This window comes from Psittacula echo (assembly GCF_963264785.1).
Source record: "Psittacula echo genome assembly, chromosome: Z".
Classification (NCBI taxonomy): Eukaryota; Metazoa; Chordata; class Aves; order Psittaciformes; family Psittacidae; genus Psittacula; species Psittacula echo.
Window position 1 is genome coordinate 19789848 of NC_137742.1, and position 72089 is coordinate 19861936.

At 41.9% G+C, this 72089-nt stretch overlaps 2 protein-coding genes across 2 annotated transcripts; both read left to right on the top strand.

The window, feature by feature from the left end:
* Positions 1 to 3635: 3635 nt before the first annotated feature.
* HSPB3 (heat shock protein family B (small) member 3) lies at positions 3636 to 4233 on the top strand (the record flags this gene model as incomplete). The annotated part of the gene is given in 3 exon segments (XM_080638261.1): positions 3636 to 3686; positions 3690 to 3737; positions 3739 to 4233. Coding segments are annotated over 3 exon segments (594 nt in total).
* An 11777-nt stretch (positions 4234 to 16010) lies between these two features.
* SNX18 (sorting nexin 18) lies at positions 16011 to 39332 on the top strand (the record flags this gene model as incomplete). Its single annotated transcript, XM_080637135.1, has 2 exons — positions 16011 to 17580; positions 39079 to 39332. The coding sequence occupies 2 exons, from the start codon at positions 16011 to 16013 to the stop codon at positions 39330 to 39332; spliced, it is 1824 nt and encodes a 607-aa protein (XP_080493261.1).
* Positions 39333 to 72089: the final 32757 nt, after the last annotated feature.

A 72089-nucleotide genomic window follows, 5' to 3' on the forward strand; every position in this document is an offset into this window, starting at 1 on the left:
TGACACAAGTAGGAGACAATAATTTTCTCACTCTACAAAAATATATTAAATACCTTGTGGAAAATAGCTCTTTCTCATCCAGTTTCTGTAAGTGTCACCCTGGGTCCCATTCTTGCATACATTTTATTTTACTGTCCAGCTCTATGGTACCACCACAAAGCTTAAACTCCCTACTGGGTATAACAGAGCTAGCACTGGTAAAAGCCCTGAAGTCCTACTCTTCCTTCTCTTTCTTATGTATTGCCAGGTCTGAAATGACAGTATCTCTTTTGAATGACATGTGAAGTAGATCATGAGTGGCATCCTTGGGTGCTTTGATAAAAGCAGCTGAAGTGCTCTGCCTAAATTCATTTGGATAATTATATGGCTCTTGTTTGAAATTAGCCTGTTAGCTTTTGCTAGAAGGGTTCTTGTTCTCTTCATCCTGCCAGCCTCTTCACTTTTTTTCTCCCTTCAGCTGTTACTGAATTTTAATGGTAGCTGAAATACATACTTCACTTTGGGGAGTCCAACATGAAGAGAATTGCAACAAGGCAATCTCTTATTTTAAAGTTGTGGGCTTTTAACATGTATGCATATGCATGATAAAGTTAATCTCATGAGTGTGTGCGCCTTATATTCTTACAATTTACAATACAGCTTCACCGGGCTAACTGCTTTCTAGATATTCCATGAGTTCAACATGAATCAAATATTTATTCCCTCCCCCTCCAAAATACTGACACAAAACCTTGCATTATCTTGAAAATAACCTGTCGTAATTTAAAATCTTGCCTTTTTCTTCCTTTGATGTCTTTCCATGCAGGTATTTCACAGACCAGTAACAATGCCTGGTGTGAGCACGCAGCGAGTGGCTTGTGGTCTTCTTTTGCAGCTGTTTTCTGGTCTCACCACAAGATGGCGGTGTGACCCATTGATACTGCTCCGTGTCTCTCCCAGCCAACTGGTGCAAGTTGCCTGTGGATCCCATTCCTTTCCTTGAAAAATCCGCAGGAGGTACTGAGACCGTAAGTACTTGCGATCAGCCAAAGCGCGCACGGACTGGCAAGGCCATGGTAACTAACTGGCTCACTTTCACAAAGCCTTGCAAAGAATGGCTCGGTAGCGCCCCCCACGCCGCGAAGCAGCATGGAGCAAGGCCTTCAAGTGCGCAGGAGAGCTGGGAAAGAAAACCCGAGGCACTGAGCTGGTAATTAAGGACGTTGATCCTGCTCCTGCCAGATCTGCTGTGAAGGTTTAAAACTACCTCAATAATCAATAGTTATTGAAATGCATTGCTTGACTCTTACAGTTATGTGAAGCTGCATTAGGATCGGAAGTTCCTCAGTACTGCAGCGCCACGTCCATATTTAACCTGAAAGGCTGAAAAAATATTCTAGTTTGCTGGGATGTTTGCATTTCAAGGGTGTTTTCTTTTTTCAGTTTACAAATGCTCCATGTTAGCAACAAAGAGGGAAGAAAGATTATGGTAATTCCTGAGCCCATAGGTGGCAAAAAGAGAGAAAAGGGGCTGGGGCTGGGAGAGAGGGCAGGATGGAAAAGCAGAAAGAGGCTAAACAGCTTCATTACTAAAATCTTTCTAACTCCTTGTCCTACACAGTAGAAAAGGATCCTATAAAATTCTGTAGAGCTTTGCATCTGACATGAATTTAAAGGGCATTCAAAGCATCTTTTGTGCTAATTAGACCAGACAGTTCCAAGTATGCTTAACATAGACATTTGAAAGACTAACACAACTGTTTCTGGAAATAGACATAGCTGTCCCACAGTGACCTGCACCGAGGTGGTGATTTCTGTTTTCATTTAAAGTGCAAGTTTAGGCAAGTTCATCTTTTTCCAGAGAAGATGGGAATAATTAAAATTAAAAACCATTAAAAAAATGTGGTATCCCTGCACAGAACGTTTACTAATGAAGTGCAAAACTGAAGTAAAATAAGTCAGGCTATCATCACAGAATTCAATAGGGACAGCAATAACTTTCAGCTATCTCTAAAAGCATAATATCACAACCAACCTGGCATACTGCTTCACTTCAGGGTTAAAGTTTCCTCACCAAGTGAATCATTGACTAGCAAAACAGAAAACAGCTGCTGAACAGATAATGGGCGATGCTCCAGGTTATTTTTAGCACTATTTTAGCAAGCCATACATTCAGAATTGCATTTTTTAATGATTTCTGGAGGACAGTTTCACAGGAGAAGAGCCAATAGTTAAATAAAGTAGCATAGCTCTTCTTTCCCACAATATTCAGTTACATGATTGGCCACTAATGTAAGCCATGTTGAACCTTTGATCTACCTTTCAAAATTTCCTTACCTTGCGGTGCAGCTTTCATAAGTCTAAAATAAATTAGCAACCTTAGAGCTTTAATTATAAGTATGGCTGGTAATCATGCTCTGCTATTGACTTGATGCAGAAGTTCATTTCTCACAGCTATCGAAATTCAACTGCCTCTTCCTTTGTGAGTCCATTAGCAATCAAAGATGCCATATAAACTGATGTGCCCTTTTCATGGTAGTGGAAGATGTAAGGACAAGAGAGAGACAGAGCTCCGAACAACAATAGCCAAATAAGAAGGAATGAAAGTCTCTCATTTGATTGTTTCTAGCATTAGTGCAACTGAGGGAAATAAAGAGTTCTCACCATCAATTGCTATGAGGCAGTCTGCTTTACATTACCAAGTCCAGCTAGAGGGATTTTTTAGCAAACATACTAAAATATGGGAATGCTTTTCTCTTTTCATTGCACTTTCCTCTTAGGTCTCGTTTAATTAAACTATTAACACTTGCAGGCATTATTTCTCCTGTGCTCCCAAGCTAGCAAGAAGATTACAATACTGAGAGCCTTTTAGGTCACCAATCCTGCTCCCCAAACATATGCATAGGTAGGAACATCCATTCAAGCTGTTAAGCCTCAGAAGATGAAGGTTACTAAGACAAAGGGGTAGCAGTAAGGATTTGGAGTTATCTTTACTGTTGTGCTGGGGCAAATAGCTCTGCCCTCTCCCAGAAGCTGTGAAGCATGAGCTTTAGCTGCAATTCCCCTGCACTCTTGAGTGTGACTCCCTGCCACGCTGGAGAAGGCTCTGCTGTGTTTGTAGGTCACTAAGATTGCAGACTCAGGCTTTCAGACACCCCCAAATTGGGCAAGGATGGTTATGATTCCCTCCTATTGCCAATAATATGGTTAACCATGCTTGTATTTCACCTATGTACAACTTCTACAACAATGTCCAGTGCACTTGATAGATTTTGTAGTTTGCCTAATCTGAAATCTTCTCTGTTCCTACTGTCAAGCTAATTAAATCTCTTCCTGCAGTAACTTCCTATTTCGGTTAGAAGAAATACAGAGGTTGTATCTATTACTATGTATCCCTTGGAAAAGTAGAATCATTAAGCTTCCATTTAAATCAAAGAATCTTTCCCATTATTTTTCTGTTCATTATTCTTAACAACAAACAGCATAATATTGCAATAATCGGAGGTGCATTAAAATTTTGCTTTCACTACTTATGCATGACAGCTGTGCATGTGTTGAAGCCACTCAAGACCCCAGCACTATAAATAGTGCTCTATTGTTAGTGGATAAAAGATGAAACCAGTCTCCAGTCACTGGAGCACAGCACGCCCTATTAAATGTTAAGCTCTGCCTGTGCTAAAAGTGAAAGGCAACATGAACCGATAAATTAGTCTGCGGGTAAGGCATATGACTGGGAAGAGTTTGCTGTGACTTTGCAGCTTCCCCAAAGCGACAGAAGCAGCAACTTACCTTTCTGCCTCAGCAATGGCAGAAGCTGTGATAAGACACTGGGTGGAAACTCCTGTACGCTACCAAGAGCAGTTTGCTCTCCAAGAGCTGGAAGCACACAAACTGGACCACTCTTTATACGCTTTGCCAGGCCCTTCTACAGCTGCACGAAGCAACAGAAGGTGTACTGCAGAAAGTACAGCTGAGGCTGGGAAGAGTGGCCAGGAGGAGGAAAACACAGGCTTCCAGGTCTTGCTGGACGTTGTGCAGTTCCGCCCCGAAGATATCATTATTCAGACTTTCGAAGGCTGGCTCCTGATCAAGGCTCAGCATGGACCCAGGATGGATGAACACGGTTTCATATCCAGAAGCTTTACCAGGCAATACAAATTACCTGATGGAGTGGAGAACAAAGACTTGTCTGCACTATTCTGCCATGATGGCATTCTGGTTGTTGAAATGAAGAACTCTGTGGGAAAGAATTAGAACCTTGCCCATAGTTTATTGGTGAGATAAAACCATTCTTAATATAACAAAATAATATAATTCGAGCAATGCTGTAGAGTGTAGTAAGCATGTGGCTGTATTTACATTGCAGTAATGCAAGTAATGCAGAAAATCTTTGTATGTATTTTTCAGTATGCTGAGTTCATTGTTTGATGTGAAGTGTCAGACTGCTTGCCTCCAGCAACATATGTGTTGGAAAGCCAGATTTTTTGAATAGCAGAGAATTTAAGCTCATCACAGCAGGAGAAAAATAAATCTACTTGATAACATATTGAAAATAAAGCACATTTATGAGTTCAGTAGGAGGAGCTGTATTTCTAAGGAATAATCATTTGTCATACATAGTCGTAATCATTAAAGAAGAAATAGACAGGTTTTGAGTCTTATGGAAATTTAATCTATGTACCAAAAAATCTCTTTTCTAATTTTTGAGATGAAATTTTTCTTCCTTAGTGTCTGCAAAAGCAGACAAACTGAAGGATACTATCAGGAAAAAAACCCAACTATTTCCGCAGTTCAAGCTTGTATACAAAAAACCCTTGAGAGATTACTTTTTAGAAGCGTGTTGCATGTTTGAAATTAGAAGAAAAAAATTAATCACTGACTATATTTGTTTGAAAACACAGCAAGTAGAAAACATACTTTCTGTCAAAGACAAATAATTTGAAACAAAACATTCAAAGACATTTAGAAAATTGGCTTTATTTAACATACTCTGCTATCTATTAGCAACTGAGGAAAAATGCAGTGTTTACAAACACTCAAAAGGATCAAATTCTTCCTTGTGAAGCCCTGGTAATAAAAAGGCATTATTCTAGTACAGATGCCTTTATTCTTTTACATTTTAAGTAGTCATCTTGTTCAGATGAATATTTTATTCTTCCCGCTGCTTGACAGTTTAGACCAAAATCCCACACTTGGTCTTCAAAAGCAAATTTTTCTGGCTATGTCTCATCCCACTCTATCCATACGAACATGGGCTCTACATGACTTATTTTAAGTGCAGAGGTTCCTTAATACAGGAACAGGTTTAATTTCTGTCCCAGTGTCTCTTATTTCATGAGAGTGATAGATATGAAAAACAAAAAATCCACGCACTGTATCAGCCTCTGGTCTTCTCAGCAGTTAAAAAAATAATGCTGCAAGTAAGTTTGTAAATTCTCAAACATCTGAGGAGATCTGCAGCTGCAAGTTGAGCTGCCTCCTTTTATGTGTACTGCAGATGAGTATGACTGCTGTGCTATGAATAGTAAAGGAATGTGGAATGGAAAGTGCCAAGTTAAATACAGACTCTTTATCATAGCCATCTGCTCTTTGGACAAATCAAAAACATACTCAAATGAAACTGAATCCAAATACAATTTTAAGAATATGAGAAAAATCTGATGAAGAAAACCCGGGCTCTCATTAGCTGAAGCCACAAAGTTCCTTTAGTTTAAAATGAAAGCCCTATGCTTGCACTTCTGCACATGTCTATCCATTAGAAAGATTTATGTCTCAGTCATTTAGACATGATGATACTTGAAGCAATTGATTTCAGGAAAGTGGGTAGCCCAATCTTGCATTTTATTTGTAATTAGATCTAAAACTTACAAGAAATTTGTACAAGTAATGCAGAATAAGGTATGGATTGTAAATTTCCATCACATGCTATTACTTTATTTTTTGAATAGAGCAGAGATCAAGAACTTAATGTTTTCTAACAAACCAAACCAAATATACAACATGGGTCCATATATTCCCACTCAACCCAAATTTTTCCCTCATACTGCCTATGTTTAAGCTGTGTATTGGTTTAAGATCATAAATGGTCACACTTGAAAATCAGATCTGGATTTTCAACACATTTTGGTTAAGAAGCTTTGTCAGCCAGGAATGTGATAGAAGATGTAACATGGATTAAAAAAAATAAATTCTAGATGCAAGTCTGGATTTAAACTTTACACGCCAACTTTATAAAAGCTCACAAGCTTAGGCCCATGGTTGCCACATTACCTTATGGCACAACTGTTGGGACAGAGCTCAGGATCATGAGTTAGTAATCTGCTTTGGTGATTTTTGTTTATGGAGAATTTTGTAAACTTGATCACTTAAAATTATAGCTAATTATAAAAATAATTCTAGCCATGACTGCACTGATGGTATTCATAGCCAAAAGATGAAAAAGCAGTTCTAAAAAAAACCATAACTGATTTAATTATTTCAAATTAGATCATGATTAAGCTACTGGAAACTTGGCAAGGAATTAGGCCAGACAGCCAAAATCATATCATCTGTTCTATATATGTTAATACCATGGATACACACAACCCTGCTTATGTACACAAGCATGCCTCACAAAACAGGATTGAGAGTTTGCATTTGGCTGTTCTGTATGGTAGGTCTCTTCACTCACTGTACTTATTCATAGTCTTGCCAGTCAGAAACCACTGGAACACACTGACCCACCCATGGGATGTACCCAGGTGGATTTTCCCTTCTCCTTTACCCAAAGCTTTACCAATGCCTACGTCCATGCTCCTTGAGTGAATGAGAATTTTCCCTGGCCCAGGGACCACACTGGACTACAGACTTCCACTGGCTTCCTGTGTTTTAACACCAAGAACAATGCAGAGGAAAATGCTTCAAGTGCTTCTCTCCTCTGTTTAGTGGCAGTTTATTGAAAAGTTATCAAAGTACTTGGCAGAGTGTTTCCAAACTATCTGGAAAGAGCTATTTTCACATGTTGTATGTGGTGTTTTCCTTTTACAATCTGATTAGAACTGAATGTGAATGTCATGGAGAAAGATGCTAATATTGCTTATGGATAGCACAATGAGAAAGTTATCAAGAGCAAAGGATTTTGGAACATCTACAGCTTGAGACAAGTTTAAGTCATGTTGGTCTGGTTAAATTAAGACACCCACATTGGCTGCCTACAAAATCCTGGCCCAGAATAAGTGATAAATGCTGATGCAAGCCTTGCAGAGCAAGTGTTACGGGGCCTTCTCAGTTCCCATCAGTGAAGGATTACCATTGTAATTCATCATACTGCTCCTCCAAATGGATAAAGATGGTTTCATGCATGAACCTAAGCACTGTGAAAAATGCTTTCATAGAAGATGTCTCAATATCAGCACTAGTCTCCAAAAGCAAGGTAATGAGCATATATTTACATGTGATCCTTGTGGGGAGAAAGCCCACAAATGCCTTGGACTTACTGGCTTTTTATGGTTCCTGCTGCATCCAGGGCATTTGAGATCTCTCTAAACAACCTGATACTGGTGGTGCAGTGAACCAAGGCTTATCCCCATCAGTCACTAGGTAACCACTCAGCTGCAGCCCTAAAGAAAAGAGGAAAGGAAACCCCTGCAGTATCATGATGGCAACATTCCATCTAAGAGGGGTAGCTCTTGTGTTCCTTACTTGATTCATAGCCAGGAATCAAAATGTACTTTTTATCTGAGTAACATTACAAAATTTGGCTTTCAGTGGGAGTATGGATATTTCTGAAAATATTGGTTGCATCTCCTCTCATCTGAAAGAGACACTGACCTCCGTCTTTTTGACTATCAGAGACAATGGCTGGCCCTTGTCCTCCAGCAGACAGCATCTCAGTGGCACTATACTGTGAACACAAGGGGTAAGTCTAAGGACTTAGACCCATAGGCAACATTGGAGATACCTCAGCTGGCTCTACTCGTGCTAACTCTGGAGCCAGAAATACTGCTCCTGTGTGCTCGCTCATGTCCCCAAAACCTGGACTGTCCATTGCTGTGCTCAGGGTAAAAAATCATCCATTATTAAAAATACTGCTACAGACAGAGAGCCAGGAGAAACAGCTCAGGACTCCCTGTCCAGCTCAGTGCTAGCATGGGGGTCTTGGGTCTCTGCACCATGGTGGGCTGTAGCCTCACCACAAATTGCATCAACTTCCTTTAAAAGTAATACTCTTTAGCCAAAAGCTAATAACCTTGATGCCAGCATTTTCAGGGGGAAGTATGTCTAGCAGTCACTCACACAAGTAGAACTGATGCAAGCAGAGAATCATTTACAGTTCCTCTCATGCTCCTCAATGTGTTTACTCTGCTTCAGGCGACTGTCGACCCCACTGGGTCTGACAAAGCTGACAAAGCTGTTCTGCTGACAAAGCATGTTGCTCCCAAGCCCTGCAAGCTAACATAAAAGCAGCAGCCAGCAGGTCTGTGCATGGAGAGGAGACAGAAAACTACAGAACCAAGGTGGGCCTCAGAGCATAGCCAGGGGTGTTTCAGGTGAGGATGACGAGCAGGAAAAACACTCCAACTGGTTCAGAATATATACACATATATACATTGTTGTGGTTTAGCCCCAGATAGCAACCAGGCACCACTCAGCTGCTCACCCTATACCCCCTTGGTGGGATGGGGGAGATGATAGGATGAGTAAAAGTGAGAAAATTTGTGGGTTGAGATAAAGACAGTTTAATGGTAAAGCAAAAGCAGTTACTTGGGAAGACAGATGCTATAACTCCATATGTTCCCCCTTCCTTCTTCCCCAGAAGAGAATGACATCATATGGTGTGGGATACCCCTAGGGTCAGTGGGGGTCAGCTGTCCTGGCTGTGTCCCCTCCCAGCTCCTTGTGCACCCCCAGCCTGCTTGCTGGTGGGGTGGTGTGAGGCCTTGACTCTGTGCAAGCACTGCTCAGCAGTAATTAAAATGTCCTTGCATTATCAACAGTGCTTCCTGCACAAAGCCAAAACACAGCCCCACACCAGCTACTGGGATGAAAATTAGCTCTTACCCCAGCCAAAACCAGCACATGTCATGTATAAAGATTTTAAGGCATAGTATTTAAACCTCCTACAAGAAATACTAGACTTCTTAATCAGGCGAGCATTTTTAAGGGCTGAGAAAAATGTTTCAAAATAACTTTAAGAAATCTAGGCTGTTAATAGAAAAGGACATGGACAAAACCCTTGGTGTACTAGAATGACTGAATGTCACCTACAATGTCCAGCTGCATTTCTTTCAAACTGCACATCCCTTCAATTTTCCCATCCATTAATTGTACATTCTCACTGTGAAAGCAGAGGTACCATGCCAGAATCTCCAGAAGTTTCACTTCCCCTAGGCAGAGTTGATGATGTGGGGGTTAACATGCGAGCGCCCTATATTTGAACTAGCCACCCCAAAATTTCCATGGTCAAGTCCTCGTCAACTCAAGCTGGTTCACTGATTCACCATAAACTAGTCAACATGTGCAAGTATTCCTCTTGTTTGCTCTGCATGGAGCTAGTCTGGTCCCACAAGACTTCCTCACCCAGGAGCTGCCGTGCAGCTGGCTGGTACCTCACCCTCTCGCACCACGGTACTGAGATAGTGCAGAGCTCAGCTGGCTCCTTCTGCCACTGATTCAGATTTCGAAACGGGACCACACCAATGGCTCCCTCCACACATGCACACCAGAGGTAAGATGGGATCAGAAGACTTTTTGGGTTCCAGGGCCAATAATTCCTTTATCATAAGTATCACTCCTCAATTTCCAGGATATCCCACTCTCCTTTTAACGTGGAGAGTGGAGTCAGCTGTTCCCCAGACACCACAGGAGTACATTGGTGTAGATGCTAAGAGCAGGGATAGCTTTTGTCTGTGAATGAGCTGATTTGGAGTTTGGATGTTGGGTTCAAATAAGTCCAAATCTTAACTGGAAGTGGTAGCATTACATCACAGCGAGAATGAAAAATTGATGAAGCAAAATGATCTTCATGGCATTGGTGACAAATTGAAACATAATTCTTGTACTCTGTCTTACAAGGCAGAAAGAAACTTATGAGCTACCAGTAGTGAGCTACCTGCACCTTATATACAGCAGCATGCTTTGTCAGCAGAAGAGAGGTACTCTGTGGGGGGTCAGCAGTGGGCAGAAGCAGAGTAAACACATTGAGGAGCATGAGAAGAACTGTAAATGATTCTCTGCTTGCATCAGTTCTACTTGTGTGAGTGACTGCTAGACATACTTCCCCCTGAAAATGCTGGCATCAGTGTTATTAGCATGTGGCTAAAGAGTGTTACTTTTAAAGGAGGTTGATGCAATTTGTGGTGAGGCTACAGCCCACCATGGTGCAGATACCCAAGATCCCCATGCTAGCACTGAGCTGGACAGGGAGTCCTGAGCTGTTTCTCCTGGCTCTCTCTGTAACTCTGCCAGCCATCTCTCTGCACAGGGCTAGAGCAACTTCAGGGTTGACATTAACCTCTTCAGCCAAGAATCCAAAAATCCAAATTCCATGGATCCAAGACTCCAAGTCCCATGGATTTCTAGAACCCGGCAGCATTTATTTTCTCATTATAAACTCTAGGGTGAACAGAGGCACAGAGCCCACTAAGGAGGTCCTTTCTGCAATTTCTCTGTCCTTGGTAAGGATAAAGATACCTGCATGTGGGAAATGAATCCATGATCAATCCTTCATTTTTGCTATATCCTAATTTATTCATCCTATACAATGGGTTTATTTCTGAGATTATTTTTTAGCTGCATTTATATGGCACATGGACATAATGCTGGCCTCACTTGGATTTCCTTACCAGCTACCCACTTAGCTCACAGTCTTGCTTTTTATAAAGTATTTGTTATCATGAAAGGTATTGGACTGCAATATATATATGACTGAGATTACTCCTCAAGGACTTGTGCAGCTGGGGCTAAAGCACAGCAGGCTAATGCAGACCCCTTTGCTGTGCCTCAGTTTTGCATTTAGGAGGTAAATTTTGCCTGTACGCATGTCAAGGAACTGGCAGTCAACCCAGGCCCATTTGTCTGTAACCACAGAGGACTCCCAGCACCATCAGAATGTCTGTCTAGCGCATAGCCCCACTGCCAAAGCATGGAAGAACTGCATACATAATGGGCTTATCCTGACAGCATCCTTACATGGTTATGAAACATTATCTCTTCAGACAGGGAATGGAGACAGACATACATTCCAAGCAATATTAAATGGAAGGTTGAGAATTTCTAAGTAATAGCCATCTATTACACAGGCCGGCGCTGAGGTAGCCAATATGTATCACAAAGGTCAAACAAGAACCTCTGCATTTCTGCTCAATTTTCTCTAATTTTACACAATATAGTTTGGAAAAAAAGTCTAATTTATGTCTAATTTATGTTCCTGGCTTCAAAATACTTTGTTTCTCCTAAATCCCACTGCATCTCTTCCTAAATTTCATAGCACACTATAAAGTGCCTCTATTTCTGAAACCCGTTTTATGTTTTCAAGTGTGATTTTACAAAACGTTTAAAAGCTCACCATATTCAATTTTCTTTTTTCGAAACTGGGGATATCAAGTTTTTAGAATATCCCTAGAGTAACATATTTGTTGCATTTCTTGCATTTTCTTCACTGCTTTGGTAGTTCAGTATTTACTTCTTTTATTTTACTATTATATCTTATATAATAATATATAATATAATATATATTATATCTTTTTTATTTTACTAAAGTACGGTAACGTCAGTGTTTAAAATCATTTCGTGCCCTCTAGTGGCAGCCCTGCCAGGCACTCTCAGCTGCAACAGTCCAGTTACAAATGACGTAGAAACAGAGCAAAACCAATTTCTTTCCCTTTTAAGTGAAATTTACTATCCATCTCTAGAGCTTAAAAAAAAATTAAGTAATTTGTATTTATGGTAAGACGGTACCACCAACAAAAACCAAAACACCAAACATCTGGAGATGTAATACAAATATCAACAACAACAACAAAATCAATCACATCCTAAGTAAGCAGGTGATTGAGTTTGCTCTCAGAAATTGTATTGATGAAAATTGGCATATTTTTAACCATTTCCTTACACAAATCACTATTCAGTGTGTCTCCTACTAGAACATTGTTCAATAACCACACACATAGTTTTTCCAGGGTCCACAAAGGGGAATTGTCATAAAGAAAAGGCTAAGTTCCACCAGAGCTTCATCCTCTCTTGTGGAAAATCACTTTGCTTTTCTTACAAAAGCAGCAAAGTGATATCATAGAGGAAAATTTACACAATAAAGAAGGAAAGATTTAGGAGCTTCAAGAAAAAGTTACACAGGTTGATACACACTTCTGTTATTCTTGGTTCCAGAGCCTCTACAAATTCACTTTTTCCTAATTCAAGATAGCCTAATATCCTCACCTTTTCCCCAAAATGTTACCAATTTTTTTATTTTTAGCTTCTGTACCTGAACAGAAAAATAGATCATCCTGCTTTCAAACACCTCTTTTAGCATGTATTTTCAAGGGTCTTGAGATGCCGAACTTCAAATTAAAACAATGAGATACCCCATACACACATACTGGTAGCCATTTGGCTTTAGTTTGGCTTTAAGTTCCTACCCCCAAATTATAGATCTCTAGGAACACAATGAATAATAGACATTTTCACTGAGTTATAGGTTATCAGTCTCAATAGGATCACAATAACATTCACTTTGACTCTGAAAATCTGATTGCCAATGAAGATGGGAGAAATTCCAAGCCAAGCAAAGCATTCAGATATATGCTTTGTGCAGCTAAAATGCTGTAAGTCACTATGTGCCATTCCTATTCTGAAATCCTTGCTGCTGCTAGTCTGAACAAGAAACAAAGCTCAGTCATTCCAAAGCTTCTACTTGGCACTGTAGATGGTTACCAAGGGCCTGAGAAGCTGGCTTCTTCTAATCCTTTAACAATATTTTTTGGGATGGCCTCTAATTTTGGGGGTTATTTTTCTTGAAAATAATTGTTGAGTTTTTAAAAACGTTAATTTTAATATCCACAGCAGAGTGCCTGCACACAGTGGTATTCAGAGCTGGCACACCAGTGGAAGAAAGATGGAAAATGTCATTTACAACCTTGTTATTGTTCCAAATTCTCTTTGCAGTTTTGTCCACTAGGGAAATAATATAACACACTTTTTCCTTTCATAATTTTGACTTACTGATGGCATTAGTGCCTGAAAAACCATGACCCAATTTCATCTAACTTGATTTTTCTTAAAATCTCAAGATAAAACTGAAAGATTTTAGATAGTAACTACTTCACTGGTTTATACTTCCTTATCTAAAAAATATTATTCTCAATAGTTTTACAGTTCTTATGCCTTCAAATTCTCCTGGTAGTAGCAGGTTTTGCCCCTGTTGAATTTGATGCCTTTGCTTTTGCCCATTCAAATACCAAACAAGTACTTCCTAAGACAACATCAGATCCAGTGTGCTGAGGGAGCAGGAAAAGCAGGACAGCTGCCACCACCACCATGGGACCCAAGGAGGTAAGGCAGACACCCACCCACCTCAATATTGTCTCTTCATCCTGCTCTGGTCATGACAGCCACAGCCTGACATGACCACTTGCAGCAGCAAAAATCCCACCCCTGAACTGACTGTGCAGCTGTGCAAGGCATCTCTTTTGTCACTCCAGAATGTTCAATGGAAGCAAATCTTAAATGTGTTAATTTACACAAATCAAATAGGGCAGCATTATTTCCATTACTGGTCACCTCATGTGAAAAAACAATTTCAGAGAAAACAACATTAATGGCTAAGGGCATTGAAACTGAGACAAATAGGACAGAAAAGTTTGGGAAAGGAGTTGAACCGAGTGCAGTAAAATTTATATGAAACAGTAAGTGGTATAAGAAAGGCAGATTAGGAGCTAATTTTCTGTAGTTGAACCTGTGAGGAGCTATATGAATGCACAAGACTGCCAGATCAATGTTAGCAGTAACTTCAGAAGAAATGAAAAACCCCAATCACTTATCTTGATTGGCAGCTGTCAAACTGATCAACATCTACATCCTGTTGGGGTTTTAGTCCTTGCTCTAGGTTGGCCAGCTGGGTGGAGGGCAGTATGTGGACTGTGGATCAGGTGCCATGGCAATCTCAGCATTTGGTAGCAGAGGGCCCTGGCTGTGTTGAAGGCGGACACTGATGGTCATACCGGCTGCAGTAGCAGAACACTGGCAATCACTAGCTTTGGCAGTTCTAAGAGCACTGACATATGCTGACACAGGGCTTGAGGAGCTCATCAGAGCCTGCTGTGCAGGGTAACCATGGCCAGGCCAGGGTGCTCCCACAAGGGTGCTGGTGGGAAAGCCCAGGAGACTTCTCTGAAGTTGAGATTTTCAGGTGCACCATCCTGGGGGCCTGCCAGCCCTCTCTTGAGGGAAGATGGACCCTTCTCACTTCAGCACAGATGATGATACTCGGAATTACTCTCTGTAAACTTGCTGCTGCAAAGTTAGTGCTTGGGTTTGGAGATGGTGACACAGGTGGTGCAACATGAATGTATACCACTGAGCTGGCTGGTTGTGCAGAGAACTATGTGGTTCTTTCAGCACTATTGGTATTGGCTAATTAAAACAGACTTTTGTAGTTGAGCAATAAAACAACTTGGGGCCAAAATGCTAGGCTGGGGTGAGCTGATATATTAGAACTATGTGAAGTACACAAGACAATCAACAGTAACACCAAAGCACTGTGATAATATTTAACGTTGGAAAAATTAAGAAAAATGAATAAAAAAGTGAACAGAAGCAAACCACATGAATCAAGCACTAAAACCAAAAATGAAAGGAAGCAGTGGTCTTGTAGCACTCCAGTGAATTGCCCCCAGACAAATATGAGTTATTTGATACAAAGACCTCCAAGAACTTTGAACTACATCAAAGAAACAAGCAAGAGATGCATATCTGGCAGGATGCTGACGGGAAAGCACGAGGAACTGGGGTCCGAACAGGCACATTTCTTCCAGAGAACTAATTGATTGTGAACAGGTAGAAACCTTAAGAGAAACTTGTATCACAGGATCCAAGGAAAGTTCAAAGATGATGGAATGGGAACCATGTGATTAGATGACACGGGACCAGGTGTTACTGTCCTGGGTGAAGGAGTTATGACCAGAAATGACCAGGGCAGGGAAAAAAGCACCACAATGGGATTGAGACTGCTCCACACAAACCCCACATCCACAGGATGACCACCTTTTTAGAGAGGGCTGAAATACACATTCTCCACATGTAAAACACGCTTTCCTAACTTCAACCTTACTTTCTTTTGAAAGCACAATCAGCTGGAAGAGGACCTGCAGAAACAGCTCAACCCCCCACACCATCTAGGTGATGCACCTCTCATGGAGATGCTGAAGCTGCGTCCAGTTAACATCACGGGAGCCCTGGGAAGAGAACCAAGCGCCCGAGGAGGTGCACAAGCTTCTTAGCCAAAGCTGGAGAGGTGCTACGACACCTCCGTGGGGTCGGGAGGAACCGCGGAAATCTGCCAGGCGTCTGACAAACCACCCAGCGCATTTCAGGAACCGAGCGTGCGGTGCTACAACCTGCGAGGCCCGATAGGACGCGCTCGAACCGGGCCACCGAGAAGCGCTCCGGGCCCGGCCCGGGCGGACGCCAGGGGGCGGGCGGGGAGGGTAAGAGATGGGCCGGGCCCATCGATGGGGGCGGCCGCTCTGCGCTCGGCTCCTCCGTCCTGCCTCTCGGCTCTGGATTAGCGAAACTGGCGACGTGGGACGGCCGCCGGCCCGGCCCCGCGCCCTGCCTCGCCCGCTGGGGTGAAGCCGGGACTCGGAGCCGCCGCGGACCGGAGCGGAGCCCGGGCAGGCTAGCCGCCGGGGCGTCCCCGCCGGCGGGACGCGAAGGCAGAGGCCACCCCCGCGGTCTCGCTGCTGCAGCCCCGCCGGCGCCGCTCGGTGCGGTGAGGTGAGGGGTGGCGGTACCGCGGCAGCGGGCAGTCCCCCCTGCCTCTGGGGAGCGGCGGGGCCATGGCTCTGCGTGCCCGGGCGCTGTACGACTTCAGGTCGGAGAACCCGGGGGAGATCTCGCTGCGGGAGCACGAGGTGCTGAGCCTGTGCAGCGAGCAGGATATCGAGGGCTGGCTGGAGGGCGTCAACAGCCGCGGCGACCGCGGCCTCTTCCCGGCCTCCTACGTGCAGGTGATCCGCGCCCCCGCCGCCGAGCCGCCGCCGCCCGCCCGCTACGCCAACGTGCCCGTCGGCGGCTTCGAGCTGCTGCCTCCCCCCGCCGCCTTCAAGCCGGCGGCACAGCAGCCCCCGCCGGCGGCGGCGCCCGAGCCTTTCCCGCTGCCCCCCGCCGCCGCCGGGTACCCGTTCCCGCCGGCGCCCTACGGCGGCTCCTACCAGCCCAGCCAAGGCAGCGATGACGACTGGGACGACGACTGGGACGACAGCTCCACCGTGGCCGACGAGCCGGGAGCCCTGGGCAGCTCCTACCCCGACTACGAGACGGCGGGCGGCGGGGCCCCCGGCCGCTACCGCCTGTCCACCCGGTCCGACCTCTCCCTAGGCTCCCGCGGCGGCGGCGGTCACCCCGCGGGACACCCGCACCCGCCCGGCGGCGGCGGCGCCAAGAGCTCGGCCACAGTGAGCCGCAACCTCAACCGCTTCTCCACCTTCGTCAAGTCTGGTGGGGAGGCCTTCGTGCTGGGCGAGGCATCAGGCTTTGTGAAAGACGGGGACAAGCTGTGCGTGGTGCTGGGTCCCCGGGGCCCTGAGTGGCAGGAGAACCCCTACCCCTTCCAGTGCTCCATCGAGGACCCAACCAAGCAGACCAAGTTCAAGGGCATGAAGAGCTACATCGCCTACAAGCTGGTGCCCAGCCACACTGGGCAGCAGGTACACCGCCGCTACAAGCACTTTGACTGGCTCTACGGACGCTTGGCTGAGAAGTTCCCTGTCATCTCTGTGCCTCACTTGCCAGAAAAGCAGGCCACCGGCCGCTTCGAGGAGGACTTCATCTCCAAACGTCGCAAAGGCTTGGCTTGGTGGATGGACCACATGTGCAGCCACCCCGTGCTGGCTCAGTGTGATGCCTTCCAACACTTCCTTACCTGTCCCAGCACGGATGAGAAGGCCTGGAAACAAGGCAAGCGCAAGGCTGAGAAGGATGAGATGGTAGGTGCTAACTTTTTCCTGACCATCAGTGTCCCCACGGGCCCTGGGGCCAGCCTGGACTTGCAGGAGGTGGAAAGCCAGGTAGATGGCTTCAAAGCCTTCACGAAGAAGATGGATGAGAGTGCCCTGCAGCTTAATCACACAGCCAACGAGTTTGCCCGCAAACAAGTCACTGGTTTCAAGAAGGAATACCAGAAGGTGGGGCACTCCTTTAAGTGCCTCAGTCAGGCATTTGAGCTGGACCAGCAGGCCTTTTCGACTGGCCTCAACCAAGCCATAGCCTTCACTGCAGAAGCCTACGACGCCATCGGGGACCTCTTTGCAGATCAGCCCCGGCAGGACCTAGATCCTGTGATGGATTTGTTAGCGCTGTATCAGGGGCATCTGGCAAACTTTCCAGACATCATCCACGTCCAGAAAGGTAACATCCTTACATGTTTTCTGAAATTACGGAGTTTTATGTATCAGTAGTAGGCATGCAGATGTTGGGATGGGGGTCTAAATTTGCCCTGCATCTGGCTTGCTGGCCTTGGGTTATATCTTTCCACGTTTACTCAGGTAAATTTATTAAAAATACAAAAAACAAATGAGTGACAGTTTTTGTTCTGTACCAAAGGTCTAGACATGGTTGGGAATTTGACTGGTCAGAGGCCGCTGCATTTGGCTATGTATCTTTGAAAGAAACCACATCTGCCTGTGCTGCTGATACATTAAAGCTTAATGGTGTTGTTCACAAACCCTGGAAATCAAGTGGTATGAAAACACCTATTACTCTTTGATGCATGTTAGGTGTCTTAAATCTCTGATCTACCAGGTAATAAACATAAAGGAATCTGAAGATATAGGTTATCCTCCCATTAACCACCACCTTTGAGGTGTGCATGGTGGTACGTACATTTTGCAGAGTCAGTCAGATGAGATGTTTAAAGCTGCTGGGGTTTCTCATTTGGCCATGCATTAAACTTTCTTGGTGCCTTTGAAAGTGTAATGGTCTGCCACAGGTTCTTAGTTGGCGTTTTTCATCCTTTGCCCTTATTATCATAAAAAGATGCTGCTCACCTGTTATGTTTTCAGCATCTTTCTAGCTGAAACATGCTTCTGAGGTTCAGATTGCTGCTTGTATGGTGCTTTGTGATCTGTCAGAGAGAAAGAAACTTCAGAAAATAAGGAATATCTGCTCTATAACTAGTGGTGTTTGTTCAGCTAAACAGAGGCTTGTAGCGCTACGTAAGTGTAGACAATTTCCCTGCAGTGAAATTAATGATATTCATATATGCTGCATTGCGAGCAGACTAGCCCATCATTCATTGTTTTTGCTGTTACATACCTTACCCATAGTTTTAAACTCAAAGTCAGGGAGGTGTAGGGGTTGGAGCTGTGGAAGAGGTTGAGAAAATATCACATATGCTCTGTGGAAATGGGTGTGTGTAAGTTACCTGAGAAAATGCATGAGCTTTATTGAAAATTACTTGGAGATTAGTAAGTGATGTTCTGCATCCCAAGAGGCAGAGCTCGAATTGTCACCCATAGTGAATCATTCTTTTGTGTCCTTATGTGACATTTCCAGGGTTTTTGCATCTGAAACAGAACATTGGGTTTGATAAAAGAGTTAGGAGAGGTTTTTCCCACAGATCAAAAAGGCAGGCTCCCAGGAGATGTGCGTTATTGCTGGGAAGATCCGAGGAAACATTTTGTATAAGCATGCAATTTGATGTTATTTAATAAAGTAAGCTTTTATTAGAAGTTGCGTACATCAAATTCAGATCTCCATTCTGCTGTCAAATCTTGAAAATTGTGAGTGGAAACTTAAACAGTATTCATACAATTTTGAAGAGAAGAGGGAAGTGTGCAGTCTAACCTCTGAGCAGTTGTTCTGCTGGCTGCTGCAACATGTTCTGATAACAAGTAATGTAGATTTGGAGAGAAGGGCAGCCTTGGCAATGCCTTGTGTTTGGGAGTACAGCATTTTAAAGTGAGTTGTCAACAAATAATAGGATTATCTGTAAGCCTTTGGAAAAAAAAATAAAGGGAAGGATTTTGTATTGGGTGAAAAAAACCAGAAGATTATGTACACTATTTAAATAATAGATCCTCAAGCTGTAAGGCTACATGGAGTTCTTCACTGCATAATTTTTGGAGATGTGACCTTCAAGAGAGGGTTTGGAACAATAAGAGAGATGCTTAACTCAACCCTCTTTCTTTTATAGTTCTGTTTGAATTTGTGCTTACTGGTTAGGTTTACCTTCCTGAAGGAAAATTCATCTGAATGTGCTTCCACTAGTACAGTATATGAGCATGATGCAGGTAGAGTTGATTTTGTGTCAGAGCACTGACCTGGAGCTGGTTGGAGAAACATACAGCCAGCCTGCATGCAGCTCTTAATGCTCCAGCACCTCTAGGCTAACACAGCCTTCAACACAGTGTTATCCCTGGTGCATACTTGCCATCCAAAAATGGCAAGAGCTTGAATGGCGTTAGAACAGGGGTATGTGTTCATTGTTGTCATTCCTGTTACAAAACAGGCAAACAGGAGGAAAACTGAGAGGAAGATGTTTTTTACACCCAGTGTATTTGCTGTTTTATTACTCTTCAAAGTTACTTGTAACAAGGTATAACTTTTCAATTCCAAACTGTAAACCTCAGATGACAAAATGAACTGTTTGATATTATTACATCATAAGAGCTTTCTTTTAAATTTACTGACCATAATAGTAGCCAGTTTTGAGAATTATTATTGTCTGAACAGACTAAACAAATATCCAGTGATGGTCACAGGTCATCTGAAAAATAGTGTTGATGTGGTTTTCTTCAAGAGTTCTATTTTCTAGTGTACTACATGTTTGTGCAGTAAAATGACCCCAAAGTGACCTTGGAAGTGATAGAAACAGTAGCCAGATTGATGCGCTGCTTACTTGGCTGTGCTTTTAAGAAGACCAACTCTGAAGTTAGGGGTAGTTCTCCCTTGTTTTCTACTTAGTGTAAATATATAGTCCACTTGGGATAAAAAATTAGGTGTTTTCCAGACTCCATTTCTGTATTTCCCTAGACCTGACAAGGTCCAAAAAACAAAGGCAGCTGTGCCCAAACCATGCCCATGTCTGTGGGTAGAATATTCAACTGCATTGTCCTGTCATGGGTTTGCTGTTCTGCAGAGAGTTGAACAGCTGCTGAACGTGATTTGGAAGTGTGTTTTGTGGTATGGACTGAGAAGTCTGCATATCTGGGGGTGTTTAGTAATTTCTTCAACTTCTGCGAGAAGGACAGAGAATCTCTTATGTCAGAGACAAAATTTGCCCTCTGTTTAGGCTTTGTCTTTCTCTAGAATTAGGAACCAAAGCCATGCAAGCCCCACTGTTGCTTTGTCGGCAGATGAGCAGGAAAACCTGTTAACTATCATGCTTCTAATGGCTCTGGGGACCAGGTCTTTTCGCATCCTGTGCTGAGGACATCATACACGTTCTGAAGCGTGCAGAGAGAGATTGTCATTTTGGTCCTTTCTGTAAAACATGGGAACCAATGGACTGTGGGAATATTTTTTTAAGTGTTTATTATCTTACTAGTATTGTAAGTATTCTATGAGGTGGCGATAGCTCCAATGGGAGACTTTAAGTGATTCCTTCATCTCAAGTGCCTGGTGTTTAAGGAGTTTTCTGTGAGGGAAGGAAGAGTTGAATTTCCTGCTCCAGAAGAGACAGAGGAAAGATCTGAACTTTTCTGTCCCACTTGCAGGTTGAATATCAACTTGTCAGTCCTTTGTGAGAGATCTTACCTGGTTTCCTGTGTGTTCCACTCCAGGTCTAAAGATTAATTGGATGGAGCCCTACCACAAAGAACATACTGAGTTGGAAACCCTCTGGAAGTGCTTGGTTTGATGTCCCAGTGAGCCTGGCACTGAGCATATCAGCCCCAAGGCATACATCCCTTACAAATGAGTTGTTGTTTTGTAGCTTTTATTTGGAAAATCAGGCTACTAGGAGAAAACTGGCACCTGTAGGGGTAGGTGATGGCAAAGTGGTGTCTCGAGCATCTAAGCACCCAAATACTTGAATGTATCTAGCCGCCAACCTTCCATAGGTAAATGTTTCTAAAGTTCTTGCATGAAAGTAATCCTGTGCATACCTGTGTTTCTTGGAGTGGAAGATCCAAATATGTTAGATATACTTGTACTCAGTTTTCTTCAGCCTCTGGCAAAATATCTGTAGAAGAGGCATATTAAGTTCAGTTGGCTCAAAACCTAAGCTACACTTTTGTAATTTTCTTTTGTAGAACCCAAGTGTTTTTCAAGAAATAACTAGATTCAGTTGCTGTAATTGTGAGAAGAAAAGCAGCCTCCAAAAAAGCACCCTTTGTTTGTAATTACTTTTTGTGTGTGTGTGTGTGCACGCGCGCACGCGTGTGTGTGTTTTAAGGTCTACTTGTGGAAAATCCCTCAGCATTCTTGGGAAAATAATTCCGAAATGTTATTTGCTAGAGCTTCACTCAACTGATGAGATCTTGTAACTTCAATAATCTTCAACATAAATGCTCACTGCAGGCCCATGCAAGTTCAGATTCAGAACATTTATGCATATGTGAGAATTTGACATCATTTGTGATTGTACTGTAGCTCATGCTTGTCTGTCTCTCTTGTCTTCATATTTGCTTAGTGAGAGTAGGGAAGTTACAGATTTTGGGATTTCTTTTAACTTTTGTTTGAGGCATTACTACAATTAGCCTTTTGTGATTTCTGAAAGAGGAAGAAATACTAACTTGCCGTTTCATCTCTGCTTTCCAGACTTCTCCTTTTTCTTGACATTATGGTGCTAATGCTAGACAAACTTTTGGTTATGATTTTTGCAAAAAAGATTTGAAAAAGTGGTCTAAATGTTTTCTAAGATGTAGGCAGCAATTCTGTTTTCTGCATGCCAAAATTTAAGATAATTATTTTAAAAAAATAACCAAATTACCTTTTTGCTTCTTGATCACTGTTTGTGAAAAGTTAAAAAAGGCAAATAGTTGTATTTACCTGAAGCAAACGTAACTCTAGACATTGGCTTTAAAAAATATGTTGAGTGTGTTTTTAGAATGTCCTACAAAATTATAGGCGAAAAAACATTCCAGCTGGAAATGCATCAAATTTGCAGGCATCAAGAAAAACACAAGCAGCACTGAAACCTAGAACTCGCTGTAACATTTTCAGCAATGTTGTTTTTGCAGGGGAAAGGAGAGCAGTATGCATGTTCATAAATAAATAAGACTGGTCAAAATTCATACCTAAAATTTTATATCACTGTGTAAAAGCAACATTTTTCTCTCTTGCTTACTTTCTAACCTTTTAATTCGTTGTGCAGATGTGTTTTTTCCATCCCTGTTTTTCCTTTTATCCACCTTTTTTTTTAACTTCCACCTCTGTCTCTCCAATACGTATACTTTGCATGGGTTCAACTCAGGTAGCTACTGGCCAAGTGCTAGGCATGTAATTCTAGCCGGATGACCCTTAAGCAGTAAAAAGAGATGGGTACCTGCATTTCATCTGTTTAAGGACTTTGATGAGAATGGATGAAGATGGATTGCTCCATGGTGACTTGTATTTTTTGCCTCCCCATTGTTGTTACACTGATGATGCAGCATTGTCTGCTTGCTGCTGAATCACCCAGTATTTGAAGGTAGCCTGAAGGAAACTTGAGACTTTAAGATGACTAAAATGTGAAAAAAATCTTCACATTTAGAAACTGTATAAAATTATAGCTTCTTTACAGTGTGTGAAATCAGGATAACAATAAACAAGACTAAAATTGAGCAATAGCCTTGCTTGAAGATTAAGACAGAAAGAGGGGAAAAAAAGTACTCTGTCTAAAAAGATGCATGGGTCTTTTTGAAATATGAGGTTTGGGTTGGTTTTTTTTTTTTTTCTTTTATGCTCCCCCACAATCTCTTCTTACCTTAGCTTTCTAAGGGAGCAAAATTCATGCAGTCATGATGTCTTTCTGTTAGCTTTTTTAAAACCACAGATATCATACATGTTTGATGACAGAGAGACATATCATAGCTGATAAAACCCCTTTTTTTCAAAAGCAGGTGGTAGCAGAGGAAGGCTGTAACTGCTCCTCCCGCAGGAGAGACTGCACATGTTACTTTACTGCACACAGGAAAGTCTATCCAGACTGCACACTTAGTCCTAGCAGGCTGGAGAAGTTTTGGTCACACCTCTCAGTTTGACCACGGGAAATGCATTGTCACCTCTTTTGCTCTTACAGGTACTTGCTCACCATAGGAAGCAAAACCCTGTCTACTGGGAAAACCCTGTGGGCAGCTAGAGAGTAGCAGTGTAGACATTCAAGAATTGAGGAAGTAATTTTATTTCAAAGACTGTAGTGCCTTTTCGGCTTGAAGCTTATGAAGAATCTAGATAGTGAGATGGTTCTCTTGAAGCTGAGAGCTCTGGGTCTTGCCAAAAGGACTTCCATCCAAACAGGGAAGTCAAGAATTGGTAGACTGCAGACGGAAAGTATTTCCCAGAGCTCTTCCCAAGTCTTTGTAAGCATATTATCAAAATCAAACAAACTGGCTGATTTTTTTTATTTTGCAAGTCACCTTTGAAACAAGGACATGTTTCAGCCTTTCCAGCATCTTTCCATGACTTCATTGTTAGACTTTGTTTGAACAGTTAAAATGCCAAGTTAATGTGTACAGACTGTATAAACTCATCCAGCTTGTACCTTACTAATTTTAAATTGCCTGTTTCAAATAGCACAGAGTTTGAAAATCCTGATTAAAAAATTAGATCATATTTGGCTTAGCTTTCAAAACATCAGTCTTATTAGCACGTTACAGCAAACAAACGGCAAACACTTTCTACACATTCTTATCTATATCTTTCATGACAGACATGAGGATTAAAATTTAATAAAAATAAAGAAATTAAAAAACCTAGTAAAAATGTGTTTTAAATTTTGGAGTGGATTTTCATGAAATCAGTGACAGAATATGCACGTTTAAACAATTTGTTCAGTTCTTAGTGAGTTGGATTGTTATTATATCAGAGCTGGAAGATATGTGATAATTTCAGCCTTTCTTTTAGGTAGGTGCACATCATGGGTGGACAAATTCTGTAATAGTAGTGAACTAGAGTACCCTTTTTATGCCTCCATACAATTACTTCGTAACAATGGGAAAAGCAGATTCATGCTGTGATTGCAAGTTTACATTGCTCTTTTGTCCTATGGTAAAGAAGTAACTTGTTATTCTGTTTTTTGGGGTTTTTTCTTCAGATTTACAATTTTGAATCTTTATATGCATAAATAGTTATGCTGGCTAACTGGCAGTATACTGAAAGAAAAATTCATTTTACCAAATATCATGGTAATGACACTACATTTTGAATCTGCTTGCAGTTTTTATGTAAACCCAAACTCAAAACAGCAGAGCCCTTCCTCCTAAAAAGGCAGACAATTCTCTTCTAGCTTTATAAAACTACAGCGTTCTCTACATATTATAATAGGTACTATAGTAATATATTTAAATAAATATATTTACAGTTAAAAATTAATGTAATTAATGTATAGCATTTTTTTTACATAATATGAATATAGCATTATATTATTACAATGTTCAAATTCTCTGCTTTGTATTATATAATATATTTTAATTGGTGGCATTAATGATGGTTTACCTTCTGTATTCTTCTCTTTTTTTTTTCGTCCTCAGAGAGGTACTGTAACATTCAGATTGCTAAGAGAGAGCATTTAAAGGGTACTGGGGAAAAAGTGGAGCAGTATCTGAATTTCATATAAATCTGGGTTCTTTTCCTGTGAATTTGTCTTAAACTGTCTATACAGTATCTGAATTTCATATAAATCTGGGTTCTTTTCCTGTGAATTTGTCTTAAACTGTCTATACATGCTGTATTTGTTCATCTTAGGACAGTAGTGGAGCTAAGCAGATGATGGACAAGCAAACACCGTAAATAGCACTTGCTCTTTGCTTCCCTTCAGCCTTTGCAGAGAATGACAACCAAAAGCAGGTCTTTCCTAGCACCTCAATAAAGAAGGGATGAGGAACCTGCATTTTACTTGCTTCTCTCAAAAATGGTATATGGATATCAATATGCAGTGCTACCTGTCTTCTTCTGTCCACCCATATCCCATGAACCTTATGAAAATTTTGAAGAAGTTACCGTTTAATACAATAATGCTTACATCCATTTGTGCCATAGTTTCTATTCATCTTATATTCATCTTGTCTCTTCTGAAAGATGAATGAATATATTTCTGCTCATATGCTGTTAAACAGTTTTGCTGAAAATTAATTTATATCATGCATGCACAGCATCATCATTTCTGTTAAGGTTGTTGTCTTGAAGTCAGTATTATGAAGATGGTATTTACAAAACCTATTTAGAGGCTCTAGCATCATTCTAACAGAAAAAATGCCTATCCTTAGCATTAGAATTGGGAGAAACTAGTGCTCAGAACCTGTGATGACCAAAATGTCATAGACCAACTTAAATTATGGAAAAACAGAGATTTCCTTAAAAGCCTGTTTGATGCCCAGTTTAGGTGTAAGCTAGTAAGAAGTACTTGCAATCACTTTCAGCTTGGTACTTCTGCATATTGCAGTCACTTAAATTTTCAAGTGTGTCCACTCTAAAAGGCATGACTGGCTTTCTAACAGGCGAATGTACTGTGTTTCTGGTGACCAGCCTCATTTAAGTTTCATTCACTGCAGTCTGCAGTGTCAGCTGAAGCCATACTAAAAGAAAACTCTTTAAATGCTACCCATGACTGTCGAAAAGAACAAACTGCCTTAGGACTGGGCAAAACCACCATTACTTAGTGTTTGCTTCTCAGGCTGGGGTGCAAAATGTTCTGTTTGTGATGGAAAGCAATATGCACAATTTACCTGGATTTTAAGATCAAATTGTTCCTCAAAGGTCTCATTTCACTTATCACTGTAGGTATCTGTAAAGTCAGAACTACTCATGAACACAGTTCAAACATGCTTTAGTGGTGAAAGTAAGGTAATTTGTTTGCTTGAAACACTGTTTGTGTACAATACACATCGATATATTAGTTTTAAAGCTGCTGTGTTCAAGATTTGAATGGAAAAACTCCACTTTTGCACAGTTTTTACATCTGGGTACCTAGCACCATGGGCTTTTTTTGTTTCTTAATCAGGTTATGTGGGGCAGTAGGTGCAATAAACTGATAATTCTGTAATATTTCTTTCATTCATTTTGACATCTTGCTCTCACCTCCTATTATTAACTGTTTCAGGGGCAAGTTATGGTTTGTTAGTTGCATAGCAAGTGTGGTGTAGCATGGCCCAGCAAAACAGTTGTACTGAAGGTGCTGCACACCAGAGCTTGTAGGTTCCTCTGGGGGTCTCTGGAACTGAAATGCACATTGCTAGTGTGATAGTTTATTTTCAGTACCATGAGCATTTTGGAGCCTCTGAACATGCACAGGTGTGATTACAGTCCTTGTAGATTTGGCTAAATAAACTGGCCATGTATGCCCTTCCTATGTGTGTGACACCAGCTGGCAGATACATGCACAGATAGTCAAGTCTTAAGTATCACATTATTTAAAGTAAAATAAATAAATAAAAATCTTTATTAGACATATATAGTGTTCATTAACCCTGGTAGTTCTTTAAAATTGAGTGACTCTGCACTCTACACCATCGTTAATTGGTTATATATTAATTAATGTATATGTGAAAACCACCAGGTGAGCTTAAGGTTAAGTTTCTGCAATCTCTAGCAAAGACTGTTTTATTTGTATGTGATATCTGAATTGTACAGATTAGAAGGTGATTTCATTTTGAACTGAAGAATGCGACTAGGTGACAGCTTTGGATGAGCTTTGCAAGAGGGTAACTGGAAGAATGAATAATTCTGTCTGACATAAATTATCCTTCAGTCAGTCAGTGTTAACCTAGATGTTAGCACAGTACTGTAATTTATAAGCCTAGATTTAATAGGTAGTATTGTTTTATTCTGGGAGTTTTAAGAGCAATGGGCAACAAAACAATAAAAAATTAAGCTCACTTTTTTTAACTGTTGTTAGGTTGCCGATTCTAAAAGCATTATTGCTGTTTTCATGTATCTGTAGATAAAAGCCTGTAATACTAGAGTAATTGCAATTTGATATATTTTATTTTTATATTTCTAACTTTCACTATGGAAAAAAGAGAATATTGCTAAAGTAGTTTTGCACCCTTAAGGAGAAGAATATAATCTGTGAATTAGACTGGTTTTGAAACCTGCTGTGTTCGCACTTTCAGAAGGAAAAAGTGACTTCATCATTTTGCCTTTGATGTTGGAGATTGCTTACTTTTTTCTGTTTTAAACTGTAAAACCAGATTTTAAAGTAGCAAGTCGTTCCTACTTTAATTATTGTAATGGTACTTTGTGACTTTTTTTTATACAGCCTCTATTGGAGACCTCTTCTGGTTTCAATTTTAGGCAAATCCCATTATGCTGCTTTCCATTCCGAATCTTAGCCAGAAAATGTAAAGAATTTGCAGAATCTCAATGTCAGCATCTTTTGTTAATCTGTTCTCACAGCACTCTTAAGCAAATAGTCTGTCAATGTAGTAAAATCTCTATTCTGCTACACACAATTTCATTGTTTCACGTTAAATTGGGGGGGGGGTTGTTGGGGGCTGGTTTTTTGGGTAGGATGTAATGTTATGTGTAATCTCATACGGTGGTTCTGTAACTTCCCTTGTGTTGGAGTTAATGGTTGTGTAGCCCTGGGCTGAGCTGGGTCACATAACTAAGCCATCGATAAACCTAAGCCACTGTCTCCCTCCCCTCCAGGCCAAATGCAGTTTTTTATTGGATTAGTCGTTTGAGTCATCCCATAATAACATCTTCGCTAGATCTGGTGTAAGTGGGACAGCCATGTAGACAGACTTGTTCTGGCAGCAGTCTCTGGATTAGAGGTAATATTGTTTTCTCCAAAGTAGTTTCTTTGAGAAGAAGGGTACATCAAAACTGTGCTACACACACACGGGCTACCCAGCTTGTGCAGTTCCCAGTCTGCAAGCAGAGAGCTGTAGTTAAATAATCTCACTGTTAGGTAGGGAAAAAGAACACGTTTCTAGGTACATTTTCTGCTTTTGTACTCTTTGATGAAAGCAACATCATGAATATATTGTTTTTTCCCTTTTAGGATGCTGTCTCATATTAGGGACAGTGTTTTGTAATGGAAGTAAAGCAAAGAGAGTTGTTAGACTAGCTCAGAGCACTCCCTTCAGTAGTGAGTAGCTTGCTTTGAAGGACACATTTATGTCTACTGTTAGACCATTTAACCTGATGGGCATCTGAATGGTGTGGAAATGAAGGTTGTTTTACTTTTTAGCGAGTAAGGCACAAAACTTCATTTTGTACCTTGCTGTAAAAAATTGAAAAACTGTTTATTGCACAGGTTGTTTTATTTGCACAAGATTTCTGAAATACAACTGCTGAGAGATTTTATTTGTCAAACTTTGGTGTTTCTTTGAGGATCACAGTCTTTTCTGATCTAGCTGTACTTCCCTGTGAAAGAGCCATCTCTCAGAGGAGCCTTCAGACTTCGACACATGTTGCTGTTGCATCAAAGCCTGTTGGCTGGGTGATTTCTCAAAGGTGATAATCAAGAATATGGTGCTTTTTGGTTTTGCCAGTTACCACTGATGACAAAGCCAGAACAATCACTCTCCTTTGTTGGTGTGGGGTTTGTTTGTTTTTTTTTTTTTTCCCATTCTGACATTTTTATGGCTGTTGTCCTTTTATCATAGAATCATAGAATAGTTAGGGTTGGAAAGGACCTTAAGATCATCCAGTTCCAACCCCCCTGCCATGGGCAGGGACACCTCACACTAAACCATGCCACCCAAGGCCTCATCCAACCTGGCCTTGAACACCACCAAGGATGGAGCATTCACAACCTCCCTGGGCAACCCATTCCAGTGCCTCACCACCCTCTCAGTAAAGAATTTCTTCCTTATATCCAATCTAAACTTCCCCTGTTTAAGTTTGAACCCGTTACCCCTTGTCCTGTCACTACAGTCCCTGATGAATAGTCCACCCCCAGCATCCTTGTAGGCCCCCTTCAGATACTGGAAGGCTGCTATGAGGTCTCCAAGCAGCCTTCTCTTCTCCAGGCTGAACAGCCCCAACTTTCTCAGCCTGTCTTCATACGGGAGGTGCTCCAGTCCTCTGATCATCCTTGTGGCCCTCCTCTGGACTTGTTCCAACAGTTCCATGTCCTTTTTATGTTGAGGACACCAGAACTGCACACAATACTCCAAGTGGGGTCTCACGAGAGCAGAGTAGAGGGGCAGGATCACCTCCTTTGACCTGCTGGTCATGCTCCTCTCGATGCAGCCCAGGATACGGTTGGCTTTCTGGGCTGCGAGCGCACACTGAAGCTGGCTCATGTTCATTTTCTCATCGACCGAAACCCCCAGGTCCTTCTCTGCAGGGCTGCTCTGAATCTCTTCTCTGCCCAACCTGTAGCTGTGCCTGGGATTGCTCTGACCAGAGGGTAGGCCCTTGCACTTGGCATGGTTAAACTTCATCAGGTTGGCATCAGCCCACCTCACAAGCGTGTCGAGGTCCCTCTGGATGGCATCCCTTCCCTCCAGCGTATCAACCAAACCACACAGCTTGGTGTCATCGGCAAACTTGCTGAGGACGCACTCAATCCCACTGTCCATGTCACCGACAAAGATGTTGAACAAGACCGGTCCCAACACCGATCCCTGAGGGACACCACTCGTTACTGGTTTCCAGCCGGACATCGAGCCATTGACCACAACTCCTTGCATGCAGCCATCCAGCCAGTTCTTTATCCACTGAGTGGTCCATCAATCAAATTGATGTCTCTCCAATTTAGAGACAAGGATGTCATGTGGGACAGTGTCGAACGCTTTGCACAAGTCCAGGTAGATGATGTCAACTGCTCTGCCCCTGTCCATCCGTTTCTTAGCCCCATCATAGAAGGCCACCAAATTGGTCAGGCAGGATTTCCCCTTAGTGAAGCCATGCTGGCTGTCACCAAGCACCTCCTTGTTTTTCATGTGCCTTAGCATGCCTTCCAGGAGAATCTGCTCCAAGATTTTGCCAGGCACAGAGGTCAGACTGACTGGTCTGTAATTCCCCGGGTCATCCATTTTCCCCTTCCTGAAAATGGGGGTTATATTTCCCTTTTTCCAGTCGTCGGGAACTTCACCTGACTGCCATGATTTTTCAGATATGATGGCCAGTGGCTTAGCAACTTCATTTGCCAGCTCCTTCAGGACCCGCGGATGGATTTCTTCAGGTCCCATGGACTTGTGTACATTCATGTTCTTAAGATGGTCTCAAGCCAGATGCTCTCCTACAGTGGGCCTAGGGCCTTCATTCTTACAGTCCCTGCGTCCGCCTTCCAAGACTTGGGTGGTGCAGTCAGATCCTTTGCCAGTGAAGACCGAGGCAAAGAAGTCATTAAGAACCTCAGCCTTCTTCAAATCCCGGGTAGCCACTTCTCCAAATATCTTCCGAAGGAGGCCTACGTTGTCCCTAGTCTGTCTTTTACTCGCTACGTACCTATAGAATCCCTTCCTATTATCCTTAACATTCCTAGCCAAGTTCAATTCTAACTGGGCCCTTAGCCTTCCTCACCTGGTCCCTAGCTTCCCAAACAACATCCCTGTATTCTTCCCAGGCTGCCTGTCCCTGCTTCCACCTTCTATAAGCCTCTTTTTTCCTTTGAATCTTCCTCAGCAGCTCCTTATCCACCCAAGGAGGTCTCCTGGCCCTCCTGCTGCACTTCCTTCTACTTGGGATGCAACACTCCTGAGCTTGCAGTAGGTGATCCTTGAATATCAACCAACAGTCTTGGGTCCCCCTGCCCTCTAGGGCTGTATCCCATGGAACCTTACTAAGCAGGTTCCTGAAGAGGCCAAAGTCTGCTCTCTTGAAGTCCAGGGCAGTGAGCTTGCTGCACGCTCTTCTCACAGAATCACACAGAAGCACAGAATCCCAAGGGTTGGAAAGGACCTCAAAAGATCATCTAGTCCAACCCCCTGCAAGAGCAGGGTAACCTAGAGTACATCACACAGGAACTTGTCCAGCCAGGCCTTGAATATCTCCAACATAGGAGACTCCACAACCCCCCTGGGCAACCTGTTCCAGTGCTCTGTCACTCTCACAGTAAAGAAGTTTTTCCTGGTGTTCACATGGAACCTCGTATGCTCCAGTTTACACCCATTACCCCTTGTCCTGTCACTGGACATCACTGAGAAAATCCTAGCTCCATCATCCTGACACTCACCCTTTACATATTTGTAAACATTGATGAGGTCACCCCTCAGTCTCCTCTTCTCCAAGCTAAAGAGACCCAGCTCCCTCAGCCTCTCCTCATAAGGGAGATGTTCCTCTCCCTTAATCATCTTTGTGGCTGTGCGCTGGACTCTTTCAAGGAATTCCCTGTCCTTCTTGAACTGAGGGCCCCAGAACTGGACACAATATTCCAGATGCGGCCTCACCAAGGCAGAGTAGAGGGGGAGGAGAACCTCTCTTGACCTACTAACCACACCCTTTCTAATGCACCCTAGGATACCATTGGCCTTCTTGGCCACAAGGGCACATTGCTGGCTCATGGTCATCCTCCCATCCACCAGGATGCCCAGGTCCCTTTCCCCTTCACTACTTTCCAGCAGGTCAACCCGCAACCTGTACTTGTCCTGAGGATCTCGAATTTGACCATCTTATGATCGCTGCAACCAAGGCTGCCCGGGAGCATCACATTTCCAACCAGCCCTTCCCTGTTGCTGAGCACGAGGTCAAGCATGGCACCTCTCCTTGTCGGCTCCTCTATTACTTGCAGAAGGAAGTTGTCTTCCACACAATCGAGGAACCTCCTGGATTGCTTGTGCCAGGCCGTACCGTCACTCCAGCAGATGTCAGGGTGGTTGAAGTCTCCCATGAGAACAAGGGCCTCTGAGCGTGAGGCTGTTCCTATCTGCCTATAGAGCGCTTGATCCACAGAGTCCTCTTGATCAGGCGTCTGTAACAGATCCCCACAGTAATGTCCCCCATTGCTGCTCTCCCTTTAACCCTGACCCACAAACTCTCTGTCGACTGCTCACCCGTCCCCAGACACAGTTCCATACCCTCCAGCCGATCCCTAACACAAACAGCAACTCCTCCTCCCCGCCTGCCAGGCCTGTCTTTTCTAAAGAGCCTGTAACCTTCCATTCCAACACTCCAGTCATAGGAGCCATCCCACCATGTTTCTGTGATGCCTACTATATCATACTCCTGCAGGCGTGCACACATCTCTAATTCCTCGTTTGTTTCCCATGCTATGGGCGTTTGTATAGAGGCATCTGAGCCGAGCTCCAAATGAAGCCGGCTCATTGGGTGGAGCGGCTGGAATATCTCTGCATTGCTCCGAGCATTTATTATAGGTGGTGGTAACTGACTGGGTGTGTTGGGATGGAACAATGCCCCCCTCCCCCAACACATCTAGTTTAAAGAAACCTTGACCAGCCTGGCAAGCCTCCTACCAAAACCACTCTTCCCCTTTTTTATCAGAGCAGCTCCACCAGCCCCCAGTACTGGCCTACAAACTTGGGTCCTGTGTTCAAGGCACCCAAACCCCTGACTATGGCACCATCCTTTTAACCATTTATTAACATGATCAATCCTCCTAGCTTTTTTAAGGTCTTCCCTTGTATCCTGGAGAATTGATGAAAAGACAATCTGCTCTCCAGAGCCCCTAACCACCTCTCCTAGGGCTCTGTAGTCCTTCTTTATGCTCTCCAGGCTACTGCTATCTACATCACTAGCACCCACATAGATCACTAGAAGTGGGTAATAGTCCGTGGGGCTATTTTTGGTATCATTTGCTATTAGATTCTACAAACAGAGTGAGTACAAGTTCATGGTTGGAGGAGTTGGTGGCCACGTGTCCCATTTTTGTCCCTCTGAATGGTTACTGCTTCTCACCCGCAGCACAACCAGTATCCCCAGCAGTGTGCTGGCTCCTGCTCGCCTCCTTCCTGGCAGTGCCAGGGCCAGCTGAAGGAAAGGCAAAGAGCTGTCACATGAGGAGTCGTGCAATCTGTTGGGCTGGCACCCAGCTCACTGCTTCAGTCTCCCACCCTTCCACAGCTCCATTAAAAATGCGCTTCAGAAAGTAGCATTCTTTGTAAGAGATCATTGGGAACCGCTAGACTTTTTGTCCCCCGTGTCTTCTTTCATTGCCTTTGCAATTGTTTTGCAATAATTCTTTAAGTCAAACTATAGAGGAACACAAACATGGGTATTTGCTGAAAGAAAGATTGTTGTAGTCATAACTGATACACACATGAAGTGGTATCTCACTAGTAGTGAAAGAAATCTACTTTCTCTGTTTTAACAGAATTCATCCCTGAAATTAAAGAAATATTTTAATAATTGCAGTGATAAAGGCATTATAGTTATAGGATCTAAAAAATTAACTTGGTTACTACAAGCTGGGTGAGCTTTTAAGTTCAGTATTTCATGAATTGCTGTCTCCCTGACCTAAACAGATACTGCTGCTTCAAGTGCTGCATTCTAGAAGTGTTGAGCTGACACTTCTGTTTCATCCCATATGCACTATTACTGTATGCAGCTAGATGACTGCTGTAGCGGTCAATCAGAAATGGTGATATTGTTGTGAACAGTATCAGTATTACAATTGCTGCTTGTGGTTTTTTAAGAATCGAGCAGACCCAGGCATGAAACGGATGTCCACTGTAGTAAGCACTGTTGAAATACAGAGTAAAAAGGACTCCTGCCCCAAAGAGTTCCCTCTGAATTTATCTTTACTTGGATTAGAAGCTTCTGACACAGCTGACATTTCACTTCTGATGGCTGCATGCAACACTTGAAAGCTGACGTTCAGGTACTTAAAGAAGAGGTGGGAATGGGACAGTGGAATGATGGTACACCCTTAGCAGTTACTGCTCTTTGGTTTCTGATCACCTGTGCTGGCAGGCACAGTGCAGACATGACTTCATGTAAGACAAAGAAAATGAGTGAAGAGCAGTGTTGATTTCAGTGTTCATGAGCTGAGCCCCAGAACTTTTGCCTTCAAGTCACTTTGCAAGCTGCAACTTGGACGAGTGTCATGTACGTTAAGTGTGAAGAACCAGTGTGGGCCTGGCTGCTGGTAGACTGATCATGCCATGTAATTTGAGAGCTTTGAGAGACATATGCATCAGTGCAGGTTTACGTGTATATATGCATTGTTACAGTGTGGAGGGAAAGTGAATACAATTTGAGTATGAATTCAAACCCACCTTTAGTTGAATCTTCACACAATCTCAAAGCATTTATTGGTGTAATAGAACTGCAGGTGATATGAAAATCTTTTGTTCGACCCAAACCTATGTGCTGTCAGGATCATTCTTTTTTTCATTTAATTTTTCTGAATATGGATGACTCTTTGTGCCTCATTGCAACGTTGTGCTTTCATGGGCAGCTTACTGACTCAGTGCACTTTTTCCTGATACCTCCTCAGTACGCATTTAGGTTGCTGTTTGTACTGTGTGGTTACAGCTTGGAATTACTCATTTCTAGCAGCAATTTCATGTTGTCCGTCTTCTTGGCTGATAGCAGAATACCATAAATATTCCTTGTTAAGCGTGTTTATATCATCTTGTGTTTTCTAATCTCATACTTCAAGACAAGTACTTCAAAACAAATACTGAAACCTGCGAGTTTCTCTTAAGTCTTTAGCAGCATTCAGTGAGCACCACTGTCTGTTTAACATCAGGCTTTGGGCAATAAAAACCAGCACTCACATCTGCTTTCCCCACCTTTAAGAACAGAAATAGATGTAGCACAGCTTTTTGCAGCATCTTTGCTCCAGGCCCTCTTCACTGTTTGAAAACTAGTCCTGAGTACTAGAACGTGATCTCCTGACAGAAGATCTTTTCATTGGACCAGAAGCTTTAAATGAATGGACAAGACTTTACAGACTCTGTAAAGCTGGAGCTAAAAAAACCACAAGAATTTATTTTTATGTATTCCATTCCTCTGGGAACAGTGCATTGGTGGGTATTTATCCCAGACATGTGTTTAGCAGAAGATCTCCTTAAGCTAATATGCATTAGGAGGTGGCTCCTTCTGTTTCTTTTCTCTGAAATATGTATTAGCCTTTTCTAGAGCTGCCATAATTCTACTTTCTAAATACATCTTGCTATTTTGGGTTGCTCAAACCAGTGCTAGATGTTCGCATCACTAAATGCAGAACCCAGAGGATCTTTCTGCAGGTGTACTTAGACGGGAGGGGACTTGCTCAGCCTCAGCCCCCTGCGAGGGCAGCAGTGGGAACTGGGATGTGCGGTGTTAGGTGCTGAGGGTGATGGATAGGTTAGTGAGGATGGAGGTGGGGGAGTTCATGGTGTACAGCCTGGGGTGACAGTTACAGGCTGGAAGGCATTAGAGGTTACCATGGGACCCATCCGCTGCTGTAGCATCTCTAAGCAAGACCCTTGTTTTCAAGCAGGGATGCATGCAAGGGGCTGCTCTCTATTTCTTGATTCCCTCACCCTGTCCTACTGCTTAGAAACCTGCATGCATCATTGCATCTTCAACATCAATGAGTCTCTGGCTCAGAGTTTTTCTCATGTAGATTAAAATGCGAGAGCTGTAGGCTATGGAGAAACATTTAGAGAAAATTTGGGATTAAATGTGGTATGCTATTAGTAAAGCTGCTTGCAAAGCCATGCAAACTAACAACACTTTTTTCTAAGATTTAAATCTAAGATACAGGTCTACCAAGTCTTGCGAACTTCAGTAGATGCTGAACTAGTTAAAAATTACACTTTGGAAAAAATGATTATTTGCTTCTTAAAGTAAAGCACATGGGCTTTTTTTTCTGTGTCTTTGGGAAAGGTTCTTTCACTGCCCTAAAATAAGCTAAAATTTTCCCTCTGTTATTTTGTGATTGTTTTACTAATAATTCAACACTGTGTTTAAAGACACTTCAAATGAACAAGCAAGTTTGTACTTAAGTATACGTATAGGCTTTTGTCCTATATTGCTGATATCCAGTTGTAGTCTATCTATTTTTGAAAGGAAATTCTACTATAGGACTAGTATGAGTCCATATGCATTAAGAGAGCAGTGTTAATGGTTGCAGTTTTTCCCCTTGGATCCCTTTCCCTAATTATGAATCTTTCTCTTTTTTTGTTTTTTGTGGTTTTTTTTTGGTTTTTTTTTTTTTTTGTTTGTTTTTTTGTTTTTTTTTTTTTTTTTGTTTTTTTTTTTTTTTTCCCTTTTCTTTTTTATTTTAATGGCAAGAAATGCATAATGCATAATCCATGTAATCTGAAGGGCTCTAGTGTTTGGTAATGTATGTTTTAGATTGATGTAAAATAATTTGAAGATTATACATTCTCCAGAACTGAGTTATGCTTTCAGCTGCTGATGCTCTAAATTTCAGTATTTTTCTTCCAGTTTGTTCGTTCTGGAAATAACAGCTGAAGCTGTTTCCCACATCACAACTGAACAGTTGTCATATTTATTTAACTAGCTCCATCTGGCTTCCAGTAACTCCCAAATTTCAGTTTTTCACAGCCATGCATGGATTCCTGCCATGCCCACAGAATGCAGAGAAAAATTTTGGTCAGCCTGGTTTTGTTTGTTGAAAGAAGGGTCCTTTTTGCAGAAGAGGTGATTAAATATTTTTCAGATCATGCCCTCCCTTGGAGATTCCTCACTCCTTAGAGGAGAAAATACAGGTCTTCTGGCACTGTCCTACTGCTGGCACCTCTGCATGTGGAAAAGGTTTTTCAGTTGTGTTTTTTTGGGCTAGCGTGGAGATGATGAGGTCAATCTGCTGCAGCAGCCAGTGCTGAGGCTCTAGCTACCTGCCAGCATGCCATGGGGGCCAGGAAGGTTTGGAGCACAGCCGTCATCTCACAGTCCCCATGGAGAGCTGCTGCTCTCGGCCTTTGGGCAGCTCTTTGGCACACCAGGTTCAGAGAGTGGCCTCTGACAGTTGAATACCAGCTCTGTCGGCCATGCAGCCTGCCGTTTGTGCTTATCTTGTTAATAACCTCCCTGCCACAATTTAAAAAGGAAATTCTTTCATGTCGTTTCTGCAAGTACATCACACTGGACATGATATTCTTACGCTTGTGACTAAGGGCGCATACGAGGGCCGCAGGCAGGAGATGTCTTGTACAGCACAGCCTAAATGCAAATTAAGCACAAAAATACAAATTTAATAGTGGAAAAGTACTCATGACATAGGAAGTATTTTCAGAGTGTTTGCATTTACACTTCCCCCTGCTGAATGGAGAAAAGTTGCACAATACGTCTCTGATTTTAGGAATTCTAGATTTTATTTATCATGCAAGACACAACCCAGATTTCGTTTAACAAATGTAACAACCTTTTTTTCCCCCAAGTCTGCCAAATCACCTGATACTTTAACTTGCTTCTGGTAAGAATACACCTTGACCCTTCATTCTGCCTGGTGAGAGGCTGGAGATAGGCAGGGGATGAGGTGCAGTATGCTCACTGAAATGCAGCTAGCACAGCCTTGCTCCCCAGTTGCCTCTGAATCTGCTATGCATGCAGCGAGCCCAGAGGCATCCATGCACAAGGTCATATTCCAGATCTGAATTGCAGAGATGTGTTGGTGCAATGCGGGGAGGCACATCTGAAATGGCTTGTAAAACAGGCACAGGACAGAAAGGACAGAAGATAGTATTACTGCTGATGAGCAATATTTTTACTGTTTAATGGTGTTTACTATGTATGTGGATTCAGTCTGACAAGAAGACAAACCTGCTTCCGCAGCAGATGTTGTCTTGCTGGAATGTATAGAGAGGTTTCTCTGTTAGCCTGCTGGCTAGTGCCACTGTAGGGAGTACAGAAAAGCATTCCTTCGTGGCAATGTGAAGGGAGTAGTGTGTCAGTGAACTGTAGTCACATACATGGTAAGAAGTGTAGTCTGAAAGGAGAGAGAGTTGCAACATTAGAAATAGTTAAAGGGATATTTAACATAAATGTGATCATAAAGGATGTGAAAATGTCCTATCACTAACATCTTGTGAGAAGGTAAAAACTGTATTGGTCAGATTTGGTTTAGTTTTATGGATAAAATATGTATATAATATTTAAGGCAAAGACTCTGCTTTATGGAGAATTGAATCCAAGAAATTCAGTGTTTTAAGTCATATCTTGGTGCTCTGTCATTGTAAGTCTGCTTTGGGTAGGTCTGGTTTAGGTGATACTTCGTTTTTGTTGAATGCGTGTGCTTTAAGTAGGTACTTGGAGAACTGTTGACTCTTTTGTTCTGTTTTTATTTCTAGCTCTTACAAGACTCTGTTCAGTCTTGTATATCTGCGATATACAAGATACCTGCAACTGAAATAAACTTAGATTCTCTAGTTCCTCAGTAATTAATTTTGGATATCTGTAGTGTAAAAACAAGACGGTGTCTTGGCAAGATTTTGCATCTTCAGATCTCCTTTGAAGTTTCACAAAGATTGAGAAAAGTAATGTTTCACAAAGTCCAGTTTCTTAATGAGGTCACTTTTCTGGCATTTATGTAGGCTTAAATTAATCTGACCAATTTTCTTGTACTTTCATTTTTTTTCCCCAGTAGTGGTATACTTATCAGATAGTCTCTCAAGGATACCATCTGATTTTTAAGATTGTGAAATAGGCATGGTTTACTAACTTTTGCAAGATAGAGCCTTGAAGTATGGTGTTTTTTAAACAACATTCACTGTTCTGTGACTTTTATATGAAAAAGCTTTTATTTCTTTTCATATATATACATATATGCACACATATAAATACATTTAGAATGAGTCTTATACAAATCCTTCTTGTTATTAAATCACTTGTTAAAGTACAGTAGTTGAATCTACATTGTCCTCACAGTTCAACTATTTTGTTTTGTTCTTTACACAGGAGCCCTTACCAAAGTAAAGGAGAGTAAGCGGCATGTGGAAGAGGGGAAGATGGAGCTCCAAAAAGCTGAGGGCATTCAAGAACGCTGTAACATTATTTCTTTTGCAACCCTAGCAGAAATTAATCATTTCCACAAAATTCGTGTGAGGGACTTTAAATCACAGATGCAGCATTTCTTGCAACAGCAAATACTCTTTTTTCAAAAAGTGACACAAAAGCTAGAAGAAGCTCTTCACAAGTATGACAGTGTTTAATCTCTGAACTTTGATTTGTGAACTTCCCTCAGCATGAACGTGACCCAGGCAGCAGTGCAAATGCTGCTGCTGAAGAGCTGTTGCCAGCGGCATTCGGTGGTACAAGGATGGTTTTGTGCTCACCTGGAACCCTGGTTTAATCTCCGATTATATAGAAAGGAAACAGTTATAGGGCTATATAGTAGAAACAGTACCACGCATTGTAACTAAGTTATACTGTGTATGCCTACACTACCATTGTAACTTTTTTGAAATAATGAGTATACTATTTGCCTTATTGCTTTTTAAAATACGGTATTTTAGTGCATACTTTGTAGACCTCAGAACCCTTTGGGTCTTTAAGGAAGTTGGCTAGATAAAAGCCTGCTTCAGATGCCTTTTACTTTCCTAGATTTGGATTTCCTAAATTCAAATGATTCTCTGTTTACAGACTCCTACTAGAGCAGCTATGTGATTCTGTGCCTTTAGACTCTATTTTTCCTTTTCTAGTAAGTCACATTTTTACAATTGAATGAATGAAGGGTTGATGCCTATGACAAGAACTGATTATAAAACCTCACAGTGACTGGAAAAAAAATCAGCTGCCATCGAGTTTGCACAGCAAGTACTGTCTTACGACAAATGTTGGCTCAGAAAGGAGGACTTAAATCTATTCACACTTTCCCTGAAAATGAAGACTACTTGTTACATGTAGTAGAATGTTAAGCACATATACAAAAATACACCACTTAATTCCCTTTCTGAAATGAATAATACAGAGAGGGTTTTTTGCGGTTTTTTTAGTATACAGCATTACTGTGAGTGGGTATTTGAATAGCTAGCCTAATAAAAATTAGGTGTATTAAGGGGATATGAATGCAAGCAATGTTGCATGAACATTTTTTAAGTTTCAAATGATCTGCTCATTGTTCAGTTGCTGATTGAGTTTAACTCCAGACTTGCATCTACATTGCCAGTTGTCTGAGTTGAAACTCCACTGTGATTCATTAGTTTACTAAGTTACAAATTTTCAGGGATGTTCAGTAATATAAATGACCTGAAATAAGTCTTGGCTGAACTGCCTTGGAAAACAGGTGGCATTTTAATGTTTGTAACACTCAAGAATTAACAATTGTCTTAATTTTTGTATAACTGTTTTTGACAAGCAGGGTGCATTTATATATATGTAAACACTATCTTTTAAAGATTTTTCTGGCTTATTTCCCTTTAATTTTCTGTGTTCCCTACTTACTGGTTTCCTACTTACATGTCAGTGTGAAAGAGGGTTTTTATTTATCCTATCTTTTTTTCTCCTAAGCAAAAATAACGAAATCTTCAAGGAAGCAAAATGTTTAGTTTTTTGTTTGTAATTAAATTAGTCAAAGATAGCTTAAACAAATGAAAGCCTGGAAAAGGAAGTTAAGCAACACTTATATTTAAGTACAAATCATTCCTCACCTATGCAGCAGAAACATGCGGTTTTTTCACTGGATCGTGTGAGTTTCAGTAGCTTAACTCCACACCTCTGTTTTAAAGGAATAAATGTATGAGTGTAGTTTTGGTTTTAAGACTCATCCCCAAATGCTTGGATATTGCTATTTTACGCAGTTTGTGTTTGGCGGTGCTTCTAGTACACACCCAAAGAAGTAAAATCAGAGTATAATGAAGAGGAAAAAACCAGCATTTGTAAAAGAAAGGACAATCAGTGAGGAAAGACTCCATTTCTAGCTGGTAAATGAGTGCTGCAAACAGCAAGGCTGACCATAAAATAAGGACCATAGTCATAGGGCTTGATATGCTCTTTATCTTCCTTGTCTTCTTCTATTTTCAAAACTCATCACTTCCCTTAAAAGCTCTTTCCAGCAGTACTCAAGCTTCCCATATGGTCCCGTATGTCTTTTAATTACTTGAGATAGTGATGAGCTAGGTTTGAGCTGAGTTCCATGGCTTATGTTTGCTTAAGCCAGATATGGTTTTATTAAATGTCTTTGCAGTAATTACATCAAACTACAATCAAATTTATTTTATGTAGAGGTATTAAGACCTGTTCAAAAATTGATCTTTGTCCAGTTTACGTATTTTAGGAGGTTAGTATTAATGACATGTACATGTCCAGGAGGAAATAAAGCTGTGATATGTATACATACAACATTATCAGACAGGTACAGTTTTCCCAAATAAACTGTCATGGCCTTCACCTTACTTTCTGATTTGTGAATTTTTGGGGCAGGTGGTTAAGTTTTGGGGAAAATGGTTAAATTGGTTAAACTTGATGTACTAACAAAGCTTAACTGGAATCCTGGATCTGAATTGTTGCAGAGTACAGAAAGTTTCAAATCCCCATCCATATTATCATCTTCCTTTTTTCCTCACTCAGAGTTGGACTTAAACTAATGTAGGGAGCCCAAACTCCATTAATTCTTACTGCACATGGGAGAACTGCAGTTGTAATTTTATTTGGAACAAGTATGACACTGACCACTCATGATTGATGGTCTACTGTGGATGGTGCGATCTGAGATCCAAAGGTGCTCTGCACTAAAGTGAATGTATATTGTGCAGGACTATGAAAGCATCAAAGGAAATTTAACAGAACTCTTGAAGTAAATAAATGTTGAGGAAAGCAAATTAGCTGTATAGCACAATATTAAATGCCTTTGCTTTATTTCTATACTTTGGTTTTGATGCATCACAATTTCTGCATTGACAAGTAGTATCTGGTATATTTGTTAGGAGTTAGAGAGGTTGAATTGAAAGCTGAAGGAGATCCACAGAGGTACTGGTTGTTGTCTGAGACTTGCAGAGAAGACAGTTGCTTCTATTGCATCTTTTCTAAGTTCTGTCTACCAGATTCAGGGTCCAATGGCATGGTACACTTCTCTTAGAAGTGTTATAACACCCAGCTTAGAGACATCAGGAAAATTACGTGGTGATGAAACATTCAAGAAAAGCTGGAAAAAAAATTAAAATGAAATAATATGTTGGGTATAAAATTGAAATGTATTTAGAAAATGTTCATCAAGTGCCTCCACTGAAAATACCTACATTATTGGGTGAGGCACAGTTTCATTTTTGGTAAATTACAAGACCCTGTTTGGAGTACCTTCTTGCTTTGTCAGACTTTCACTATTCCAGCTAGCATCTTCCATGCTCATTGTCTGCTCCAGACTGAATTCTCCTGGGAAACTTCAATGAAAGTTGCACAGCTGTTTCTCAGAAGGAGATCATAAAAATACACCAGGTTTTTTTTCTCCTTAAATTCTCTAAACTATTTGGTGGGAAAGCTTTAGGTTTTTCGTATTTTGGAGCAAGGACTTGAAATTTGGCGGTCACATTACCTTTTGCATCCTCAGATAACGCCTGCTGCGCTGCCTGTGAAAATTTGTCAAATATTTCCAAGTAAAGCTAAGGTTTCTCCAAGCCCTACTGTGCTCAAGTTTGATGGATAAATTTTTCATAGCTCACCTTTGATCCAAGCAGTCTTGGTTCTAACCTGGGTCAGCAGTGGCGAAGTGAGACTTTCTCTGTAACTGTTTTTTCCTTCATCCAGAAGGCTGAGCCTCCCAGACCAGAAGCTGAGCAAAGAAGCAGTTGGTAGGTCCTAGTGTGGCTGCTATTTGAGCCTGACCACGAGAGGAGAGAAGCAGCAGCCTGAAACACCAGATTAAAGTTGGGCCTGGCAGCTACAGCAAGGTGGAGGTCAGAGATGGTCTGGGAGGAAAACATGGGGACAAAGATCAGAAAAGGGAGAGGACTGAAAGCCTTGTGACTACAAAAGCCTGTTCCTCCAGTCCCTGATTATACCTTGGGCTTCCAAAGCATCCATGGTCTTTTGCTATTAAAAAAACCATAGTAAGCAGGCACAAAATGGGTAACCTGAATACTGATGGTGAGGACAGCAACGTTTTGTTGCTCTCAATCAAAATTACTTCCTTTGCTCCATAGTCAAATGTCTGATACAGCAGTTTAAAAGCTTAACCCTGTTGATGAACCGTAGGCTTTGGGGCTGAAGGAAACAGTGTAATGCAGTCTCTGTCAGGCAGTACTGTGGAGGTTGGTACAGCTCCATATGTTCTGTTAATCTGGGTTTTTTCTTGGGAATAGAAGAGAGGTCAGTTTAGGAAACTATATTAAAGAAAGCTAAGATTGATCATTCGGTAAAAAAAGAGGAAATCTCAGAATTAAAGTTGCCTGCATAAGCACACAAAATAAATAATTTGCATGAAAAGTGTGCTCTTCATTTTGTGTAGGCTTGAGTTTAAACCCAGGACTGACTTTGCAAAAACCCTTGGCATTCCCAGTTTTCACTGAAGGTTATGGACATCATGCTTTCAGTAGAGAAAATGCTACAAAATGCAATGTTCTCTGGGAAAAAAATAATCATAGAATCATAGAATAGTTAGGGTTGGAAAGGACCTTAAGATCATCCAGTTCCAACCCCCCTGCCATGGGCAGGGACACCTCACACTAAACCATGTCACCCAAGGCCTCGTCCAACCTGACCCTGAACACTGCCAAGGATGGAGCATTCACAACCTCCCTGGGCAACCCATTCCAGTGCCTCACCACCCTCACAGTAAAGAATTTCTTCCTTATATCCAATCTAAACTTCCCCTGTTTAAGTTTTAACCCATTACCCCTTGTCCTGTCACTACAGTCCCTGATGAATAGTCCCTCCCCAGCATCCTTGTAGGCCCCCTTCAGATACTGGAAGGCTGCTATGAGGTCTTCAAGCAGCCTTCTCTTCTCCAGGCTGAACAGCCCCAACTTTCTCAGCCTATCTTCACACGGCAGGTGCTCCAGTCCCCTGATCATCCTCGTGCCCTCCTCTGCACTTGTTCCAGCAGTTCCATGTCCTTTTTATGTTGAGGACACCAGAACTGCACACAATACTCCAAGTGGGGTCTCACAAGAGCAGAGCAGAGGGGCAGGATCACCCCCTTTGACCTGCTGGTCACGCTCCTTTTGATGCAGCCCAGGATACGGTTGGCTTTCTGGGCTGCGAGCGCACACTGAAGCTGGCTCATGTTCATTTTCTCATCGACCGAAACCCCCAAGTCCTTCTCTGCAGGGCTGCTCTGAATCTCTTCTCTGCCCAACCTGTAGCTGTGCCTGGGATTGCTCTGACCAGGGGGTAGGCCCTTGCACTTGGCATGGTTAAACTTCATCAGGTTGGCATCAGCCCACCTCACAAGCGTGTCAAGGTCCCTCTGGATGGCATCCCTTCCCTCCGGCGTATCAACCGAACCACACAGCTTGGTGTCATCGGCAAACTTGCTGAGGGCGCACTCAATCCCACTGTCCATGTCACCGACAAAGATGTTGAACAAGACCGGTCCCAACACCGGGACACCACTCGTTACCCATCTCGAGCTGGACATTGAGCCATTGACCACAACTCTTTGCGTGCGGCCATCCAGCCAGTTCTTTATCCACCGAGTGGTCCATCAATCAAATTGACGTCTCTCCGATTTAGAGACAAGGATGTCATGTGGGACAGTGTCGAACGCTTTGCACAAGTCCAGGTAGATGATGTCAACTGCTCTGCCCCTGTCCATCAGTTTCTTAGCCCCATCATAGAAGGCCACCAAATTGGTCAGGCAGGATTTCCCCTTAGTGAAGCCATGCTGGCTGTCACCAACCACCTCCTTGTTTTTCATGTGCCTTAGCATGCCTTCCAAGAGAATCTGCTCCAAGATTTTGCCAGGCACAGAGGTCAGACTGACTGGTCTGTAATTCCCCGGGTCATCCATTTTCCCCTTCTTGAAAATGGGGGTTATATTTCCCTTTTTCCAGTCGTCGGGAACTTCACCTGACTGACATGATTTTTCAAATATGATGGCCAGTGGCTTAGCAACTTCATTTGCCAGCTCCCTCAGGACCCGCGGATGGATTTCTTCAGGTCCCATGGACTTGTGTACGTTCATGTTCTTAAGATGGTCTCAAGCCAGATGCTCTCCTACAGTGGGCCTAGGGCCTTCATTCTTACAGTCCCTGCATCCGCCTTCCAAGACTTGGGTGGTGCGGTCAAAGCCTTTGCCAGTGAAGACCGAGGCAAAGAAGTCATTAAGAACCTCAGTCTTCTTCAAATCCCGGGTAGCCACTTCTCCAGATATCTTCCGAAGGGGGCCTACGTTGTCCCTTGTCTGTCTTTTACTCGCTACGTACCTATAGAATCCCTTCCTGCTATCCTTAACATTCCTAGCCAAGTTCAATTCTAACTGGGCCTTAGCCTTCCTCACCTGGTCCCTAGTTTCCCAAACAACATCCCTGTATTCTTCCCAGGCTGCCTGTCCCTGCTTCCACCTTCTATAAGCCTCTTTTTTCCTTTGAATCTTCCTCAGTAGCTCCTTATCCACCCAAGGAGGTCTCCTGGCCCTCCTGCTGCACTTCCTTCTACTTGGGATGCAACACTCCTGAGCTTGCAGTAGGTGATCCTTGAATATCAACCAACAGTCTTGGGTCCCCCTGCCCTCTAGGGCTGTATCCCATGGAACCTTACTAAGCAGGTTCCTGAAGAGGCCAAAGTCTGCTCTCTTGAAGTCCAGGGCAGTGAGCTTGCTGCACGCTCTTCTCACTGTCCTGAGGATCTCGAATTTGACCATCTCATGGTCATTGCAACCAAGGCTGCCTTGGAGCACCACATTTCCAACGAGCCCTTCCCTTTTGCTGAGCACGAGGTCAATCATGGCACCTCTCCTTGTCGGCTCCTCTATTACTTGCAGAAGGAAGTTGTCTTCCACACAATCGAGGAACCTCCTGGATTGCTTGTGCCAGGCCGTACCGTCACTCCAGCAGATGTCAGGGTGGTTGAGGTTCCCCATGAGAACAAGGGCCTGCGAGCGTGACGCTGTTCCTATCTGTCTATAGAGTGCTTGATCCACAGAGTCCTCTTGATCAGGCGTCTGTAACAGATCCCCACAGTAATGTCTCCATCGCTGTTGTCCCTTTAACCCTGACCCACAAACTCTCTGTCGACTGCTCACCCGTCCCCAGACAGAGTTCCGTACTCTCCAGCCGATCCCTAACATAAATAACAACTCCTCCTCCCCGCCTGCCAGGCCTGTCTTTTCTAAAGAGCCTGTAACCTTCCATTCCAACACTCCAGTCATAGGAGCCATCCCACCATGTTTCTGTGATGCCTACTATATCATACTCAAGATATTAAAGATAATCAAGAATTCGTTTCTTTAGATAGACCACCACAAATTACAGGACATTTGCAATCTGTCAGTTGCAGATGGGGAACAATAAACCTATCTCTTTTTTTCTGCAATATTGCAAATATAAACTAGTTTTTGGACATTGCTTTACTAAGCTTAAAAAAAACATCAAACCCTTCTAAAGAAATTAATACTTAGTCTTCAGAATGAGGTCTGAATACTATTTGGCAAATAAGGATGGGGCCATGTGTACAAAAGTAGGTAAAATAAGTCTCTAGAGTAGTCTCAGTCAGGTACTGTTCATTTAGTGGATGGAAGGGGAAAGACCTTCCCAAAAAAATCATACACAGTTATGTCATTGGAGCCCATTTTTGATGCGTATTCAGAGAAGCTGAATTAGTCACATAGGTTACCTTACTTTCACATTTCTTAAGTTTGGAGATGCTGTTTTTTTATTTCAGTCATTTCTGAATGCAGCGAAGTGCAGTGTAATACGTGCTATACATAGGAACATAAATTGTGTAATATATACAAGTAATGTAGCTTCAGTATACTTCAGACTCATGCAGTTAGCAGCAGAGCTCAGGCACTGAGTTAATTTCCATGCTGATGACTTTTAGATACGGTAAAACTCTTTAATTTTCTAAAGTTAAATGATGTCTCCCATACCAACTGCCTGATAGATTTGCTACTTGGCAACTCCACTTAAAACTAAGCACTTAATTTGGTTCCAATTTGAAATCAAGGAGAAATTTTTTCCTTGGCTCCACTGGGAAGACTGTCAGGCTCTGAGTCAAAATTACATCTATCAACCCAGAGTATTCCCCTCCTTTGCTGATTACAATTGAATCTAACCTACAGAATTTGAAGTTGCCTGTCAAAAAGCTCTTTCCTGTAATTTCAATAAAAACACACTCCTGGTGGTTTAGGGAATGTGACATTATCATTTGAGACAAAAAAAATCGGAAGGAACATGTGGGAGTTTACTGGTTTTAATTTTAAAAGGCATTTCCAAGGAACATGAAAACGTTCTGTTAGAAGATAAAACCAGGGGGGTTTAATTCTATCTTTTTTCTCTCTTTTGATCCCTATAATTGACAGTAACAGCAAAGTTTTTATTGACAAAATAATGCTTCACATAAGGAGCATAACATAAATGCACAAAAAATTAAGGTAAGGCAGCACAAGGCTCTATTTGTAGTGAGTTAGAGTGGCTGTATGTCTCACAGTTGGTACTGATTCACCCCATGCTATTTAAGGTTTTACTTTTGGAAATAAAAGCAAGAGTCACATTTTTTCACTAAAAATAAAAGTAGGGAATTAACATTACACGAGTCCTCCCTCTTCCCTTCCTTTTTTATCTCTAGCTCTTGGGTAATAGCTGTAGGAGACATACAGTTCCTTCTCTGACCTTGAGAGGCACTCAGCTGGCTCCCACTCTTTCGGGAGGGTACTATACCCATCACCTCCATCCCAGTGCTTCTGAAGGTGACTAAGGGGAAGTGCTGCAAGCACCAGTTGTAGTTTTCCAGGCAGTTTCTGGTGTAGTCGCAAACACACAGGCAATGTTGAAAAATATCACTTGCAAAATAAGAAATGTCAAAGTGCTCCAGTGTCATCCTGGCATGGTTCTGCCACATCCAGTGGCTTTCGTTTTGCTTCACTCAGAGAAATGTTTCAGATGAGATGACTATCCTAATTGTTAAAGAAATTGAGGACCATGCTACTGATTCAATTGCCATGTGAAGTCTGTGACAGATTTTATCTATCGTGTAGATCTCACTTCATGCAACTGTGAGAAAAATAGGAAGGGTTTTTCAGAGCTTAATAAGGGTGGGGAATGCAAGCAAATATCCTATTTGCTTGCATCCTTGTTAAGGATCTGTGAAGCAAGCTGCATGAGAGGAAAAATCCCTGCTGTCACTGTTGTACCAGTTCCATGTTGTGTGCGCATGTAGCCATGGTGTAGAAACACAGTCTGTCCACTGGATTCATGCACACAAGACCGAACGTGCTAATGAAAGATTGCTAGACGGTAAGGGAAGTCCACCTGCTCCATTACCTTCTTCAGCAGAGTCTTTAATTTTATGTTTGGGGTTTTTTAATCTTTTCCCCTTCCCACTGTCTCCCTGGGACTCATTTGTGAGTAAGTACAGGCAGTTGCTCTCAGACAGTTTGGGCTGTTCCATAAGCAACATCCATTCACAAGCTGCATGCTGAAAGGCAGATGGATCTCTGCTTTAGGGTAAACAATGTGTCAGGTTGCCTTGAAACTGAATTTTGAGTGGCATGAAAGTCAGATGGAAAATTGAGATTGTGATGATACACGTTAAACCCTGAATAAAAACATGGCTGATGCATCACCTGCAGAGGTGAGCAGCTGGAGCTGTTGTCCCATTCTGCCTGTCTTTCCCTCCAGGTGGTTGTAAGCAAAGACACGTCAGCCTTGCAGTGCCTTGAATAGGTGATTTTCCAGGCTTAACTGTCCATACTCCCCCAGCACATGCAGCAATGAAGCAGCGTGCAGTAGTTCAAGAACTGATTGCTCACACTTTGAACCATATTTAAGGAATGGGTTTGGCCTAAAGAGTTAAGCAATATCCAGATTCCTGGGGGTTGGGAAGAAAGAAATCTATCTGCTCCCAGTAGCAACCAGCTAAAGGGCAGACTCTGCACCTTGGAGCATTGCTCAGTGCGCTAACGTGGGAGAAAAGCTTGTTTAGAACTCAGTAGGGCAGGAAGACGGGAAGGAAAGAGGAAGCAATTGTCTCTTTCTTCCTAGTTTGAGCGCAGACTGGGGAGCTGTGTGTTGACAGCCAGAGACAGAAGATGGAGAATGTTGCAAATTTCCCTCTGGACCACTCTGAGATCACAAGTGCCCATCCAAAGGATGAAGTATCCCAGAAAAGGCAGTTGTGGCCACTTTCTCTTTGAAATCCATTATTTCTTGGTGTAAAATACAGGAGCATCACTTAGAGGAGGAACCTCTGGCAGTAAATACTCAGAGCAATGGGCTTCAGGGTCATCTCACAACTTCCCTTGGCATTCTTGCACGCTCAGAGACAGCAAGGGTTGGAGGAGCCTTAGCTCACACTGTTTGTAGATGCTTGTGCCTTAATCTCTGAGGCTGAAGGAGCTGGGATTTGCCTCCATGTGGGTGAAGCTGCCAGCCAGAGCAGTGTACAGGAGATGCACTCCCAGCAGCATCTGACAGGGCTGAGCTCTTCCCTGCTATTCAAGATGGTACACTGAAGGTGCCCACCCACCAAAGAAGACTCTGGGCTGTAATTCCCCAGGTTATAGAATGTTCATCTGAAGCTGTGTAAGAAGGACACAGGCTCCCAAGGAGGCTGTACTGCCCATGATCCCAGCCCATTCCTTCACTGGCTGCTTCTAGATGTCCTTTTGTTTGTCCCTCTGGGAAGCCAAGTCATCCGATGCAAAGGTCCCTTAGTGAGCCAGGCACCTTAAGCTAAGCTTAAAGGATCTTCATTCCTTATAGGCTCTAGCTTTAAATAGTTATGCACTTGGACAGTCAGGAGAATTTGTCCAAATTAGATCTAAAGTAGATTAGCTAAACCGTCTTAAAGCCTTGTGTTCATGTACTCATTCATGATACATTTATTTCCGTTTAGCTTAATTTACCCAACTAATAAATTGAAGCAAATAAAATTAAGTTTACCTTAATTCTGGACAAGAATGCCCAGTGTTCGTATAGGGAGTTACGCAGCTCTAATAACCTAAATTCCCATACTTAGCTGAGGTGTGGGAATACCTGGGAATTGATGTGAATACAGTACCTCATGTGAGAGGCATGACATGCCTTCTGCCCTTCCCACCATACTTCTGCTAACAACACTCCACTGAGCCACATTCCCACACAGCAGTCACCACTCCCACTGCCTGGAGGAGGAACAAGCCTTACAAAGAAAAGCAGACAAAAATGGGCTGTTAGAATTAAACTGGTATGTGGGACATGTGGTCTGTAGCAACTGGAAAAGCTAGCTGTGTGTCTGTGGGTAGGGGTGATTCAACTTCTTCCTTATTATTGGTGCATCAGGCATGTTCTGTCTGAAGCAATTCTATCTTTTGTATAAATCTACCATACCTGTGTATTTTCTACATTTGGTTTAAACTCCAGTTTGGCAGGCTGCATTCTTAGAAGTTGCATTAAAAATTCATGAAACCTTTTTTTCAGGATTTTACACGTCGGATACTTTTTTGTCTCTTGTGAATTACTGTCACTGAGGTACCGTTTCAGTGGTGAATTTGAACTCTTTCTTGGCTCATTTTGAATTCCTGCTCAAAGGTTTGCAATTTGCAAGTAGTCTGGCAATGAGCAGATCGTAGTATCTATCAGTAAATAGGGAGATAACCTGACTGGTATTTTTTCTACTGATGAGCAGGACCACGAAGCAACCCAAAGCAGAGATGTGTCCCAGATTGCAGTGAAGCCAATACACGGACTGCTGCAGTGAGCTGCAGGACAAGAATGTTTGGGATTACATTCGAAGAGGCACTTAGCCACCTAATTATGTACTTAAAATACCTTCATCAGCCACCTCTCAATCCTGGAAGTGCCTAATTCCTTAACCACCTACCCTTTTGGGTTTGTGTTCTTGGGGCTGTTTCAGGTACGCTTTGAACCTCCCTCAGGGTTAGTCTTGTCTTTGTAGGTGCACTTTGAACCTCCTTCAGGATTGCTCATGTCTTTGTAGGATCAAGCAGCAAATTGCTTAACATGCATCTAAAACATACCAGCACAGATTGACCGGGCATTTCTCTGCCGGAGTTCATTATGAGTTGTGATGGTTATGCAAGAGCCCATCTAAAGGAAAACAAGATTAAAGAACACTTACATGCCTATGAACTCTGATACACCTTTTTTAAAGTACCTGGTCCCTGAGGGTTGTGCCCAGAAGCTGAAACCCTTTGCTGGCTTCAATATCCTGTGACTGACCCTGCAGGCTTTCATCTGGGAGGGGGGTTCATTGGCTCCAGGGGAATGAGTTCCAAGACTGACCTGCCAAGGGTGAGACTTGAGACCTACCATCTAAGCCTAGAGTCTTTTCTCTAGGAAGTTCAAAGTGCAAAGTACATTTGAGCTCATGCTCAGCTGGAAACACTGCTTTAAACTGTCTTTGAATTTAAAGTAGAAATAACCCAGAAAAAAAGTGGGTGATGGCAAGAACTCCTTCTTCTCAGGATGCAACCTGAGCAACAGAGAGAACATGAACCCTAACATGTTAGAGTTTGTGAGCTGTAGAGCTGTACAGACCTGGAGGAGCCCATCCTGCTTCATGGGTCTCACAGGTGGGTTTAAAGAGGGTCTGGGAAGTTACTGGCTGAAGGAAGGCTGGTTTTGCATGCTGTTGAAGTTAAGTAGCTACCAATCATAGAGGGATTTGAACCACATTTTCAGGCTGCCACCTCATCTTGCCCAAGTTGTGTTTTGTTTCTAACCACAGGCATCACAGGGAGTTGCTAAGGAAAAGTTGTTTTTCAGGTCCCTACTTTGAGCCACTTACTGGTCCTGAGTAATTCAGTGTGACGGATGAAATGAACCTCTTGCATCACCAGTGAGGACCCTGTGGCCACTGCAGAGCACCCACAGATGGGCAGGGTATGCCTGGCCCGCTGCCGCATGATATGGCCCTGTGCAGTGTCTGAAGCACTGCATTTCTTTGGAGGTTGGTTCTTCACAGGTGCTTTTATTCAGCAAATGCAAAAAAAAAACCCCCTTCTTTTCTGCATTTGGCATTTATGGTAAATAAAATCTCCTGTTGTGCAAACTTTAATACCCTCAGGTTAGCTCCCAGTGTCCTGAGAGAGCAAACACCCTTCCCAATTCACCTTCTTCAAATTAAGTTTTGGACTAAGACTTTTTTAAATCATCTCTTAGGCTCCAGAGAAAAGACCAATAAAATGGAGTCACTGGTATCAAACTTGGTATCAGGTAATTTCTAGAACTGCCAAGTACGGTATGATAGCAAAAGAACACCCAATATTTCACATGTGAAATGTGGTGATCTTGCATTGTGCTAACTTCAGTACTTCCGAAACCAGTGATCAAAGTTTCAAGTGTTAACAACAGAGAATTTTCTATAGAAAGTTTCCAGTCTGCCCAAGGGTTACTGTATATGTTTGTTTTTACTGAAGCAACTAGTGCAACAATTCAGATGCGCTCTTCTCTTGGTCACTGATGGTGAGGAAGAACAAGTGACAGGCATGTAGCAGAACATGAAGTGCTGTTCTCCAACGAGTTTTCCTCCTACTGCCAGCACTCTTTGGGGTGGAAATTAAATTCATGGACTGAACAAATCTGTAGGACATTAGAAGATTTATTGGCCAGCAAATCACAAACATTAGGAAATGAGGCTGGATTACGGTAAAACAGACTGCAACAACAGTCTGTCTCTCACTTTCATCCAGTTGTGTATTTTATAAGATAGCAAAGGGTTAATTATTAACGCATTTCGAATTGGACTCAGTGCCTGTGTCAGTGCTTGCTGGTGTGTCATTGAGCAAACTATTAGGCCTGCTTGGTGAGAAAAGGTTTGTTGTCCTCTCAGCAGCAGATAACATCCCTGCTTTAAATTGGAAGACAAAAGCAATAGGGACACACTTGCTCAGCTCTTGAGCACATTTATTCAGCAACATATGTTGGGAAAGTGGCATCCTTTGCTAAAATGAAAGCATTAAATTAATGTTGACAGCAGGATCTGCCAGCTTTGTTGAATATTTATTGCCCGCACTGCCAGTAGGCAGCAGATGCCTATGTTTCTATTACTGACTTAGTACTCCCTGAATAAAACAGACAAAAAGACATAAGTGAGATGATGATGTGCTGAAGTATCTCTTCAATCAGGTATAATGTCTTAACTAGAATTCTAAACATCGGGCAACATGTCAGTATACCTATACTCCCAGTTCACTCCTGAATTTTTAGGTCATTTTATTATTCTTTTCTGCTAATTGGTTTGTGACTGGCAGACTTTGAAGTAGTGTATTTTTCTTCTTATCATACAAGCTGGAAGAGTGCCCAGAGCACATTAGCTCATCAGCCAGCCATTTGTACCTGCTGTTCATTGTCTGCTGCTGCTAAATATATGATAATGGTGTTATCTGAATCTTGGGAGGACAGGGATGAATTTGTAAACTGTGCTCATGCCAGGAAAATGAGTGCTACTTACGAAGGTGACAAAGAAAGCAGCTGCTTTTAGATATGATGAATCACCACATTATATATTCCTCAAGGGTAATAAATATATTTTGTCTCTTGAATTCATTTTTTGGAAGCATGTGGTTATATGGTAATTATAGCATGTAAGAAAATTTCAAAGCTTTCTGAGATGGAATAAAGAAGCAGTATCAGATTTATTATTTTTTGATAGATTTATGTTTGAATACATACAATTCTATTACAATGTGGGGGGGTTAGAGGTCTTTTCACATATTCTGTCATAATTAGAAAACTGCAGCCCTTAAATATTTTATATGGTTTTTTTGTTTTCTTCAAGTTATTAATTACAAGAGTCTTTTCAGCAATAGTGGGCAATGTTCAGCATGTCTGAGATGCTTATGTATATATTCAAAACAATGGAATAATATGAGAGAAAATCAAGCCAATTTGAAATTCCAATATGGTATAAAATAATGCAGCCTGTGTTAAATATGTTTGGTATGAAAGAACAACTTGAACTAATTGCAAGTACAGCTGGAGTTTGAATTTGTTTTAACATTTCTGAAAGGTGATTAAAGACATAGAAACAACTGGCTGAAAACTTTAGGTAATGCATCTGACAAAGATGCAGATAGGAGTTGACTGGGGAGTAGAGGTGGGTATTACTTTAGCAAGCACTGTAGTCCCCCTTCTTTTGATATCTATGCAGTGGAAGGCAGGCAACACTCTTCCAAACTGCTTTTTCCAGCACTATCCTATCCCCCAAACTAGAACTGGAACAGCAGGAGGTGGAGAGAATTGGTCAGAGACACAGAGTGGGTATTTTGTCCATCCCCGTGTGAAGCTGGTGATGGGCAATCCAGGACATGGACACTGCTCTCTCCTTGCCACAGGCTGGGCTGGGAGGCAGAGTCCAGGCTGGGGGACACTACTGCAAATGAACAGTGCTGTTGTTCAGGCTCAGAGCTGGTGAATCACTGAGTGCTGGGCCGGCTCTGGGGACAGAGCTGCTGTCTCATGGGGAGGCCAGCAAACACAGCTCTAGCTCTCAATCCGTGTTCCCACAAAGTGTCCAAAACATGCTGAACCAGGCAAACTGATCAGACAATCTTGCAAAACCCTTTTCTGCAAAGTATTAATACTTTCTGCGGAAGTCATGGAATATTCTTGCATGTGAGAAACCACTGGAATTAGAAACTTGTTTATTTGTCCTTGATAAGGATGAAACAACACCCCAAAAAAACCCTAATCTAAAAGCAGTGGCCTAAAACATATGCAGGAGGTGTGGCTGAGAAATGCAAAGGACATCTAAAGGAGGAAACTTAGGACACCAGGTTCTGCAGGGTTATTGCAGCCCCCTGAACATCCGAGACCACGAGAGCACTACAATGGCTTGTGGTCATCTTAGCCCACAGTCATCATGGCCACAGAAGCTGTGGTTAACCTCTTAGACATAGCACTGACATTCACTGCAGGGATCTTAGTACAACCAAGCAGCTTAAAAAGAAGAACTGAGCTTTCCCAGACCCTGCACACATCATCACTGGAAGATAACACTGTGAAATATTCCAGGTGCTGAGTGAATGCATTGCTTTTAGACAGTAAGTACGAGAACACAAGTATGTCCAGAGACAACATTTTGAGGTGTAATCCTGCATCCCTGCAATCTAATATTGCATTCTAACAGGAGGCTATGAGCTCTGCAGTAAATTTGCAAGGACTCAGGACTGAGGCTTGTCAGGTGTGCTCTGTCTGAACCTCTCTTGACCTGTTCACAGCTCTGTTTTATATTGTTAAGCCATGACAGCGATTTCTCTAATTGTCTATCACTAATTTGTCCTACTTTTGTTTATCCCTGCATGGTACAATCATCATTTTATATAGCTGGCAGTAGCAAGCAATGATGCTATGTCAAATGAGGTGTTTAAGGCTCTGACACAATGACAGAGGGCAGAGAAACAGAGGTCTAGTACAACAGCAAAGGATTTGATGAGCTGAGAGACGGGGTGTGTTGCAAAGGCATGAAGGGATGGAGTGATAAGAACTGCAGCACCGTCTTGGCACTGGAAGCCATTCGTCAGAGGTCAGTTTTAGAAATAAGGACCTGGAGCTGGTCAACACTGATTTTAGGGACAAAAATAGGACACAGAAATTGTATCTAATATACATAAATGGTACCATGTGTAGTAAATACATTTGTAACACAGAGCTGTTTAGACCATTGAAGAAAAGGAAAGGTGTAAAACTGTGTTGGCAAGCATAAAAAAAATATACCAAGTGCATCTCAGGGGAGAAAGATGAATCCAGCACCACAAGCATCACATTCCTCACAGTGAGAGACTCCAACGGCTGGTGGTCAACATTGTTGTCCTCTTCAGCACTCCAAAGCTCCTGAAGGTTCCAAGGACCAGTGGAAGGGTGAACATAACTCCAAGGAAAGGGATAGAAACTAATAAATATATGCATTACAATCTTATTATAGCTATTATTGAGACTTTTTCTGTACAGAAGTGCTCTAACTGCATTATTAGTCTCCCTTTTCCTGCAATAATACATCTAGACTCATAATGATTCTTGAATTAGACTGTTAAGATTTACACTATAGTATTAATACATTCTTGGCTTTATTTGTACATATGACATGCTTCATCTTTGCCCACAATGAAGATTTTGATTGTAATGGTGTGTTATTTCCTGCACAGAAGGAAATAAAATGTTTATTAGCATCTTGGGAGTGCCTAAGATAAGTCAGACAAGCCCTCAAGCTCATTGCCCCAGTACTGACACTGACTGCATGGTTACACTAGAGCTAGCACCCTTTAAAAGCAATTTGGCAGGTCACACTTTTCTTTCATAAATTAATTTGCAGTTACTGTTTCCTGAAGAAACAAGATGCTTCCAGTCATGAGCCACACTGGAAAGCCAAGGTTATTGCTCATTTTGAGGGCTGTGGAGTGAGCCGCTGCCTCTTGGCAAGGCCTGCTTTCCCACCACTGGACCAGGTTTGTGTGTTCGATTTCTCGGGGTCTTCTTCACCACTGGCCATCAGTCCTGATCCATACCCAAATAAAAGTCATGGGGAAAAAAAGACATTTAACTTCAGTCATGTGGGCTGAGGAGTGGGAGGTAAGCAGGCATGATAATAACCACATCAATCCCTGTCTACAGGAGTGGAAGGACAGGGATTTAACAACCATGGAAGCCACCAGGCCTTGACCTCAGAAGGCAATGTGTTTTGTCTCTTCCTTGGTTCTGCCTTGGGAGCTGTTATCCACATCGCTATCTCAGGATAAAAATAAGACTTTCTTAACAGTAAAGAGATGATGCTGAGATTGTGTTGGGGTCACCAAAAAGAAATCTGGGCTGTGTCTGACAGATTTTTCCTTCCATTTGGGAAATGATGTGTTTGTATACTAAACTGGGTTCAACTGTGAAAAATACTAGTGCAGCTGTAAACATCAGAGGACCAGAGCACTGCTCAAAATATCAAGGAACAGTGGAAAAATCCTTAAAATTTTGGCAGAAAGAGATGGATGTGGGAAGAGAGGTTTTCATTACAGATACCATCTGATGGTAGTTCTACCGGGAAATAATTGTACATTTATGTTTTCGAAGGCAGGTTTCCAGTCTAATAATACTACTACTGCTGTCCGCTGAGAGTTGCTGTGCCTGTCAGAGTATCACATGCCCAGTTGCTTGTTATAAAGAACTGTGTTACCACGCAAAGTGAGGGCTTTGCTCAAAGGGATCAGATTAGCTTGCTGTATGTACGTGGATACGAGCATGCACACTTGCAGTCGGTGCAGAACAAGCTTGCAGTAAAATGAGTCCTTATTTTTTATTGCCTTTTCAGTTGTCTGAAATACTAGAATGATGATTGCAAGTTATGAATGCCTGTATAGTTGCATACATATCCCTACATTCATATCTGTTGTCTGTACTTTGAAAATAACTGCTTATGCAAATTAAACACTTCTTCTTAATAACTAATCATTAGTAATTTTATTATTAAACAAATAAATTAATAGTAACTGTCACCAGCAAATGTGCCCCATTCTGACTACTAACTGCTCCCAATGAATATGCTACTGCATACCATTGCACAAGTCAAGTTTTCTTTTTGTTGTCCTCCAGGTACGCACATAGTTTAAATTTTGCACTGATTTGCAGTTCCTATATTCAGATGTTTATTACCCCAACTTATATATTTGCTGTATGTTCTATACGCAGTGCTTCGAGAATGTACCAGGATTAACTGTAATGGTTTCAGAATCTGCATTGAGTATAGTGGGTTTTGATGTACTTCTCAAAAAAATCCACTTTCATTAGTATTTGATGCAAAGGACTAGCATACATGCTATCTAGCCTGAAATGTGTAATTTGCCTCTACATTAACTTTAGAATGCTTTACTCTCTGAATTGTTTTTCTCTGTGGCAAAGGACAATTCAATTTTATCCTGCTGAATAAACAGTACTTAGATTAAAAAATGCAATATTAAATGTAGTATTATCCTTGTTTGGGATTTACATGAGTATGTTAAGAACAGAATAGGAGATATTTCACAGCATTATTCCTAATATAACAAAAAATTACAGTTATGGCTGGTATGAATGTATTTTTTTATTCCTTACCTAAATGGCCCTCCAAATCTGCCTTTATTTAGGTCTTGTTAGTGATTTCCTAACCTAAATAGGTAAGTAAAATTATCACCAAGTTAAAATTTACATTTTAACTAAGAGATACATACCCAAGATAAAAACACTGTCCTCTGCCCTTCTTGCTAATCTAATTCAACGCAACTGGCAGGAATGGCTTCCTTATATTTCCATTGGATTTTAATAGAAATCCCACATCCCACACACTAAGTTTTAAAACCCTTGTGTGTTTATTTTCATGATGGTCTATGAATATAGTCTCAGAGAAGCAGTATTCATAAATGAAGGAAAGAAACCAAGCAACAATTCATAAGATTTGAGATATGCAGAATCTTCTCAGCTACCTCTTGAGGACATAATGGAGGAGTTGCATACCCAAAACCACACGTTTTTCTCCAGCTGCACTACTTACTCTGATAAAAGATTTTGCCTCTTCCTTCCTTGTATTTTGAAGGTGGTGCATACCTGGTAGATTTATCAAAGACAATTACTTAAAAGATATCCATCCTTAAGAACTCTGTGTTTGTATTAGGTGTAAAAATAAGTATTTGATTCTCAGCTAAAACAGAACAGAATTTGTTCTGAAGCAAAGATGGGCCAGGAAGTTAACACCACACAGTAACACCAAGTAAATCTTATGTGGAATAGGATGCTGGATTGAGATGTTGAACTGCCAATCTATAGACACAACTGAGATGTGCACGAGTATGAAGGATGGTGTGGTGAAAACAGATTAGACCTTGACATTCCACTTCGTTACACTGCTGCACTAGCCTGACTTTCGATTTCTAAAAGTCTGTCCTCGCCAGGTATCTAGGTGGATATTAAGGTGATGAGCCTTCAATAGTGACCTATTGCACATACGCATAAGCGAAGTTTCTTTTAAAGCAGCGCTTTCCAGGACCAAATATACAGCTGAAGTGTATTTTCTTGTGTTGAAGGCAGTCCAGAAAAATTGGGATACTCCCTCAACAATGCAGAGGCCTCATGCTCTGCTCAATGATCCTGATTTTTCTCTGCCTGTGAGTCACTGTAAGAAGGGTGCAAGTCCTGGTACAAGAATCAAGTTGGGGTCAGACTCATATGAGCCAACTCCAACTCCAGCTGTGGATGAAACACAGCATTGTAACTGATGGATAAATACAAATGGCAATTTTTAATTTGTAGAGAATTATTTCACCTGCTTCATGTTCCACAAACCCCATTCCTTACATCATTGCTAAAATCATTAATAGGTATCTTAATAGACAAAATGGAGGTTGGCGTTTGGAGCAAAAGAGGAAGGTCCTGTTGGAGGCTGAGCTGACCACACTGTCCTGCCTTGCTCTCTGCCTCTTTCCCAAAGCTAGTGTAAGAAAGCTGCCAGGTAGGTTTAATTGCTAATGTGGTAAGTGAAATGTTTTATTATCGATACTTTCATCAAGAATGTACACTTCCAATATTTGTTCCTCTCAACTGTTTCTTGGAAACATCTGTGGTTGCTATAAGTAGAACAAATGCACCAAGACAACCAGATATAGCAGACTAAGACAGAGCCTAAGGTATGTGATGCTTTTAGTGTAAACAGTGCTGACAACGAAGATGCATTCTTTTTCATGACTGAACAGAAAAGAAAAATGTGAGGTCTTCTCTAGTGTTGCAGTTAATGTACTGGGAACATTTTAGTGGAGCTTGAATCTTGCAGGGACTAGCAAATACTCTGTACAAGCTGAGCAGTTTCCTGCATTAATGGACTGGCTGCTGTCCAAACTGAGCCTCCTCTATGAAAATAGACATGGTTTTAAAGAGATTACTCAGCAAAATCATCATTTCAACAATGAAATAAAGTATAGTCAAGAAAAACCTTCCCAAATTCTTGCAGTGTTCTCATTACAATAGCAGACAAAAGCATATGAGGGACTGGTAATAACTAAGATGAATTCCTGAAAAAAACTGTACAGTTATTTCAGGGGACTTTATGTTTTGTTTGTTGAAAACTAAAATAGCTCTTACTTTTAGCCCCAAATAAAGTGAAAAGCCTGAAGATTTGTGTTGTTTATGTAACATGGATTTGACTTTGTATTATGCACTGAGAATCTATGCATGATTTGGAAACGGACTGCAGAGATGAAGGAGGGAAGTGAGAAAAGAAATAGGATAAAAAAAGATTCAGAGGCAGACATTATTCAAAACCACTTTCAAGGCCACAGCAGTAGAAGATGGCTAGATATGAACTGGCTCATGAATAAGTTCATTGTTCCATAGTGCCTGTTAAGAAATCACATTTTATTATGGCCAGAAGTTACTTAATTCTCACAAAGATATTTTCCTTTAAACTTCTCTTTACTTCATAATCACTGACATAAGAAGAGACAAAAATAAAGCAGTAGAAACCTTCCCTTGTTGATGTGGCTGGCACTATCTCTGAAGCAAAAAACATTAAATGCTGAGAAAACCTGGAGGAACTGAGATTCTGAACCCGAATTTTTCAGGTGGAAATTCTGTAACCAAACCCCAAATCTGAATGGTCCTTGAGTCTTGCACACTTGAAAACCTACTGTGAATCATTTATAATGTGTTAGAGGATCACTTGAAGCTAGACGTGCAGAAGTATCATAGTGCTCGCTGTGTTGCGCTTTAAACAAGGTGCTAGAGGGAATAATTTTCTACAAAAGCAGGTAAATATCTGTGCATCTTACATTAGACATATTTTTGTTTTCTCCCTCATTAGCAAAGCCCGGTTTCACTTTACAGAGCAAATCAATGCCTGTCCAAGACATAGTTGTATCAGTTTAGGTAACTTCTGCTCTTAAATTTCAAAGAGAATAATTACAAAAGTGACCTAATATTTACAACTAATTGAAAACACATTCACTATAGATTTTAAAACCTAATATTTGCTCTATAAAGTCATAGTGCCAGTGCTAAAGTTATTACTGGAAAACTAGGTACTTTGGCATATATTTGTAAGAGACATTACTAAATCAAAACAGCTCCAGCCAGACATGGACTCTGCATTAAATGGCATTTTGATGTGCTCAAGTTGGCATAACATGAAATTTTTTTGGCCACTCCTAGTGTTAGCTGGAGGAAAGAAAATTCTATGCTAAATGCAGAAATCTCTGCACTTGCAGGCAAAGATGCTCCCTTAGCTCTTCTTGCCCTGCTCCTTTCCCCGTGTGAAGCAGCCAGATGTCAGAGGGAGCACAAGATGTTCCTTCATTGTATGACAGTGACCTTTCAACAAAAAGAATGAGTTGGTAGCTTTATTATGAGCTGATATGTGTTGCATCACCAGTAAGGTCTGTTACTGTGCAGGTGGAAGGGCACTGGAGGTTGCCAAGAGGGGCTAGGACACACAACCAGGAAGGAGACCGGCCATTCCTCCAAGCTGGGACATGGGCAGAAAAGCAGTGGGTCAGTCTGGCACACCAACGGCAATCTGGTTTCAAATCAGGCAAGCTGGAGTCGAGCAGATTTGGAGGTCAGAATGGAGTTTGCCTTGCTCACAGGAACCACCAGTCAAAATGTTTTGCAGACAGGCAATTTTCCTCTGCTGACAGCAGCATTCGTCTCTCTGGAAAGTGGATGCTGGACAGGGCGGCCAAGGTTTGGAGGCAGCTCGGTCCTGCAGAGAGGGCTGGCAGGTGCCTTTGGCACACACACTTACACAACCCTGCTGCCAGGTATTGAAGTTTGAGCCTTTTGAATAGAAGCAGGGTGCACAAACAAGAGCTAGCACAGTTACCTGTTTCTTTAGCAGAGAACTAATAAATAAAAAGAATAAATAATTTATTTCCTTAGAACAGTTTCTTACTTCTAACAACTGATAGGCCTGTAGTATAAGATGGGCCACAATATTCTAGCTCCAAAACACTCACATTCCAGAAAGCCACAAAAACCTGATACACAGGATAGATTTGTATCACAGATTATGTCCCAGAGAAATAAAAGCTAAAAATGTTTTTTGAATTTTCCATGAAAAATAAAATATGCTTTTATTATCTCTAAATTCAACTGAACCTAAATAAATCAATACGCATTAGCTAAAGGTCCTTTGATTTGGACCCATGAGGGATGTAGTGCCATAAGGAAGAGTTAATACTTATACTCTATTACTTTGGTTATAAATTAATCATAGCTCCAAATAACAGGAATTTGAATACATTTTCATACATCTTATTTACATTTTGGAGCTTGAAGGGTGAAATTGAGTATCTGGAAAATTATACTGCTTATAACTTGAACAATAGGTACAGTTAGATTTCCAAGTGTAAACAAGAACAATTAGAAGCCTAAGGTTTTAGAAATGAACACAAAAGATCAAATGCCAAGCCAAGAAACTACATATTAAATTCAAATAGGGCCTTTTATGAGAGTACAAGAGGCAGAGGCCACCTCTACGGTGAACCTGGACAGGGACATAATTAGAAAGTCTTTAACATGCATAAAACAATTCAACTGACCTACGAGCCAGAGCAATCCTGCTCAGATTTGTACTACAGAGGCAATCATGTTGCCCCTTACATGTAAGTACTTGTTTCACGACAGTTAATAAATGCCTTAGAACTTGAACTGTGCCTGGTTAATATGTGTAGAGAATGCAGATTGATACAGTTAAGATGATGCAAAACAAGCACGTGCCAGACCTTAATATCTCCACTACTTACTGTGATTTCCTTTTAACCATGTACCTCCTGCAGTACTGACAAGAAATATTCTCTGATGGAAGCAGTGCTCCCCCAGCACCAGAGAAGGAACCAAACAACAGAATTTGACTTCTGTCTTTTCCTTGTTGCGTCCCCATGACAAACTCAGGCAACCTCAGCTTTAAAGATGCAGTTCCTTATCCTCTGTCCAGAACACCTCATTTGGCAGAAGCAAAGTGAATAGCTGCAAGCTGGGTTACTGAGCCGAGTCAGAGGAACCCCCTCCCTGGGCTGAGAGAGGTGGCACAAAGGTAGAAATGCCTCTTAGAAACACCTCTCCTTGGCAAACTACAGCTTCTTTACAACCCCAAGTAACCTGCAAGTGTTGGTTCTTCCTCTCTGAATTGCTTCGTCAATCATTGGCTTGCTGCTGTGTGACAACACCCTGCCAGCCACCTGAAATGTCTGCCATGGCCAGTTCTCTTGAAGCTTTCTATGTTTATATCTTATCCCCAGAGCCCTGCACGATACCTGTAGAAAACTATGTCATGTTAAGTGAGAAACTTGGCCAAGAGATAAGTTTACTCCAAGTGACATCAATATAGATCAGGCATAGCAAGGACTTACCTCAGTCCATCCAACCTGATGAGGAATATACAGAACTCCTGTAAAAGATTAGAAGATCCCAGCCATTCAGAAACACTTCATTGCTTGAAAGTATGAATGCAGAACAAAGAATGCACTAGAAATGAATACTCTAGGAAATGTACATTGCAAAGACTGAACTAAATACTTAAGAACATGGTTTAGTGGCAGACTTGGCAGCATTAGATTAATGATTGGACTCAATCCCCTTAGCGGTTCTTTAAGAACATATTCTGTTCTGTTGTGTTCTGTTCTATGCTATGCTATGTTATGCCATGCTGTGCCATGCCATGCCTTACTAAAGTTACTCACTACAACTATCTCAAAACAGCTTTAATGTGCTGAGGACATCTGTGGCCAGAGACAAGAAAAAATGTCACTAACCCTTCGGCCAGAGATGAGTGATGGAAGAAATGAGGAAGCCCAGTGTATTGGAAAGGGTTCATTTATTTCCAGGCTTGGAATAAATACCTTTATCAGTAGCTGACTTGGCAGCCAGTATAAAATTAATATATCAAGAATGCCACAGGATCAAACCTCGCAGTTGCTATCTCGTTAAAGCAGCTCAGCAGATCCAGTGCATGTTGGATTGTATCTATAGAGCATGAATGCAGGTAGTATTTCCTTGGCTCTTCTTCAGTGTCTTTGACACTAAATCCTGCCTATGGTAGGCAAACAGACCCAGCTGAGCAAAGAGCTAACACAGTCCTTCTGAAACCACTAAAATTTTTCTGGCTGGCCAGCCTAACTAACATAAAATCTGGCATAAGAAAGCATCCATATAAGCAAAGCTCAAGCATGTCAGTGCTCGAAGACAGATGGGATCCATCCCCCTGCAGACTGTGAAAGTCCTTTTTCAACAATAATTGGTCAAGATTAAGATCATTCAGCTGACAGTGCATCAGACCAGATGAACGGTGACCCAACAGCAGTCTCCTGTGCCACCCCTGCTGCCTTCTCAGCAGGTGCATATGCAGCACTCTGAGAAGTACCTCTCTGAGAAGGTGGGAGCACATGTGGAGCCCGGGGGTCCAGCTGCAGGGCTGTGGGGCCACACATCAGCAGGCTGTAGGGCTGCTCACTCTCCCTTCTCCAGGCAGGGAGCAGGATGCTGCTGACTCAGCGGTTCACAGACAGCTCTAGATGGCTTAGCTGGGGTTTGTAATCTAAATCTCACTGCATTTGTTTTGCCCATACAGCAAAGCAGCAGTAAATAACCATAGTAAAAATTATGATCCATGAATCCATCCTGTCTGACAAGGTGAGGCAGGAGACAGGATGTGGTGGGAGGGCATGGTCATAGCCATGCAACTGGCTTGACAAGGGCACAGGGAGCAAGCACACTCACCAGTGTGCACTGAAGCTGTCCCAGGGATGGAGGGGATTAGCTGGTAACAATACCACTCCAGTAAACTCAATTAGTCAAGGATCAAACAAAACCCCAATGCTCCTTCTAATTCATACTCATCTAAAGAATGTTTCAGTGTGGTTTTGGCAATGAATGCAATAAGCTGAATTTTGTGGAAGGACACTGTAAAATGACTCTTTTTAAAGGGCTTTATTGGTCAGCTTTTTATAATAGCACCCAGAAGAGATATTAAATACAGAATCATATAAAGATTATTCAGAAGAGGTTTGGCCAGTAATCAATAAAGACTATCAGTTAATATTAAACAAAGGCTGATTTATGTAATTGTTAGCACAGCTTGTGCAATGCTCCAAACAAATGAATAGAAGTCAGAATACAGCTGCCTTTTAAATTCATGCCCTAGTTAGAAGACAGACACAGGGGATTTTGTGATTTGATGATGCAGAAGAATAGTCAGCTTTTGGCAATTGGATGATATGTTGTTGATTATGTGCATGATTTGTTGAATGTTCGAGGTGTCTGAGGAAGGGAGAGTTTCCAAGTCATTTAGAATATATATTGAAAGAATATATTAGAGAAAATATACAGGAGAAGCAAGATGAGCAGAAAGACGACAAACAAGAAGATATCCTGATGAGGAATATGGATTTCCAGTTTCAGAGCAGATTAAAAGTGCTTGTGCCCTATCAAATAAGAGTCTCTAGAGAGAGATTTTAAAAGGTGTGGGACACAGATTCATTTCAGTGGAGCCAGTTCTAGCATCAAAAGGCCTGTGGGCATATTTGGAATGTAATTTCACTCTTACACAGGCACAATACCCCACTGCATAAACCCAGACATGCAGTGCAGTGGTACCCTTCCCAAGGCAGCACTGTTTATCTTAGATGATCCATCTCTACTCACTGGAGTATCTCTAAAGATTTAACTGTTCTTTGGCATTACTATAAGCTACAGCAGCTGCCAAAAGCAGTCAGCAAAGCTGCTGCAACAGGGGCCCCTACAGCATCTATACATCCAGCCATTCTCCCCTGTGTGAAGATACGGTGTTTGAGGATGGGGAGCAGGAAAGGGAAGGGTTCTTGTGTGAGTTAGACCACCACTGCAGCAGCTCTTGTAGCAGCAGTGAGGTCATGCGTGGCTGCCCAGAAATAAAGTTGGAAACCTGGGCAGAAAAAGATGAGAAAACTCGTGAGCACTAAATGAAATACACAAGGAGTTCAGGCCTCTCCAAGGAATTTGCCTTGATCAGTGTAAGGAATTAAGGCATTGCGTATCTTCACTTTGCATTTCATATTGATTGCAAGGGCCAATGTACACAGAAACAGGCAGATCAGTAAAACAGGTACAGAAATAGTGTGCTTTGAACAGTATCTTATCATGCAGTGCAATGTAAGAGACTCCGAGAAACTGTTGTTTCTGTTTATTTCAGTTACGAAGGATTTGAGCAGAGATTCTTCACAATGAATATTTCAGAAGGGGGAGAAAGTAGGGTGGAGCTCTAAGACATCTTTTTGCCTGTCAAAATGTAATTAAGATTTTATCACAAGGCTGTGACCATACAATAGACAAATCCAAAGGATTTCATGCAGAAGGAAGATAAGTTGAACTTGTGTTGTCCTTTGTAATCCCATGTGGAAGCTCTCATAATTTTGGAAGAATAGAGCCTGACACATTGTTTCTGCTACAGCTTAGAAAGAATTGCGCGTCTTCCCTGCCACATTTGTAATACTGACAAGACACCTTTTCTTTAATCTTGCATTGGCTTCCCATTCTGACTTTCCTCCTTTCCACATTTAAGTGGAATTTCCCTCTCAATAGGAAAGCGGTAGAAAATCTTTCAGCAGCTGGAAAATTAATAAAAGAAGAGGATTAGAAAATTTGAAGGTATGGAAGAATAAACTCTTCTTGAATCTGACAGCTAACAAAAAATTAGCTTGGAACTGCCTTCACATCCTGTTCCTCAGCGTAAGTAGGGCATGGACAATAGAATGATAGCCATATGAAGAACGGAAATTCTAGTTCAGAAAAGTGCTTCACATTTTGAAGTTTGACTTTATTTTAAGCTGGCTAAAACCCCAAAAATTAAGATTTATTCCTAGTAAAATTCCAAAGCATTTTCCAGGCTCTTTGGTTTCAATATAATATACTTTTTTAAAAGCTGTTCCAAAAGACAATGAAAACATTACATTTTTTCCATTTTTAAACAGTTCCTGTGTACTCTATTCCCTTTCTAAACCATTTTGTTGCAATCACACATGTCAGAGCAAAGTTTTTCCATGAAGTCCCTCCAGTGAGCTCTAAGCAGATCTTTTGTGTCCCTTGCCATTGCTCTGGATTATCCCAAGCTGTAGCTGTCTGCAATTAGGGAAAAGGAAATTAATTCTTACAATGATTTTAATATGCATTTAATAATGTCTTTTCTTAGTAAACCTCAGTACGACATTTTGAATATTCAGGATGGCTGCAACACAAACACATGGTTCTGTGTGTATGCCACACAAAGGCCTTGGCAAAAACGCTCTCAGTTGGGCTGCAGCACATCCATTTCCCAGCCAGAAACAAAGGACCAGATCTCCACCACTGCCATGAGAGCCCCACGGGTGCAGAAGCTTTCGGATCCTCTCCATGCCACAGAGACAGCAGCTCCATAGATACTGAGGTGTAGAACTGAGCAATGTGCAGCTGGTTGGAATTATTTATGGGCAATTTAGCAAATTAGGCTAACGATTCACATGAATTTGCTCACAGTGGTTGGTGCAGGAGGAGGGCCAGGATGGGGCTTCCCCACTGAGTGGGGAGCCCAGGCCAGCAGCCAGCTGAGTGGGATGGTGCCTTCCCAGGGGCTCCACTGACCTTGGAGGGATCAGAGGGGCAATAAGAGATGCCTGAACATGGAGGCTTGGCAAGACCATCACTCGTGATGGAAATACTCTGCTAAGACAGTGTTGAGAGCTTTCCACTTGCCAGTGCGGTTGGATTCTCAAGTACTTCATCACGCACACCTTTGGGATCTGGTTTGTGTTGATGGAAGAGTAGGAAATAGATTCATTCCTTAAAGTATTTAAAAATAATAAAGCATGTGCCCATCAAACCAAAATGGAAATATAATGTTTCTTTTTAAAATATGTCTTGCCTTTAGATGGGAAGTGCTCTAAATGACTAAAGGATGCAGGGTCCAGTGACACATCCCAACAACAGGGCAGAAACAGGGATACCAGCCCGCTCCTGTCGGCATGGCTGGCTGAGAACAAGGAGGCAGACTGCTGGATGCAAATCTTTTGTTCCTGACACATTTCCCCATGTTACAATGATAAGCATGTAATCTGCTTAGAGATTTCAGTGATCTCATACAGGATTTTAAATGGGCTGGGTTGTAGGAAGACTGTGACCCAGCAAAGTGTTTACTTTAACCCATCTGATGGACTGCACGCCCCTGTGAAGTAATCCAGTTTGGGTGAAATCCAGCTGGCTCAGATCTCTGCTCCATTAATGAATTCAGTTAATATGTAAAATGAGTAAGGTGAGATGGATCAATGCTAGGTGAAAAATAAAAAAAGCAAAAAAGAAGAGGTTCAACACTGTTGGTAATAGGATTATCTAAATAACAGTAGCCCAGTAACAGGTTTTATAATATTTGTAGAACTCATTATAGAAAACCTTTGTATCACTCACTCTTACAATAGTGCTTAAGTGGTTAATATATATTTTTCCCAAGGACTTGGTCTTTGGTAGAAAAGGACACCATCTTGTCACTGGTCACAGCCTTGTCCGCACAGCTTGGGAAATGGATTGAAATGAGGCAGGTTGCAGCATTCATTCCCTGGACAGCAGCCAGTGGAAGAAAGGAAGCCCAGGTGCTGGTCCTGGCTTTGCTCTGCATGGTTACATTTGCTCACCTATCCTGACAAGTTGCACAGGAGCATTACGCTGTATCCCATACCATCATGCTGCTGTTTGACCCTCATTGATTTGGTATTTCCCACATCAATCTCCAAATCAAACGTAAGAACTGTTTCATACCATTATTTGTCTTGAAGAAAGACCTATGCTGGGAATAAACTAATTTTCAAAAATATAAGGTCTGGAGCTTCTGTTTGCAAGACTACCCCTTTTCAAACTTGGGTTCACTGCCGCAGACAATTCCACAGTACAGCATGCTGAACTGGGAGCTGCCTGAAATTACTGCACTGAAATGCAGAGGAAAACAATATACCTGAGCTTCCACCAGGAGTTAGGTGTTTGCTCCAGGATTACTTTTTAATACAGCAATCCATAAAGAAACAAGAACTCTTCAGAGGTAAGGCATCTAACACAGAACTGATTTTTCAGGTGGGGCAATTTGCTCCTAAGCAGTGTCTGGGGTGAAAACCAGTCCTTGTCTAGGAAAGTTTGCCCTTTCAACAAGGAAGCCAGTAGGAGACAAGAAAAAGTGGTTTGGTATTCTTATTCTTAAGGTTATTGAATATTTTCCCCTTTCAAAAGAAGCAGTTTACATAAAGCAGACTAAATGTATATCAATATGTACACTGAATGAGAAACAACAACAGCAAGGTCACTTGGTTGACAACTGATACTTATTTACAACCAATTTGCCACAGTCCTTATTCAGTTGGTTCTCCTGACTTCCAAAAAGGAAATTCTACAGCTTCTCCTCTCCTGATGCTGCAAGCCCCATGGTCAGAAATAAAGGATAAGCATGTGAGTCAGGTGCTTGATGCCACTATACAGGCATCCAGCTGGACTCCCTGACAGTTAGTGGACCCTTGATCAGGAGACCTGACTGAATTGGGCTGGCCAGAAGCAGAGACAGGCAAACACTTGTGACTGGCACATCCTTACACACAGGTTATGGGATACATGGAAAAGGGGAGGCTTCCAGAAAAAAGGAGCTTTATCATCAAATAGAAAATGCAAGATCTGGCTAATGTGTGAGAAAGGGTATAGTCTGCTAGTAACTGGCTTTTGAAAGGTGTACTTTCAAAATTTCCATCTTAATTACACCAGTTAGTTGGCAGATCATGATTTTTCTTATTAGTTCATCCGGCAGAAATTATGGAAACATCTAAGACTAATATGAAAGCCAAGAAAGGTTGTCAGCTTGGTTTATGGATCACAAAATGATGCAGCAGAACATGATGAGGTGTTAACACATGATTTGGTTAGCATGAATTTGATACATGCTTTCAGGGTAATAATTGCCAAGACAGCATTTGCTGAAGGTAAAGTAACCCAAGCCACACGGTTTCTCTCTTACAGACTCCACGCTCATTGTCCTTTTCACAAAAATCCACAAAAAAAACAAAACCTCATTCTATTTCAGAAAAGTATTTGACTTGAAATAAGAAGAGCCAGGCCCATGATATGCCTTGCAAAGCAATTTTTCAACCCAAACAATCCCAAACCTTCTCAGATTTACAAAAGACAACATTAAAATACATATTCAGTAAAACATGAGGTATACAAAACAGAAAGAACATGTTAAAGAAAAAAGAATGCTTCTGTAGCCTGATTATTTTAATTAAGGAAGACTTTCTAACAGTTTTCTGTCTAGTAATGTCTGTACAATTGGTGTGGGGGTTTTTTTTAAGCAATTTTTAAGTTACTAGAAATTTTCTGTTCTGCTTTAAACGGTAGAAAGCACCATCCAACATCAAAGCGGTGCGTAAGTCAAACTCTCACCCTAAATCAACTAATTGCAAAAGGAGGGGACCCCTACGGAAGGCTGGGTGCACATCCCTTGCAGTAAAGCACTGATTTGTCCACAGGGTCTGGCAACACAGGTCAGAGGTGTGATCTAATGAATACCTGTAATAGTTCTTGAATAACTATTTTTTTTTCCCTTGTAAATGAAGCTCTGCTGCTTTCTGCAGTACAGATTCACTGGGGACTGAGATTACTGGATCTTGCTGGTTAAACTACCCACCCCTGCTGTTAATGGTCTGCATCCTCTCTAAATCCACCTCCGCTCCCTCACAGCTCCTGGCACAGTCCTGCTGCTCTGTGCAAAACAAACTGTACAGTTGCCACAGCACTGCCAGCTCACACCAAGTTTTAGCCTGCCAAACCCACCTGGCAGTGGAGGGGAAATAGCTGTGATTAAAATCAAATCATCACTCTCATCCTGCCTGATCTTCCTCTTTAAATTGTCTCTGCACCAGGTCAGGCAAAATACTGCCAGGCATCAGATATCTGGCATGCAAAGTCCTGACAGTTTATTGAGCAGTCTCATATATGATTCTATACGTCTACACTATAAAATGAAGATACAACTGTGACATATGCTAAAATTGTAGTATCTCCAGCTAGCCACAGTAAAGTCACAGTGATACTGTGCTTTAGCTTCTGATAGCAGCATGCGCACCTAAAACTCAAGAGATATTTTTACTTTGGGTACTAGTATGTGTTAAAATGTGTTGCCACGTCTCCCCTGACCTGGTTACCCACGAAATGTGCTGAAACTTGAACAGGCCATAATCACATCTATTACCTACTATGCCTTGTACCTCTTCCAACTGTTGAAGCCATTCATTTCGTATAATTTGAGAGGAGGAAAGAGATCTTCAGCCCTTTATTATGGGTTTGTTCACTGCCATGTATTACGCTGGAGCATCTAGGCACTGCTGCAGTATGAGCAAAGATGGATTAATTAAGAAGCTCAGAACATGGTCATGAAGCAAAAGCAGCATAGGCTTGGAAACACTGTCAATAAACAAAACACAACCAAACAAACAAAATCTTTCCCTGCTGTGAGCATTGGCAGTGTTTTATTTACATCTCTCAAAAATACCACGTTCTTGGATTTGCTATACAAGGTGCTTCCTCTTGACAGCCAAGCCAAGAAGGCTGTGCTTTCAACTTGATGATCATGGTTGTGAGGGTAGCAGAGGTCTTCGGTTGTCCACTCACTCTCCTTTATGGTTTGTACTTTAAGGGGAGACAGATGAAGACAAAATACAACAGAGAGATTGTCCCAAGCTCTACTAGTTTACAGAGACTAGGAAAGAAAGAGTGTAACAGTGCAGCCACCATGCATTCAATGAAAGCCTACATACCACCACATTTTTTCTGTTGTCTGATTTCCCATGTTGTACTATAGGTTTCACACTAAGAATTTCAGCAAGAATATAAAGGATG